This window comes from Sorex araneus, chromosome 6 (assembly GCF_027595985.1).
Source record: "Sorex araneus isolate mSorAra2 chromosome 6, mSorAra2.pri, whole genome shotgun sequence".
Lineage (NCBI taxonomy): Eukaryota > Metazoa > Chordata > Mammalia > Eulipotyphla > Soricidae > Sorex > Sorex araneus.
Window position 1 is genome coordinate 72,914,222 of NC_073307.1, and position 72,089 is coordinate 72,986,310.

The 72,089-nt window shown below is 39.9% G+C and overlaps 1 non-coding gene and 1 pseudogene across 1 annotated transcript; one reads left to right on the top strand and one right to left on the bottom strand.

Annotated features, from left to right (window-relative positions):
* Nucleotides 1-11,696: 11,696 nt before the first annotated feature.
* LOC101551994 (ETS translocation variant 3-like) lies at nucleotides 11,697-13,609 on the top strand (annotated as a pseudogene).
* A 23,744-nt stretch (nucleotides 13,610-37,353) lies between these two features.
* Nucleotides 37,354-37,460, bottom strand: LOC129406169 (U6 spliceosomal RNA). Its single transcript, XR_008630832.1, has one exon. It is a non-coding gene; the product is annotated as a U6 spliceosomal RNA (small nuclear RNA).
* Nucleotides 37,461-72,089: the final 34,629 nt, after the last annotated feature.

A 72,089-nucleotide genomic window follows, 5' to 3' on the forward strand; every position in this document is an offset into this window, starting at 1 on the left:
TCACGAAAATCTATGATTGACTTTGATACTTCCTTATCTCAGTTGATAGATGTTCTGTTCTTCCACTGTTCAGGCCATAGATTTCAGGGTCAAGTTCATTTCTTCTCTCATTTGGGATATCTCTTCTCTCATTTGGGACATCAACCTCAATTAAGAAATTTAGTTATCTCTAATCCATAAAGCAGATCCATAAACTTTATAGCTACAATATCTACTAGTAATACTCTGGTGTCAGATCCTCATATCTTCCCTGGATTCTCTTGTCCATTTGGATTACTATAGCTGAAATAATCATGTCAAAAAGGATTTTAATTTGTGCTCATATGGTCTATGAAAGCCATATGTATGCACAGTCAAATACTACTCAGGTAAATTTTAAAAAGTCATGTAATTTATCACCTGAAAATAGAACTGGAAATGAAGAAGTAAGCTCAGTGAAGTCAATCAAAAGATTTTTACCTTGTATTTTGTGGGATATAAAGAAACAAACTTAGCAAGGCAATAACAAATGACCAAAGATAACAATCTGAGAATTGGCCTCCAGAACTGAGCTTACCCAATGTGGATGGTGTTGGTGGTGGATTGGTGAGGGTCTATGGGACATTGGTAGGGGGAAGTTGACACCTGGTGAAGGGTCTGGTGTCAGAACATTGTATGCTGGAATTTCTATCATTACTAGTACTGTAAAACAAGTTATCTCCACAAAAATTGAGGATAAGAGAGTGAAATAATTTTATTCCTTAGCTCTAAACTCTTCAATGGCATATAAAGATGTTAGCAATAAAGACCTAAATATTTCCAAATGCTTAAAATGCCTTCATATGATTACATTAATATTATTACAGTACTATATTTTATCTCTGATCTCTTTTGCTTTTCCCTTCATATATATATATATATATATATATATATATATATATATATTGTTGCAAGAATTTTCTTTTCTTTTTTTCTTAAAAAATGATGGTGATACCCAAAAGGAGAGAGAGAGCAAAAGGGAATTCCCTGCCACAGAGGCAGGGTGGGAGGAGGGGAGGAGGGGATAGGGTGGTGGGAGGGATGCTTGGACCATTAGTGGTGGAAAATGGGCACCAGTGGAGGGATGGGCACTCAACCACTGTATGACTGAAATGCAAGCACAGACGTTTGTAAATCTGTAACTGTACCACATGGTGATTCACTAATAAAAAATTTTAAAATTAAAAAAGAATTTTTTAAATGATGATGATAATAAGACATTCTATGAAAGAGAAAGTATCCATATATACAACAAACACCTGAGAAAAAAATAAAAACGAAAATTGTATAAAATCTAAATAGGAAAGATTGAATGAAGCAATGGGTATTTACATATAATTATACAAACAAATTAAAGTCTAGGTAGTTTAATTTGGTTAGAAATTAAGTAAAACTGTCAAAATAATTCTTTTTTAAAAAATTTATTTTATTGAATCACCATGTGGAAAGTTACAAAGTTCTCAGGCTTATGTCTCAGTTATACAATGCTCAAGCACCTGTCCTTTCACCAGTGCCCATATTCCACCACCAAAAAACCCCACAAAAACCCAGTATACCTCCCACCCCCAACCCCCACCCCCACCTGCATAACCAATAAATCTCACTTCACTTTCTCTTTACCTTGATCACATTCCATATTTCAACATAAAACTCACTATTGTTGGAGTTTCAACACAGAACTCACTATTCTTCTTGGAGTTTGTCCCCCCAAAATACGGCCCTATTGACAGGAAAACATTTGATAATTAGTTTTCCACTGATGAGAATGAAGAGATATAAAGTTTAGGATTTCTGTATTTTAGTAATTAAGTCCAGGGAGATTTAAGTTGGAAATTGCATCATTTCTCTTCCTGGGGCAGCATGGAGCAAAAGCTTAGTTCACAGTCTGGAGACATGGCTGCAAGCACTCGCTGGGACCCAAAGTAATCTAGCTGGCTCTGGATCCTGGTCGTTCAGCAGCAAAGCAAAGTCATGGCCACCCGGGTCGAATCTTGGCGGAGTGCGAGCCGGTACTGGCCCCTGCCCCAGACTGCCCAAGCGTCCCGCTGTTTCAAGTTCAAAACACATTTTTCTTTCCCGAGCCACCAAGTTCATACCTGTTTAAAAGTTCCATAAAATGGCGGACGCCACACCGCTTCTTCCCAGAGGGAAGAAAATCTAAGGGAGAAGGATATTTCCCCCCTTAGCCGGCGTGGGGCAAAAGCTTAGTTCACAGTCTGGAGACATGGCTGCAAGCACTTGCTGGGATCAGAAGTAATATCCACCTTTGCCTTTTATGTAGTTTGCTCCAGTGTCTTTTTTAAAAAATTATGATCTAATAACTATCATGGCAACTACTTAAACTAAAGAAGACTTAAAAATCACCTGAAGTTTGGGAGAATACGGTAAAATGGATTCTTTTATCAGTGCTGCTTCTTCCCAGACTGTTCAAGGGCAGAACAAGATCCTGGTGCTGAGGAATTAAGGGAGAGGCAGTTGGAGGGAAGGTCTCCTGCTCCAGCCAGACCTCGCGAAGCACAGAACTGTAGAGATCTTCTCCCGGGCATTAGAAAGTTTTGTCTTCTAGAATTCAGGAAAATCTTGCAAAGCAACTTCTCCAACCAGGCGATCTGAAGGAGGAGCTACCACCGTCCACTGCTTCCTTTCATCCCGTGGACCCAACCTCCCCCCACACCTCCCACTCTCCTATGAAGAGTGCCATGATTTTCTTTTTCTCCTTGAGTCACTGTGAGATACACATTTACAAAGCTGTTTATGGCAGGTTTCAGTCTGCAGTGTTCTAACCCCGTCTCTCCACCAGTGCACCTTTCCCACACTAATGTCCCCAGCTTCCCTCCTGCCACCCCCCACCCCAGCCTGAATCTACGGCAAGCACTTTCTCCTTCTCGCCTCCCCCCCTTTCTTTCTGTCTCCCCTTTGGGGCATTATGGAGCCTCTGTCTTTTAATCTAAAATCCTCAATCCTCTTGATTTCATTGTTTCCTCCCGACCCCCTCTAGCCTTCAGGACCTAGTGCTCTCCTGAGGGCTGAGCTTGCCTGTGCTGGGGTGGGTCCCTCAGCCCGAGGCTGAGAAGGCCTGGGACTGAAGTGAGGAAATAGGATGGGGATGGACTGCCCTTTGGGTACGGCTGCCATCTAGTGGTAGAACTCGGTAGTGCTATTTCTATCTCCATTATTCCTTGGCAGGCAATTAAATTTGTTTCTGGGCTAGAATTAACACTTGACTTGAAGTTTGAAAGTGTCAACCTTGAAGTGATTGTTGAAAAAACAACTTTCAAAATTAATCACAGTGATTAAAATTCAAAAAATTTAAACTTTATAGATTTTTAAGTGTTGGTGTTTTACCAAATATTTATCACTGTAGCACTGTTGTCCCATTGTTCATCGATTTGCTAGAATGGGCACCAGTAACATCTCCATTGACACACTCGGTAGCTTGCCAGGCTCTCTGAGAGGGATGGAGGACTCGAACCCGGGTCAGCCTCGTGCGAAGCAAACACCCTATCTGCTGTTACCAAATATTTATGACTATTAAATGTCAGGCACTATTTTAGCACTGGATAAAATGAGTGAATTCAATGATCTAAAGCAATTGCTGTGGCAAAAGAGCAATAATCTTAAAATTTCATTCCAGGTGGAAAACTGTTCCATGTAAACAGGTTTGTGCTATGCTTTAGAATATTGAACACAAGAGGGAGTTCATATCAAGCAGATTGATCTATAGCTATAACTGGGAAGGAATGCTGAAACATGTGGTGCAGATTAACTTTTAAGGACAGGTAAGAGTGAGAATAAAAGATTGATAAAAGGAATGGAGGTTTTGGTGGTGAAGATAGTTAAATGATGATGTAGCTGAGGATGTTGTTGGAGGTTCTGTTGGTCAAGGTGCAGTAAATGATGGAAGTGGAGCAGGTAATTAAGGTGATGGTGGAGGCTGTGATGATGCAGGTGGTTGGGGGGCAGTGGAGAGGTATTGTCAGAGATAAAGGTGATGACGGTGGAGATTGAAGTGGAGGAGGTGATTGGGGTAGAGAAGGTGGAGATACTGATGTGGTTGAAGAGTGGAGGTGGGTGATGATGTGTGAAAAGGCAAAGGGGGTGATTTAGATAGAAGTTGATCAGCAGGCAAATGAAAGTATATAGCTGTTTTTCTTTAAGTCCTCTTTTCAGATATGAATGCAAAGCTTATAGTAAATCCAGTATAAAGCTTCAGTATGTGCTATAACAATTCTCTTTTTATTAGTTCTTGGAAGAGCCCAGCAAGCTCCTCGTGGCGTATTTGATATGCCAAATAACAGGTCTTATTCCCCTGACTCTGAAAAGAGCCTCCAATTGTTGGGAAAAACAAGTAAGGAGAGGCTGCTAAAATCTCAGTGCTGGGACGATAAGAGACATACTGGCGCAAGCTCAAGTAAACAGACGAACAATAGGATGACAGTGATACAGTGATGCCGTTTTCTAAATAATACAATTTTATGAAAATGTTGTTAAGAAGAATAACTCATGACCAATGATAAATGAAATTATGTGAAACCACAATTCCTAGAAACCCACTGTTGATGTTAAGCGAGGAATTACTGACTTACAAATTTTTGAAACGGAAAAGAATGCTTGGTATTCCCTTCTCTATCTGAGCTGCCCTTTCCCCCAGCATGTGAGGCTGGTCTCCAAGCCATGGAGCAAATCTGGTACTTATTTCTGTCATTCTTGGGTGTTAGGCCTCCATTCTGTTGTTTTATATTCAGCAGATGAGTGCAATTCTTCTATGTCTGTCCCTCTCTTTCTGACTCATTTCACTTAACATGATACTTTCCATGTTGATCCACTTGTATGCAAAGTTCATGACTTCATCTTTTCTGACAGCTGCATAGTATTCCATTGTGTAGATGTACCAAAGTTTCTTTAGCCAGTCATCTGTTCTTGGGCATTCGGATTTTTTCCAGATTTTGGCTATCGTAAATAGTGCTGTGATCAACATACATATGCAGATGTCATTTTGGCTATATCTTTTTGCCTCTCTGGAATATATTCCCAGAAGTGGTATTGCTGGGTCAAATGGGAGCTCTATTTCTAATTTTTTGAGGAGCGACCATATTGTTTTCCAGAAGGGTTGAACCAGTCGGCATTCCCACCAGCAGTGTAGGAGGGTCCCTTTCTCCCCACATCCTCTCCAACAGCGGTCATTGGCCACCCAAGACCTCCTCTACTAACCACAATGCCCAAAAGGAGAGAGGGAACAGAGGGGAATGCTCTGCCAATAAGGCGGAGTGGGGAGGGGAATGGGGCGGGAGGGGGTGGGAGGCGGTGGGAGGGATGATGGGGTTAACAGTGGAGAACGGGTACTGGTGGAGGGATAGATACTCAAGCTGTATATGACCGAAACACAAGCATGAGAATATGTAAACCTGTATCTGCACCCCCACGGTGATTCATTAATAAAAAATTTTAAAGAAACTGAAAAGAATGCAAGAATACTATTATGTTTAATCAATTCTTCTGATAATCTGTACTAACTCACTTTCTTTTGTTTAAAATCACAGTATGTTGCTGCAGTTTGGGTATTTAGGACAGGGAATTGATAAAGTCTGTCCTGAATTTGTGTAATAGCCTGCTAAAGTATTTTCCTACCAGAGCTGCCTGGTCTTAGAAAAACTGAAATTTTCAGAAGTATACATTGCATCCTTCCTCCTTCCTTATTGACATTCTAAAAAAATTCAATTGTTAATTCCTGTTGTATTCCAGGTTGGCACATTGATGATTTAAAGATGAATGCAATGTTACCTCTATCCTGAGATTGTTGATAATCTACAGGAAAAGCAGGCATCAGAACTCTTCCCTAGGAGATCTGCATTTAAAACAAGTGGTTTACAAGTAAAGTGTGGTTGGAGGACCCACTGGGGATGGGAGATGAGTGCCGAAAGCAGACTATAGATTGAACACGATGGCCACTCAATACCCCTATTGCAAACCACAACACCCAAAAGGAGAGAGAGAACAAAACGGAATGCCCTGCCACAGAGGCAGGGTGGGGTGGGGGGTATGGGATTGGGGGGTGGGAGGGATACCGGGATCATCGGTGGTGGAGAATGGGCACTGGTGGCTGGATGAGTTCTTGAGCATTGTATAACCAAAACACAAGCATGACAATATGTAAATCTGTAACTGTACTCTCACGGTGATTTTTTAAGATAAAAAAAAATTAAACAATACTTTACAGTAGCACTGGGATGTTTTCTCTTTCAAAGTACATGTCTAAGATTTCTCTCATATAAAATATGAATAACCACTTCTATCACCAATAACGAAGAATCATTCCTTCACCTTACTTTATCCTATCTCTTCAAAGCTATATTCTTTACCCATGCAATTAGATTTGATTTCCATCTCTACACTTTTGTCTATTCAAGAATGTTATAAATATGGAACCATACATTCTGAAAATTTGTGATATTGGCTTATTTCACTCATTTAATAGAGTCTTTAAGATTTATCAGATTTTCTGCAAGTATGAATAGTTTTATACGTCTTCATATATTAGATAATATTCCATACGTTTAAAGTATACACTTTTCTACTTCAAATCTGTATATTCTACACTATCATTCTTCCATAAAAGTCTAATTGCCATTAATTTCTATACCTCATCCCCATCCTCACTTTCCCATGTTAATCACCATTCTCGTTAGAATTTAAGAAGTTATTTTTGTTTATTTCCTAAATATGAGTGAATTCACATGACAGTTGTCTTTCTCTAACTTATGTCACTTAATCTAATTCCCTCCTGTGAGTTACATTTATGTTGTCTAATATGACCATTCAGGTTGCAACTGGCAGGATCTCCTTTTTCTAATAGAGGAGATACCATGTTCCAATTTGTAAATATACCACAATTTCCTTTTCTAAAGGGTACTTAAGTTCACTTTCATATTTTGACCACTATAAGTAATGCTGCAATGAATTGTTTTCATATTCCAGGTAAATATATAGAAAAATGGCTGCATAAAATGATCATTCTATTTTTAATTTTTTGAGTCATCTCCATTTTGTCTTTATGAAAGAATTTGCACCAGCATGCATTCCCACCAAAACTGTGTGAGAGTTCCTTTTCTTACAAATCTTTGCTGGTACATATTTTGCTTTTGTTTTATTGATTGAAGACATTCTTACAGGTGTGCTGTCATATCTCAATGTGGTTTCAATTTTTATTGGTTTTGCACTTTTTATTCATAAGTAGTATTGCATTAGCGTTATGCACCAGTTGCTTATTTGTCCACCTAGAATAGGACGTCTGAGGTTTTGTTTTCAACTATGAGAAGAGATACCAGAAATACTAGGATCTAGGTTTTTGTGCCTTTTCCAGGTTCGTATACCCCGCTGCTCCAAGGAAGGCAGGGAGAGTGAGTGCCAGGAAGGAAAGAGAAATGATGATGAACACTCTACATGCACAGGTATCAGACAGAATGGATAGATTCCAAGCGCCAAGGTTAGGAAGTGAGCTCCAAACCCTGCACAGGCACTGAAGCGACCTGCCGCCCCCTGCACAGATGAGGCCACTGCTGGGCGTGCCCTGAGACCAGAGCTAGGACCCTGAAGGCCACCTTCATGGCCAAGGCCTCCAGGGAGTGCCAGGCCTGGGGAAACCCTTTGAGCCCCACACTGCCAGAAATCAGCTCCAAACCTCCACGCAGACACTGAAGCGACCTGCCACCCTCTGAGCAGGTAAACCAGCTGGTGGGCGTGGCCTCAGGAGGTGGCTGCAGTTATTTCTCTCTTTCCCAGCATTTTGGATTCACAGCTCAGCCTCCATAACCTACTTCTGAAGAGAACATCCTGGATATCCCAATCACATTAGGCCAATAGTTCACTAACCTATTCCAATCAAAACACTCCCCACAAACACCAAAATAACAGTGAACACAAAGAATTGAATAAACCCAAGGAAAAAGAACACATCCCCTGAAGCTATACTAGTGTCCCCACATAAGGCACAGAGGAGCACCACAGAGATAGTGTTCTTAAAGGGGAAAAGGAGACCACCATCAACTGAGCCCATCTAGAATCCTCCCTTGCAGCGAAAGGTGGTCACTGATAGTTATCTAGAGGGACCCACCTCATGCTACCACAGCAACATGAATAAATAGTGCAGATTCCCATCCATGAGAAGTGGATGAAGAAAAGAGCCCTGAATCCTCATCAGAAAATTCTCACAAATATAATCTCTCTGACAAAGAATTCAGAGATGAAATGTTGAGGATGTTCAATGAGTTCAAAGAAACAGTGGAATAGGCATCCAGTAAATTAAAGGAAAAAATAAAAGAAACAGTGGAACGGACAGCCAACAAGGTATAGGAGGAAATGAGAACAGAAATAAGAAAGGTACAAGAATAGATGTCACTAATAAAAGATTTGGTAGACAAAATAAAAAACTCAGTGGATGCCCTCAACAGTCGAATGACAACAGCTGAAGATAGGATCAGTGAGCTTGAAGATTAGCTGCAGAAAGCATACAGGAAACAAGATATAATGGAAAAATGCCTCAAAATAGCACTCGGGTGAATAAGAGACCTAGGATATGAGTTTAAGAGGAACAACATAAGAATCATTGGAGTACCAGAAGGAGAGGGAGGCAACCCCAATGAAGTAGTAACAGTTAAAGATATCATTGATGAGAAGATCCCAGAGCTGAATAATATAGGCATCCAGATCAAAGGAGCCCAAAGGGTACCAGCTAGAAGAAACCTTAATAAAAAGACTCCAAGACATATCATAATCAGAATGACAGATCCCATAGATAGAGAGACACGATATGTATGCAGCAAAGGTCAAAGAAGGAAATTACATACAAAGGAACACTTCTTAGGTTTACAGCAGACTTATCAGAGGAAACTGTCCAAGCCCCAAGACAATGGTGGGATATAGTGAAAAAACTCAACGAAATGAACACCTCACCAAGAATATTTTTTCAGACTAAAAATCTCACTCAAACTTGAAGGAATAATACACTATTTCATGGATAAACAACAGCTCAGAAACTTCACAGACTTCAAAACAACCTTAAAAGAAGGACTAAAGGACTAAAGGACTACTGTAAGACAAGAAAACAAGCACAAAAAACTTCTATAGAAAGATGGTACAAACCCCATGACAATAATCTCTCTCAATGTCAGTGGTCTAAATATACCAATTAAAAGACACAGAGTAGTAAAATGGTTAGAAAACTAAACCCAATATTCTGCTGCTTACAAGGAACACATCTGAATACTCAAAGCAAACACACACTCAAAGTAAAAGGATGGAAAACAATCCTTCAAGAAAACAACACCCTCAAAAAAGCTGGGGTGGCCATACTAGTATCTGACAACATAGATCTCAGATTGAAAAAGATTAGAAGGGACAGTGAAGGCCATTTTTTTTTTATTTTTATTTTTTTTTAATTTTTTATTTTTTTTATTGAATCACCAAGTGGAGGGTTACAAAGTTCTCAGGATTATGTCAGTTATACAATATTCAAACACCCCTCCCTTCACCAGTGCCCATCTTCCATCCCCAACCCCCCCAGTATATCTGCCGCCCCCTCCCACCTCCCTAGTCCCCACCCTTGTACGTGATAAGTTTCACTTCATTTGCGCTTATCTCGATTACATCCCATGTTTCAACACACAACTCACTACCGTTGCTGGGGTTTCCCCCCAAAAAGAAAAAGACAGTCCTATTGCCAATGAGGCATTTGATAATTCTCCATTACTAAGCATATAGAGATATTAAGTCCTGCTGTTTGTTACATAACTTTTCTTTTTCCCCCTTGCCCCGCGCCACCGAGTTCACGCCTGTTTAGTAATCGCCACGCTGTCTGACAAAGGGAAAAAAACCGAAGAGGATGGTTATTTCCTGTCATCAGCCGGCGTGGGGCTCTGGCTTAGTTGATAGTCTAGTAGAGTGTCTGGAAGCAGTTTCTGGAACCAAAGCTCTTGCGCTGATATCGGCTCCGGCTCGAGATACCACCAGCGTCCCGCTGGTCCATGTACCTAATTTTTCCCCTTATTTCCCATTCCCACGCCACCAGGTCTGTTTGCTTAATGGACATCACACTATGTTTGACACCACGCCACGTTTCTTCCCGAGAAAGAAGGATATTTCTTCTCAGCCGGCGTGGGGATATAGCTTAGTTCAGTCTAGAGAGATGGCTACCATTTTGATTGCCTTCAATATTTCAACAAAATACTTACTATTCTTGTTAGGATCACCCACAAAAGTTCGACCCATTAAGAAGGAACCATTACATACTGCTGATACTAAGATGACATTAGGTCGCGCGGCCGCGGCAGCGGCCGCGCGGTTCTGGGTTTCTGTCTAAAGTCCAGGGAAAAAGTTGAAGGAGAGAGAGAGAGAGATTTCCGCACGGGGGACCTGGCGGAGACTCTCAAGTCACATACTGCAGGTTGCTGGTGGGCTGCCGGTGTCCCAAGCAGCTCCATCCTCTTCGTCAGTCATTCTGGGGGTGCGGGCGCGGAGAAATGGGAAAGCCCACGTGGCTACACTCTCTTTAAGTGTCCGATGTGGGCGGAGACCGGTACTTCCCCGCCCTCGATCCCCCGCCAGCCGCGCCGCGCACTTGGGTGCGTCTCTCCATTTTGTGCTCAGAAGTGGGGTAGATGCTGTGCTGTGCCCAGAGGTTGAGGGGAAGAGAGATAGATTAAAGAAAAAAAAAAAGAGAAACGCCAGGCCCCCGCTCGGGGGACCTGAAGGCCATTTTTTAATAACCAAGAGAAACATACATCAGGAAGAAATCACCATTCAATGAAGGGCCAGCAAAATACTTAAAATAACTGCTAGTAAACTTTAAAGAGGACATTGGTAGCAACACAATAGTAGTTGGAGACTTCAACACTGCCCTATCACCTCTTGATAGATCAACCAGAATAAAACTCAGCAATGAAGAACTGGTTTTGAAGGAAGAAATGGAAGAGAGAGGGCTAATAGATGTATACAGAGCTTTCCATCCCCCCCAAACCGAATACTCATTCTTTTCCAGTGCACATGGAACATTCTCCATGATAGACCACGTACTGGGCCACAAAACACCTCAATAGAGTCAGAAAGACAGAGATTGTATCAACTCTTTATTTAGACCATGGTGCGCTGAAGATAGAAGTTAATCACACACAGAAACAGTGAATCAAATCAAACATCTGGAAATTAAACAACTCAATGTTGAACAATGAGTGGGTCAGAGAAGAAATCAAAGATGAAATCAAAAGATACCTGCAAACAAATGAAAATGAAAACGATCTACCAGAACTTGTGGGACTCAGCTAAAGCAGTGTTTAGGGGAAAATTTAGAGCTCTGCAAGTATTTTTCAGAAAGGAATGAAAGAGCCCACATAAATAACCTGACTTCATAGCTCAAGATCTTTGAAAAGGTCCAACCAAAGGAGCCCAAACCAGGCAGGAGGAAGTAAATAATAAAACTTAGAGCAGAAATTAGTGACATAGAAACTCAAAAAGCTATCCAAAAGATCACTGAAACCAAGAGCTGGTTCTTTAAGAAAATAAACAAGATTGGTAAACCACTAGCAAGACTCACAAAGAAAGAGAGAGGGAAAACCCTAATAAGCTGAATCAGAAACGAAAAGGGAGATATTGACCGACGAGAGACCGTGGGGGAGAGGAGGGTGAAAATGAAAGCAGGCTGTAGCATCGCAGAAAAGCCAGAAGAGGTGGAGGGTATCAGTTTCCGGGCTGGGCCTATAAAACAGAGTCGCCCCCTGGCTCCCGGCAGATCCAGCTGTGGCCCTTCATCTTGGAGCTGCTGCAGAAGGAAGAGTTCCGCCATGTCATTGCCTGGCGGCAGGGAGAGTAGGGGAGTTGTCATCAAGGACCCAGGCGAGGTGGCGGCCTCTGGGGCCGCAGGAAGTGCAAACCACAGGTGAACTATGAGAAGCTGGGCCGGGCCCTCAGATACTATCACAGCAAGAGGATCCTTCATAAAACAAAAGGGAAAGGATTCACCTACAAGTTTAATTTCAACAAGCTGGGGATGCCCAACTACCCATTCCTCAGCATCCGTCTGAGGTGTGGTTCCCCAGAGCGCGCCACCAGTGCCCACAGCTTCCCTCTTCCACTCCTGCTCTGGGTACCCACCCCCCACCGGGACGGGCAGCTGGGCACTTCTCTGCGGGCCCCCTGAGCACTTCTGGCGGCGAGAGAAAGGGGGAGCTGCCGAGCTGGGGGCGCTCGGTCCTCCCGGGATGCGGTCCCCGGAGCAGGGACCGCCCCCCAAGCGCGAGCCTGACGTCACGCCTCCCCTGCGTCGGCCTGGCGTGTGCCCTGACCCCACAGCCCCTTCGCCGAGTCTCCGGTCCCTGGCCGAGGGGTTCCTCAACGGCCCGCTCTCACCAGCTCTCTCCCCGGCGCCCACCGCCCTCCCCTAGAGCCCGGCCCCAGGCCTCAGCCCACGGCAGCAGCTGCTTCTCCTCCAACCCCGAGGAAACGAGACACTGCCTGCACGCTCGGGCCTGCTCCGTGTTCAACTCCCGCCGGCGCCCGGACGCCCCCCCCCCCCGCTACCCGGGCCTCAGGGTCCCCGCTGCAGTGCCAAAGGCACCCTGAAGAGCCTGCCCAGTCCGCATCAGGCCGCAGCCCCGCCGTGCGGCCAAGCACGGCGAGAGGGTGAGAGCAGCCAGGAGGCCGGCCCGCCCGCACCGCCCCTCCTGTGGCGCCTGTGCCCCGGGGATCGGGTGGGGCCCGCCGGGAGGGAGGCCAGGGCCCCGCGGGGCCAGCAGGAGGCCGCCCCCTGGACTAGGGCCCCGCGGGGCCAGCAGGAGGCCGCCCCCTGGACTAGGGCCCCGCGGGGCCAGCAGGAGGCCGCCCCCTGGACGGGGGCCCCCCACAGTGGGGGCCAGCAGGAGGCCGCCCCCAGGACGGGGGCCCCGCGGGGCCAGCAGGAGGCTGCCCCCTGGACTAGGGCCCCGCGGGGCCAGCAGGAGGCCGCCCCCAGGACGGGGGCCCCGCGGGGCCAGCAGGAGGCCGCCCCCAGGACGAGGGCCCCGCGGGGCCAGCAGGAGGCCGCCCCCAGGACGGGGGGGGCCCCGCGGGGCCAGCAGGAGGCCGCCCCCTGGACGGGGGCCCCCCAAAGTGGGGGCCAGCAGGAGGCCCCCCCAGGCCGAGGGCCCCGCAGTGGGGGCCAGCAGGCCGCCCCCAGGACGGGGGCCCCGCAGTGGGGGCCAGCAGGAGGCCCCCCCAGGCCGAGGGCGCCGCCCCGCGGGGCCGGGGGGAGGGGAAAGGCGCTGCTTTTGCCCGCCCAGCCGCACCTCCTGCCGGGCCAGCTGCGCCCCTTGGCCCCTGCAGTGAGGAACCCTTGGAAGTGGCGGGAGACAGTGGGGACAGGCCTGGCAGAGAGGCCAGCGTCCCCGAGGAGGAGGAGGATGCCCTGATGCCGCCAGAGCTGCGCCCAAAGCGGCGCTGGAACGACGACCCCGAGGCCCGAGAGCTGAGCGAGAACGGCGGCACCTTCCCTGGAGCAGCCGGGGCCGGCCTGGCCACCGCAGCGGCCGGCGCCCAGGGGCCGCGGCGTCCGGGCTGCAGGTCCTAGAACCAACACGGGCGCCCAGGGCCCGCGGCGTCGGGGCTGCAGGTCCTAGAACCAACGCGGGCGCCCAGGGGCCATGGCGTCCGGGATGTTGGTCCTAGAACCAACGCAGTCGCGTATTTATGTGGCGAGGTGGGGGAGGGAGCTAGGTTGGTTTGACCATTCTAGAGGCGTAGACTCATACTTTGAAGTTAGGGGAAGGCAGGGGCCACCTTCTGCTGTAAATTAGGTGGGCCATGAACACGCTTTCTTCCTGGTGAGCAGGCCGCGGCTAGGGGTGAGGGAGAGGAGATGCGCCTCTGATCCCGGGGAGGCTGCCCTCTGACAAACTCCCGGGGGCCAGGCTCATCGCCCGCAGTCCTCCAGGGTCCGGGTTCCTGTCTACGGTGTCTGTATAGGGAAAGCCACCGGCGAATTCCTCCTGCTCCGACGGGTTCCTCTGGCCCCGACAGAGACCCCACTCACAGGGGAGGGCGTGCTGGGCCGAGCAGTGAGGGACGGGGAGACCAGCCTGGAATGTTTCATGCTAACCGTCTCAGACTGCTGGTGTGGGGGCGGCGCAGATGTTGCTCCTTTTTCTCTTTTCCCCCTTGTTTTGCCTTACTGTTGTTTGGCTCCCCACACCCCTTTCCTTTTCGAAACCCCGGTTTCAGGAGACGTGGCACACTGCCAGGGTGTGCGGACAGGGCTGACGCCGGGGCTGCCTGGGCCGAGACCAGGAAGCCCCACTGAGAATTTCTGGGACTTTTCACCGACTCAGAAGCCAGGAGGAGTTGTAAACTCTTGTTCAGGGGGGCTGGAGTGATAGCACAGCGGGTGGGGCGTTTGCCTTGCACGCAGCCGACCTGAGTTCGAATCCCAGCATCCCATATGGTCCCCTGAGCACCGCCAGGGATAATTCCTGAGTGCATGAGCCAGGAATGACCCCTGTGCATTGCCGGGTGTGACCCAAAAAGAAAAAAAAAACAACAAAAACAAAAACAAAAAAACTCTTGTTCAGGAAAGAAAGAAAAGGGCAGAAGGAAGTAGGAAGTAACCCAGTGCCTTTAAGAACAAAACAAAAAATGACGTCCGCTTTTTCTTTCCATTGTATGTTTGGGGAGCCAAGCCAAAGTGGGACTGTGATGCCGTCGGCTGAAGAGGGGGCCAGGGGTCCGTCTCTGTCCGTCTGGTCTGTCCGCTGTTCTGAAGTCAAGCCTTAACGATGAGCACACTTTAACAAGATACGGGTCCGACACCAACCACCTGGAAAACGGGTGTGGGCAACTTTTCCCACACTCCAGGATTATTGAGACATGGGTCCATTTGAAGGTGGCGCTTTAGCCAGCATCCCCTCTCGCTGTTACTGGCGTGGGTAGCAGGAAGCAGAGCTGTGGAAGTGATGGGCAGGTGATGGCTGGGGGCAAGGAAAGTAGCTGGGGATGCAGATGGATGTTCATTACGTCTGAAGGGAGAGGGGGGCTGGAGGCAGTCTGGTAGGAGAGAGTCGAGTGTTGTGTCGAGGGGTTACCAGCTTCACTATGCCCATTTCTTTGCCATGTACATGCTCCACCCAGTTCGCATGCTCCCTCAACATGTGCCCAGGAGACTGCAGTTTACAGACAGTGAGTTGTTTCCTTATGGGAAATGCCCTTCTGTCAACCTTGGAACAGCAGGGAAGTATTGGTCTTACATGAAGCAAAAGTGGACTAGTAGGGCAAAAAGAAGCTGCAGCTCTGTGTATGCGTGTGTGTGTCCATGTCTGTGTGCATGTGTGTGTGTGTGTAGCTAGTAATGCATGGATGTGCCTAACGAGGCACAGAAAGAAGCCGACATGAAGATCCGGTTCAGATCAGCCTGGCATCAGGGAGAAGTGAAATCCGTATCTTTGGGGCAAGGAGCCAGGCACAGGGATACTGTATAGGAGCAATTCCCATCTCCACCTAAGTGGACTCTGCATCCTGAGAAGACTGTGGGGTTGTCTTTTTTCCTGTGGAAGGAGAGTGATCCTTGGCATATGCACATGAGAAAGGGACTCCGGAGGTTAGAGCAGGTGGGCGAGTTTTAGATGACCTGACTTGAGTTTGTCTCACTGTTTGGGACAATTGTTCTCCCGTCATTTTGATTCAGATGCCACAAGTGACTGGTCTTTCCCTGGGTACAGGATGAGAGGAGTTCCTTGTAACTCAGGCCTTGACCAGGCTGCCTTTAGTTGGTTGTGTTTTTGTCAGTTTCTCTAGCACCTCAACTTACCTCGAATCAGAAAGCTAGTCCGGGCAGGAGGAAGAGGGAATCTCTGCTTGGCATTGCCTGATCTAGCCAGGGAGGCTGGCTGGCCGGGTCCCCGCCCTCTGTCCACTAGAGGGGAGCTGGCAAGTGTCGGTATGAACTCAGGAATAGAAACAAGAGGCCTTTAAAATGAGAGGGAGCAAAATCCATGATGCAAACTTGTAACCCCCTAGAACCCAAGTGCCAGAATTCATTCCTAGATGCTGCTTTTGTCTGAACAAAAAGTCACTGCTTTCACACTTGAGGAAAACACTCAAAAACTGTTGAACTCCAGAAAGCAATGTTTTGGGCGTTAGGATGTTGGGGCCAGGGATGTGACTCAGCAGTAATTCACATGCCTTGCATATGTGAGACCTGCATACAATCCCCAGCACCCCAATAAAAAGGGGGAGAAAGTTTGGTGTTTAGCTATTTCCTCTGATTTCCATTCCACCAGTATAAATTGCTGATTGATTTGCACTGCACCCCAGGACTGGAGTTCAGGGGTGGTCCTTAGGAAAAGGGGTACTTGTACTTTCTTGGTACATGGGCCTGGGGGTAGTAAGGGCCATTTCTCAGATGTAGGAGGTAGTATCCCCCCAACCCACTCCTGACAGTACTGTCACCTGTCTAGGACAGAATCAGACCTTCTGCAAACATCTTGTCAATCTTCAGCAGCAGATGAGGAAGGGGAATGGAATGGTTTATTCTCTTCCCCAGTTTTTCCAATTTTTCTATGCCAAATGTATAAAACTTTGCAAACAAAAATTTTGTTAGCCAAGAGCTTGTTTATCATAGGTTGCTTCTTTGACTATCAGAAAATAGTTGGGGGGAGGGGGGAGGAACTTTTTAGGGATTCCAGCCTTACTGAGTCTTGTTTTTAATAGAATCGCTAGAAATAAAATATAAACAATTCATCAAGTCCCTTCAAGCTGCACTGCATTAACCCCATATAGGGTTGTTCCCTAGTCCTTCATGGGCCAAGAAAATTTCTAAAGCATTAAATACACATACACCCCAAGCAGATAGTGACTGTTCTTGTATTTTTATTTATTCCATATTATGTGTGTCCTTTTGGTTACGTCAACAGTAGTGGAACACGATATTTTAATTTTGTTTGAAAGAATTTTAAACCAGTCTTTGAAGGATTGCTCCCTTTTTTCATTTGGGGGAAGGGGCCAGTGGGACAAAGTCACGAGGTTAATTTGTCTTGAAATATATATTCTTTGAGTTACAAAATTGTGAGGCAGGGATTTGTTACTGAGGCACTCACAAGTGAAAGATGACTTCACTAGTTACTTGCTTAAGCAGATTAAGTGTGTATATGTACATAAAATGTAAGTACTCTGAACTCCATTGTGCAGTGCCTTTTAGATGTTCCGCTTTCTACAAAGTCTTCAATTTTTTGCATATGTATTATACATATGATGTAATGTTATAGAAATATATGTATAATATACATATACATATACATATTTTTCCAGGGGTATCTGATAGCTCTGTATTTTGTTATGGAAGTTGAAAGAAAAAAGTATTTTACCTCAAAAATTAAAGTTAAATAACAAAAAACTTTTAAGTAAAAAAAAAAGAAAGAAAAGAAAAGGGAGATATCACAACAGAAATGAAAGAAATTCAAAAGATCATCAGAGATTACATTGAAAGCCTGCACACCACAAAACAAGAGAACCTAGAAGAAATGGATACATTCTTGGGTTCCTATAACCTTCCAAAGCTTAGCCAAGAAGATCTGGAATACCTGAATAGGCCTATAACCACTAGGAAAATTAAACAGTAATTAAAAATCTTCCCCAAACCTAAAGCACAATTCCAGAAGGGCTCACTATCGAATTCTTCCAAACATTTAAAGAGGACCTACTGCCAGTCCTTTTCAAGATTTTCCAGGAAATTGAAGAAACAGAAACTCTCCCAAACAGTTTCTATGAGGCACATATCATCCTAATATCAAAAGCAAACAAAGACTCCACCAAAAAAGAAAATTACAGGCTGATATCCCTCATGAACATGATGCGAAGATCCTCAACAAAATATTAGCAGATAGGATCCACTCAACGAGGCCCCGAGTTGCCCCCCATGAATAGTTCCTCTGGCTCCTGAATGACCATAAGTCATTGATTCCAGAGGCTCATAAGTCAATCTTGGAACCCAGCAGCTTTTGGCAGGAATAAAATATCAAAAATCCAAAATCTTATGCTCTTCATAATCAGCAATAGAAAACAAATCATCTAATGATGCCTTTTCAGCAGTTCTGATTGTTGGGGAAAATTCCAAATAATAATGGTGGATCTTTTGTTGAAATATTGAATGTGATAAAAGTGGAGAGATTAAAGTGGAAATCATTTTACACACAGGCATGGGACGGGTGGGATTGGGGGTATACTGGGGTTCTTGGTGGGGGATAATGTGCACTGGTGAAGGGATGGGTGTTTGATCATTGTATGACTGAGACTTAAACTGGAAAGCTTTGTAATTGTTCTCATGGTGATTCAATAAAAAAAAATCCAGCAACTCATCAGAAAGATCATACACCAGGACCAAGTGGGACTCATCCCGGGGATGCAAGGGTGGTTTAACATTAAAAAATCAATCAACATAATCCATCATATCAACAAAAGAAAAAATAAAAACCATATAATCATATTAATAGATACAGAGAAAGCATTTGACAAAATTCAGCACCTGTTTATGATGAAAACTCTCACAAAAATGGGAATTGAAGGAAGTTTTGTCAATATAGTCAAAGCCATCTACCACAAGCCTATGGCAAACATTATCCTCAATGGGGAAAAACTAAGAGCCTTCCCTCTAAGATCAGGAACAAGACAAGGATGCCCACTCTCTCCACTACTATTCAATATAATACTGGAAGTACTTCCCATAGCAGGTAGTCAAGAAAAAGACAATAAGGGCATCCAAATGGGGAAAGGAAAAATCAAACTCTCACTATTTGCAGATGACATGATACTCTATTTAGATAACCCTAAAGCCTCTACCAAGGAACTCCTAGAAACAGTAAACTTATATAGTAAAGTCGCAGGCTATAAAATCAATACCCAAAAGTCCATGGCTTTCTTATACCTAAATAACGAGAGAAAGGAAAGTGATATGAAAAAGACAATCCCATTCACAATCATGCCTCAGAAAAGGACCTGTACACAGAAAACTACAAAACACTACTTCAAGAAATAAAAGAGAACATGAGGAAATAGAAAAACAACCCCTGCTCATGGATTGGGAGAATTAACTTTGTCAAAATGGCAATAATCCCCAAAGCATTATAAAGATTTCATGATCAAACACTCCTGAAATTCATATGAAAAAACAAGGCCCCACGAATAGCTAAATCAATTCTCAGGATAAAAAGAGATGGGGGGACATCAACTTCTCCATCTTCAAACAGTACTATAAGCAGTAATAATTAAAACAGCATGGTATTGGAACAAAAACAGACCCACAGACCAGGGCAATAGGGTTGAACATCCTTACATATACCCTCAAATATTTGAGCATATAATCTTTGATAAGGGAGCAAGAGATGTGAAGTGAAACAAGGAAAGTCTCTTTAACAAATGGTGCTGGCAAAACTGGACAACTACATACAAAAAATGTGCTCAGATTCTACCTAACACCATGCAACAAAAATCACATTAAAATGGATTAAATACCTCAACATCAGACCAGAATCCATAGGTATATTGAAGAAAAGGTCGGCAAAACCCTCTGCGACACTGAAGCTAAAGCTATCTTCAAGAACAAAATGCCATTGACCAAACAAGTGGAAACAGAAATAAATAAATGGGACTATCTAAAACTAGTCTCTTGCCCGCGTGTCTGGCTATCTTCCCTGGGGCCCCTCAGAGGGGATGGACTCCAGCTTCCCTCCCCGCCCTGAGCAGAGCTCCCGGCGGCCAAAGACCTCTGGAACCTAGCCACAGCCATGCTCAAGGCCCCTTTCCACAAGTTCAGACAAGCGTCATGCATGAAGGTGCCGGCAGAGGAACTCAGGTGTGTGTAATCCTATCAACGGCCAACATCCAGAGACTTAAAAGCAAGCTCCCAGAAAAGAGTGATGCAGAGTCTCATGCCCGAACGCCTGGCTATCTAATAACCTACTTCTCCCTCTGGGAGAAACTGGCAAGCTACTAAGAGCTTCCTGCCCACCTGGGAGAGCCTCGAAAGCTTCCCATGATGCATTCATATGCCAAAGCCAGTAACAAGCTGGGTCTCATTCCCCTGACCCTAAAAGTGCCTCCAATGCGGCATCATTGGGAAGGATCAGTAGAGAGAAGCTTCTAAAATCTCAGGGATAGGACAAATGAAGAGGTTACTGAGATAGCTCGAGAAATTCGACGATAAATGGGATGATGATGATGATGATGATGATGATCTTAAACTAAGAAGTTCCTGTATCTCAAAAAAAAACAGTGAACAGAATACAAAGACAGTATGGAAAGGATATTCACCCAATACCCCTCTGATAAGGGGTTAATATCAAGGATATACAAGGCACTGGTTGAATTCTGCAAGAAGAAAACATCTAAACTCATTAGAAAAGGGGGCAACGAAATGAACAGAAAATTTCTGAAAGAAGAAATCCGAATGGCCAAAAGACACATGAAAAAGTGCTCTTCATCACCAATCATCAGGGAGATGGAGGTCAAAACAACAATGAGATATCTCACACCACAGAGATTGGCACACATCCCAAAGAACAAAAACAATCAACGTTTGCATGGGTGGACGGATAAAGGGACTCTCCTTTACTGTTGGTGGGGATGCTGACTGGTCCAGCCTTTTTAGAAAACAATATGGAAGTTCTCAAAAACTAGACATTGAGCTCCCATTTGACCCAGCTTCTGGGAATATATCCCGAGATGCAAAAAGTACAGTAGAAATGACATATGCACTTGTATGTTTATTGCAGCACTATTTACAAGATCTAATCTGGAAAAGCCCCAAGTGCCTGAAAACAGATGACTTGTTAAAGAAACTTTGGTATATCTACACAATGGAATACTATGCAGCTGTTAGAAAAAAATGAAGTAATGAAATTTTCATATAAGTAGATCAACATGGAGAGTATCATACTAAGTTAAATGAGTCAGAAAGAGAGGGAAAGACATAAAAGGACTGCACTCATTTGTGGAATATATAGTAACATAATAGGAGACTAAAACTTAAGGACAGTTAAATAAGGGTCGGAGGATTGCCTCACTGCTTGATAGTCGATCTCATGTGCTGGGGGAAAAGGTAGCTGGGATTGAGAGAGGAGCACTAAAAAAATGATGGTTGGAGGGATTGCTCAGGATAGTAGATGCACGTTGAAAGTAGACTATGGACCAAACATGATAGCTTCTTGTTACCTGTGTTGCAAACCATAACACCCAAAGGACAGAGAGAGTAAGAGGGAATGTGCCTGCCACAGTGGCAGGAGGTGGGAAGGGGTGGGGGTGGGGACATTTGTGGTGGAGAATGCGCACTGGTGGGGGGATGGGTACTTGAACATTGACTGAAATGCAATCACAAAAGTCTATAAATCTGTAAATTTATTTTACGATATTTCATTAAAAAATTTGGAGGAAAAAAATGAATTCCAATTTTATGTGATAATGTAATTTGCTATATACTATGATTCCAGCACTTTCTCTTTCTTCCCTTTTTATTCTTCAAACTCTGAAGACAAAAAAATAGTGCCAACACTAAGGCATCCACTTGTACATGAGAAGTTTCTAACACGTTAGTTGGGTTTGGAGTATATAAGGGAACAGGGAATGGAAGGTCTCTTGCACAGAGGCAAATTTGCCATGACAGATTGAGGGCAGAAATCCAACAGCATAGAATAAGCAGCCATGGGACTTTTATGGAAGTCAGGACTTGGTGACTACAGAACAAGGGTTCCCAGGTTTTTTTCACGGGACTTCGTTGCTGATCATAAGCCATTTCCATGACATCAACGTCTTCTGGAAAGCGAATCCTGGCAGCAGATTCTTAGGACTTATTCATCATTTTTTTTTTACTTCTAGTTTTGTTTTGGCTTGTTTGGGGGCCACATATGGAGCTGCTCAATGCTTATCCTGCTTTCAGGGAACACTCCTGGGAGCTTGTGGTGGTACAGTATGGGGTGCTGGGGATTGAATATGAAGGCAAGCACCCTAACTACTATGACCCACTCCAGCCAGGGGTCTTCTGAACCTCGCATGAAGCTTCCTCAGAGTAGCAGTGAGCCCTGACCAAGAAGAGATGGGGTGGCTAGCCCTATGGCTTAGCCCTTTCCAGCTACAGGATCTGAAGGCTAGAAGGGCAGATAGGCATAGCATCGTGGCCAGCTTTTGGACCCAAGAGAGCCATTGTCCTCAACAGGTACCAATAAACCCTGCCTGCAAAGAGCATGGTAACTCCACTTTGCTCCTCAGCTGCACATTTCTTCATCACTCCATAACTTATCATAAATATATGAAGACAATCTAACGTAGGTTCCTAACCACACAAAAGCATGCAAGGAACAACTCCAAACAGCAAAGGTCAGTGGTAAAGCAACGCAGAAACCCACCAGGCTTAGTAAGTGAAGTCACTAGCCCAGATGAATCAAACAGTAATAATGAACTATATATAACCTCTCTGATAAGGAATTTAGAATGGAACTGTTAAGGATGCATAAGGAGCTCAAAGAAACAATGGAACACACTGCCAATAAAATACAAGAGGATATGGGGCTGGAGCAATAGCACAGTGGGTAGGGCGTTTGCCTTGTACGCGGCTGACCTGGGTTCGATTCTCAGCATCCCATATGGTCCCCTTAGCACTGCCAGGGGTAATTCCTGAGTGCAGAGCCAGGAGTTACCCCTGTGCATTGCCGGGTGTGACCCAAAAAGAAAAAAAAATACAAGAGGATATGAGAGCAGAAATGAGAAAAATACGAACAAAAATATAAGCAGAAATGATATATCTGAAAAACTGGTAACTGAAATGAAAAACTCACCAGATGGCCTCAGCAGCAGAATAACAACTGCTGAGGACAGAATCAGTGAGCTCCAAGTTGAGGTACAGAGAATTTCTAAACAATTGCTGAAGATGTAAAAAGCTTCAAAGTAAACCAACAGATTCAAGATAAAATCAGAATGAAACCAAGAGGAATAGAATAAGAATCATTGGAGTCCCAGAAGACAGGAAGAAAACTCTGATGAAGAAGTAACTGTCAAAGCCATCATTTTTGAGAACTTCCCAGAGCTAAAGTGTGCATGCACCCATATTCAGGAGTCCTGAAGGGTACCAGCTAATAGAAACTCAAATAAAAGTACTCCAAAAAACATTCTAATCAGAAGGATAAAAATAATATATAACGAAAAAATACTGAAGGCAGCAAGATCAAAGAAGGAAATTTCTTATAAAGGAGAATACTTAAGATTAACAGTGACTTATCTGATGAAACTCTCCAGGCCTGAAGACAGTGGAGGAGGATATAGTGAAAAATCTCAATAAAATAAATGCCTCACCAAGAATACTTTACCCAACTAGATTCACATTCATACTTGAAGAAACAATACACATAGGCACAGATAAACAACAGAGGAACTTCATAGACTCAAAACCCTGGTTACAAGTAAGATGAGATACTTTAAGAAAATAAAGCCCCTCAAATACACCAAGCTCCTGCATAAAGATGGCACAAAACCTCATAACAATAGTCTCTAAATGCCAATGGCTAAACTCACCAATTAAGAGAGAGAGTGATAGGATGGATCAGAAAATTGAACCCAACATTCTACTGCCTGCAGGAAACACATCTGAACATTCAGAGCAAATACAAATGCAAAATAAAAGGTTGTAAAACAATTCCACAATCAAACAACTCCTTCAAAAATGCTGGGATGGCTAAAGAAGTGTTGGACCACATAGACTTCAGGCTGAAGAAGGTTATAAGAGACAACGAAGGTTATTTCTTAATGACCAAGGAATCAATACATCAATAACTCACACTCCTTAATGTATATGTCTGAATGAGGAACAGCAAAATACTTAAAACAACTTCTCATAGACATGGAGAAAGAAATTGATAGCAACACAATAATAGAGATTTCAACACCACTTTATCACCTCTCGATAGATCAATCAGACTAAAGCTCAGCAAGGAAATATTTATTTGAGGGAAGAAATGGAAGAGAGGGCGGTAGTATCTATCTATCTATCTATCTATCTATCTATCTATCTATCTATCTATCTATCTATCTGACAATTCATCCCCAAAAGCTGAATACACATTCTTCTCCAGTGCACATGGGACATTCTTCAAGATATACTTCACTCTGGGCCACATAAAATATCTCAAAGAAATTAGGATAAAAGAAATTGTATCAACTATCCTTTCAGAACATGGTGCACTGAAAATAGAAGTTAATTATATACAGAAATGAAGAATCAAATCAAAACCTGGAAATTAAACAGCTCACTAATGAACAACCAGTAGCTTAGAGAGGAAATCGCAGAAGAAATCGAAAGACTCCTGGAAACAAACTAGAATAAGGACTTGTGGCAAAAGTTGTGCTAAGAGGAGAGTTTATAGCTCTGCAAGCATTCTTAAGGGAGGAAGAAAGAGCCAACATAAATAATTTAACCTTACAGCTTAACATCTTGGAAAAAGACCAACAAAAGTAGCCCAATCTAGGCAGGAGGAAGGAAATAGCAAAACTTAGAGCATAAATCAATGAACTGGAACCCTCCCCCAAATCTAAAAGATCAATGAAACTAGAGCTGGTTCATTGAGAAAATAAACAAGATCAATAGACCTTCTAGCAAGATTCACAAAGAAAGAGAAAGAAAGAACCCCCAAAACAGAATCAGAAATAAAAGAGGGGACATCACAACGAAACCACAGAAATTCAAAAAATCAAAATCATCACAGATTACTTTGAGAATCTTTATGCCATGAATAAGAGCATGCCGAAGAAATAGATAAATTTCTGGATTCCTATAGCCTCCCAAGGGTGACCAAAGAAGATCTGGAAACTGAACAGCCTATCACTATTGAGGAAATTGAAATAGTAATCAATAATCTCTCCCAAAACAAAAGCCCAGACTCAGTTGGATTCACTACTGAGTTCTTCAAAACCTTCAAGGAGGACCTACTGCCAATCCTTTTTAAGCTTTCCAGGAAGCTGAAAAATTGGAAATACTTCCAAACAGTTTCTATGAGGCAAATATCACCTTGATACCCAAAGCAGACAGCAACACCACACAAAAAAGAGAGAGTGAATTACAGGCTGATATCCCTGATGGACAGAGATGCGGAATCCTCAACAAAATGCAGCAAATAAAATCCAACGACTCATCAAAAAGTTCACACACCATGACCAAGTAGTATCCATTCAGGATACACAAGGATGGCTTAACATCACAAGTCAATCAACATAATACAATATATTGATAAAAGAAAAGATAAAAATAATATGATCATATAATAGATGCTGAGGATGCATTTGGAAAGATTCAGCATGCATTTGTTATAAAAACTCTCAACAAAATGGGAGTTGAAGGAACTTTCTTCAATATAAACAAAGTCATCTACCACAATCCCACAGTAAGCATTATTCTCAATTGGAAAAACTTAAAAGCCTTCCCTCTGTGATTAGCTACAAGACAAGGCTGCCTTATCTTGCCACTCAGTCTTCAATATAGGACTGGAAGTAATGCCATATCACTGTAGCACTGTCATCCCGTTGTTCATCAATTTGCTTGAGCGGGAACCAGTAACGTCTCCATTGTGAGACTTGTTACTGTTTTTGGCATATCAAATACGCCACAGGTAGCTTGCCAGGCTCTGCCATGCGGGCGGAATACTCTCGGTAGCTTGCTGAGAGGAATAAAACCTGGCTCGGCCTCGTGCAAGGCAAATGCCCTACCTGCTGTGCTATCGCTCCAGTCCGCCATATCAATTAGACAAGAAAAAGATATCAAGGGCATCCAGATAGGAAAGGAAGAAATCAAGCTCTCATTATTTGCAGATGACATGGTACTATGCTTAGAAAATCCCAAGAAATCTACAAAACAGATCCTAGAAACAATAAATTTGTATACCAAACTGGTAGGCTACAAAATCAAAACCAAAAAGTCCATGACTTTCCTATATACAAAAAATGAAAGGTAAGAAAACGATATAAAAAAGTACACTCCTGTCCAGAATTGAACATATCAAGTACTTCAGAATCAGCTTAACTAAAGAGGTGAAGGGCCTATATAAACAAAACTACATAACACTACTTCAGGAAATAAAGAGGACACAAAGAAATGGAGACACATCCCTTGCTCATAAATTGGAAGGATTAACATCCTCAAATTGGCAATATCCCCCAAAGCATTATAAAGATTCAATATGGTTCCTATAAGGTTAACCTTGACAATTTTCAAAGCAATAGACAAAATAATTCTGAAATTCATATAGAACAATAAACCCCCATGATTATCTAAAGTAATACTTGGGACAAAGAAAATGGGAGACATCACCTTTCTCAACTTCAACCTGTACTACAAGACAGTAGTAATTAAAATAGCATGGTATTGAAATAGAGACAGACCTGAAGACCCGCGGAATAGAGATGATCGTTTAATCTTTGACAAAGGAGCAAGTAATGTGAAGTGGAGCAAGGAAAGTCTCTTCAACAGGTTGTACTGGCAAAACTGGACAGCTACATGCAAAAAAAAATATGAACACAGACCTCTAACACAGACACAAAAGTCAGATCAAAATGGATTAAGACCTCAATTTAAAAGACCTGAATCCATAAGATACATGGAGGAAAATTTGGGCAAAACCCTCCATGCCTCAGAAGCCAAAGGCATCTTCAAAGATGAAACACCACTGACCAAGCAAGTAGAAGCAAAGATAAACAAACAGGATTTCATTAAACTAAGAAGTTTCTGCACCTCAAAAAACATAATATGAGACAAAAGAAAGTTCCCAAAATATGAGAGAGCCCATATATTGGGAAAATTATTTACCCTATACCTATCAGATAAGGGGTTATATTTAGGATATATAAGGAACGCATAGCAGTTAATAAGAAAAAACATCCTACCCCATCAAAAAAATGGATAGAAAATGAACAGAAACTTCCTCAAAGAAACACAAATGATCAAAAGCCATACGAAAAAATGCTCTACATCAGATAAATTCCAGGAGCTCCATAGCTTAGAAGCTGGTCTTGCATGCTGGGGGAAAAGGCAGCTCAAACAGAGAAGGGACCAGCAAGTAAAGGGTGCTAGCAGGGCCCGTTCGAAATAGGAGATGCGGGCTGATAGTAGACTACAGACGGAGAATGATGGCCACTTACTACCTCTACTGCAAACCACAACACCCAAAAGGAGAGAGAGAGCAAAAGGGAATGCTTTGCCACAGAGGCGGGGTGGGGTGGGGAAGATGGGGTGGGGGAAAGATGGGAGTGGGGGTGATAGAAGGGAATTCTGGGACCACTGGTTGTGGAAAACGGGCACTGGTGGAGGGATGGGCACACGACCATTGTATGACTGAAATGCAAGCACAAAAGTTTGTAAGTCTGTAATGGTACCTCACAGTGATTCACTAATAAAAAAATTTAAAAATAAATTTAAAAATGCTCTACATCACTAATCATCAGGGAGATGCAAATTAAAACAACAATGAAATATCAACTCACACCACAGAGTTTGATAAACATCAAAAAGAACATATCAAAAAGAACAAGAACAAGCAGTGCTGGCATGGATGTAGGGAGAAAGGGGATCTCCTTTATTTTTGGTGGGAATGCCCACTGGTCCAGCCTTTTTGGAAAACAATATGGGCATTCCTCAAAAAGCTAGAAATTGAGCTTCTATATGACCCAGTAATACCACTTCTGGGAATATACCCTGGGGTCACTAAAACAAACAGCAGAAAAACCATTTGCTCTTCTTTATTTATTGCAGTATGATTCACAATAACCAGAATCTGGAAACAAGCTGAGCACCTAATAACAGAAAACTGGTTAAAGAAAATGTTATAGTATGTCTATATGATGGAATGCTATGAAGCTGTTTGGAAAAATTAAGTCATGAAATAATGAAATTTGATTATAAATAGATGGACACATAGAGTATCAAGCTGAGTGAGTCGTAAGAAGTGGGGCAGATATAGAAAAACTACACTTACTTGTGGGATGTAAAAAACATAATATGAGACTAAGACCCAAGGACAGTAGAAAGAAGGGCCAGGAGAACTGGTCCACAGTTGGAAGCTTCAAGTCCTGGAAGTGAAGGCAAAGGGATACAGAATTGTACTACTACGACAAAGAAAGTTGGGAGTGATCACTCTGGATAAGAACTGTGTGCTGAAAGTGGGTAAAGGAACAAACATGACAACCTCTCAATATCTGGATTACAAACCATAATGCCTGAAAGGAGAGAGAGAGGGAGAAAGAAGGACAATGCCTGACATGAGACAGGATGGGTGGAGAGGGGGTTTGGGGAGGGAATCTGGGGACACTGGTGGTGGGAAATGTATACTGGTGGAGGAATGGGTATTTTCACATTGTAACCCGACTATGAACAACTTTGTAACTATGCTTCTGAAGGTGATTCAATTAAAAAAAAGTGGAGTAAGTGGACATCCGTATCTTGTACCTGATCTCAGAGGGAAAATCTTTCAGTTTTTTCACCCCTAAGGATAATACTGGGTTTCTTATTGTTGGCCAATATTATCTTGAGGAAAGTTCCTTCATTCCTATTTTATGGAGGGTTTTTAATTTTTTTTTATCACGAATGAGTGTTGAATCTTGTCAAAGGATTTCTCTGCATCAATTGATATATCACGTAATTTTTTTCTTTAAATTTCTTAATATGGTATATTATGTTAATAGACTTACATATGTTGAACCCTCCTGGCATTTCTGAGATGAATCCCATTTTATCAGGTGTATGATTTTTTTGATATTTTATTTTATTTAGTTAGGTAAGATTTTGTTAAGGATTTTAATCAGGGAAAATGCTCCAAAACTTCCTTTTCTGGAATTGGAGAATTCCAGAAAATATAAAGTTGTTCATAGTAACCTCTCATTATATTTTGAATTTCTGAAGGATCCATTGCAATTTCTCCCCTTTCATCTTTGATCCAATTTATTCCAACATTTTTCTCTTTTTTTATGAATCTGGCTAAAGGTTTATTTATCTGAGTGAGTTATAAAAAGTGGGACAGATATAGAAAAACTACACTTATTTGTGGGATGTGAAAAAAACATAATATGAGACTAAGACCCAAGGACAGTGGAAAGAAGGGCCAGGAGAACTGGTCCACAGTTGGAAGCTTCAAGTGCTGGAAGTGAAGGCAATGGGATGCAGAATTTGTTTGTTTTTTTGTTTGTTTATTTGTTTGTTTTTTGAAAGAACTAGCTTCTGGTTTCATTGTCTTCAAATTGCTTTCTTGGTTTCATTGTTAACTTCTGCTCTAGTCATTATTTCCCTCCTTCTGCTACTTTTGGATTTCTTTGTTATTCTTTCTCCAGATTTTTTAAATGTGTACTTAGGTTGTTTATTTGGAATTTTTCTCCTTTCTTAATATAGTACTGCACTGCTATGAATTCCTCCCAATATAGTTTTTTGCTGGATCACATAGATTCTGGTAACTTGTGTCTCTATTCTCATTAGTTTAAAAGAAACTTTCTGTGTCTTCTTTGATTTCCTCTTTGGTCCAATTACTGTTTAGTAGATGAAAGAGGCCAGGAAGTGTTTTTGGACCCTTAGGGGAATACCCTGAGTTCAAGAGGGCTTTGGAAGGGTGGATCAGTGGGCATTCCCACCAACAATAAAAGAGAGTCCCTTTCTGCCAGCATCTGCACCAGCACTGATTGTTCTGAACCTTTTTGATATGTGTCAGTCTGTGTGGTGTGAGATGATATCTTATTGTTTTGGTTTGCATCTCTCTGATGAAGAGAAATTTTTTCACGTGCCTTTTGGACATTAAAATTTCTTCTTGAGGAAGTTTCTGTTCATTTCTTCTCCCCATATTTTGATGGAGTTGAATGTTTTTGTTTTTTCTTGTAAAGTTATACCAGTGCCTTGTATATATTTTATATTAACCCCTTACAGAAGGGTATTGGGTGAAAAGATTTCCCATTCTGTATGCTATCTTTGTATCTTGGTCACTGTTTCTTCTCTTGAGGTGCAGAAGCCTCTTAATTTAATGTAGTCCCATTTGTTCATCTTTGTTTCCACTTGCTTGGTCAGTGGTGTTTCGTCTTTGAAGATATGTTTAGCTTCAATATCGTGGAAGTTTTTGCCTACATTTTTTTCCATGTACCTCATGGATTTTAATCTGATATTGAAGTCTTTAATCCAATTTGATCTGACTTTTGTGCATGGTGTTAAGTAGAGGTCTGAGCTGGTTTTTTGCACATAGCTGTCCAGTTTTTCCAGATCCACTTGTTAAAGAGGCTTTCCTTGCTCCACTTTATATTTATTGCTACCGTATACAAGATTAAATGATCATATATTTGAGGATGTTAGTCAGGGTATTCAACCTTATTCCATTGGTATGTGGGTCTGTCTTTATTTCAATACCATGTTTTTTAAATTGCAACTGCTTTGTAGTACAGTTTGAAGTTGGGGAAGATGATGCCACCCATCTTCTCTTTTCCAATGATTGCTTTAGCTACTTACTAGGATTTTACTGTTGCATATGAATTTCAGGCATGTTTGATCAATTTCTTTGAAAAATGTCATGGGTATCCTAATAGGGATCGCATCAAATTTGTATAACGCTTTGGGGAATACTGCCATTTGACAATGTTAATTATCCCAAATTATGAGCTGGGGATGTGTCTCCATTTCCTTATGTCCTCTTATTTCTTGAAGTAGCATTTTGTAGTTTTTATTTTCTGTACAGGTCCTTTCCCTTCTTAGTTAAGCTGATTCCAAGGTACTTGATTTTCTGAGGCACAATTGTGAATAGAATTTTTTTTTAATATCACTTTCTTCTCTTTAATTATGTGCATAGGAAAGTCACAAACTTTGGTGTATTGATTTTGCAACATGGCACTTTACTATACAGATCTATTGTTTCTAGGACCTTTTTGGGAGAAGATTTATGGTTCTCTAAATATAGTATCATGTCTAATAGTGAGGGCTTGACTTCTTTGTTTTCTATGTGGATGCCCTTAATATTGTTTTCTTCTGCAACTGCTATGGCAAGTACTTCCAGTACTATATTGAATAGAAGTGTTGGGCATAAGCATTCTTGTATAGTGTCTGATCTTAAAGGAAAGGCTTTTAGTTTTCTCCATTATGAATATTGCTTGTTGTGGGCCTATCTGTGGTAGATAGCTTTGACTATATTGAGGAACGTTTATTCAAGTTCCATTTTGTGGAGAGTTTTTATCATAAATGGGTGCTGGTTCATGTCAAGAGTTTTCTCTGCATCTTTTTATATTATCATATGGTTTTTATCTTTTATTGATATGGTGTATTATGTTGATTGACTTGTGAATGCTAAACAATCTATACTTCTCTGGGATGAATCCCATTTGGTCATGGTGTATGATCTTTTAGATGAATTGTTGAATTCCTTTTGCTAATATTTTGTTGAGGATTTTGCATCTGTGTTCATCAGGGATATCAGCCTGGAATTTTCTTTCTATTTCTTTTTTTTGGCTCCATCTGCCTTAGGTATCATGGTGACATGTATTTCAGAGAAATTGTTTGGGATTGTTTCTTTCTTCAATTTCCTGGAAAAGCTTGAAAAGGACTGGCAGTAGGTTCTCTTTAAATATTTGGAAGAATTCACTAGTGAATTCATCTGAACCTGGGCTTTTGTTTTTGGGAAGACTTTTGGTTACCATTTCAATTTCCTCTACATGTTCTGGGTCTATTCAGGTATTCCAGGTCTTCTTGGGTCAGCATTGGGAAGTTATAGGAATCCAGAAATTTATTCATTTCTTCTAGGTTCTCTTGCTTCATGACATACAGACTCTCCTGTAATCTCTCATGATATTTTGAAATTCTGTGGTTTCTCTTGTGGTATCCCCCCTTTTCATTTCTAATTTGCTTTATTAGGGTTCTCTCTCTTTCTGAGTCTTGCTAGTGATTTATAAATCTTGTTTGTTTTTTAAAAGAACCAGCTCTTAGTTTCATTGATCTTTTGATTTTTTTTTGTTGGGGGGATTTCAGCTCATCGATTTCTCCTCTAAGTGCTATTATTTTTTTCCTCCTGCCTGGCGTGGGCTTCTTTTGTTGGTCATTTTCTAAGACCTTAAGCTGTGAAGTCAAGTTATTTATGTGATCCCATTCTTCCTTCCTGATGAAGTTATAAAGATATAAACTTTCCTTTTAACACTGCTTTAGCTGTGTCCCATAGGTTCTGCTAAGTTCTGTCCTCATTGTTATTTGTTTCCAGTAATGTTCTGATTTCTTCCTTGATTTCCTCTCTAACTCGTTGTTCAGCAATGAGCTGTTTAACTTTCAGGTGTTTGATTTGATTCTATGTTTCTGTTGTGGTTGTATTTTCAGTACATCATGGTCTGAAAAGATAATTGATTCAATTTCTATTTTCTTGATTTTTTTGAGCTATGTTTGGTGGCCCAGCTTGGAAAATTTTGGAAAACATCTTGGAAAATGTTCCATGTGCATTGCAAAATAATGTGTATTCAGCTTTTGGGGGATAAAACACCTTCCACATATGTAGTCTCTTTCTTCCATTTCTTCCTTCAGAGCCAGTATTTGCTTGCTGAGTTTTAGTCTCATTGCTCTTTCAAGAGGTGACAAAGCAGTGTTGAAGTCTCTGACTACTATTATATTGCTACCAATGTCCTCCTTGAAGTCTGTTTGCAGTTGTTTTAAGTTCATTGAGTGTGTGTATATGTTTAAGAGTGTAATTTCTTCCTAATATACATATCCCTTGATGATTATAAAAAATGGCCATTGTTGACCCTTCTAATCTTTTTCAGCCTGAAATTTATGTTTTCAGATGCTATTATAGCTACCTCGGCTTAAAAAAAATTTTATTAGAGAATCACTGTGATATACAGTTACAAACTTATGAACTTTCATGTTTGCTTTTCACTCATACAGTGATCATTTACCCATCCCTCCACCAGTGCCCATTCACCTCCACTAATGATCCCACTATCCCTCTCACCACCCTTGCCCAATCCCCCACCACCTCTGCAGAGAGGAATTCCCTTTTGTTTTCTTTCCTTCCGGGTGTTATAGTTTGCAATGGAGGTATCAAGTGGCCATCATGTTCAGTCTATAGTCTACTTAAGTTTGCATATGTGTCCAAATGTGTCCTCCCAACATCCTCTGCTTGGTGTTTCCTTCTCTATCTCAGCTGCTTTTTCCCCCAGCATGTTAGGCCAGTTTCCAAACTGTGGGGCAAACCTCCTGATCCTTATCTCTACAACTCTTAGGTGTTAGTCTCCCACTCTGTTATTTTATATTCCACAGATGAGTGCAATATTTCTATGTCTGTTTCTCTCTTTCTGACTCATTTCACTTAACAGGATACTTTCCATGTTGATCCACTTATATGCAAATTTCATGACTTCATCTTTTCTAACTGCTGCATAGTATTCCATAGTGTAGATGTACCAAAGTTTCTTTGACCAGTCATCTGTTTTTGGGCACTTTGTTTTTTTCCAGATTTTGGCTATTGTAAACGGTGCTGCAATGAATATACAAACCCAGATGTCATTTCTACTATATTTTTTTGCCTCTCCAGGATATATTTCCAGAAGTGGTATTGCTGGGTCAAATGGGAGCTCAATTTCTAATTTTTTGAGAATCGTCCATATTGTTTTCCAAAATGGCTGAACCAGTCAGCATTCCCACAGCAGTGAAGGAGAGTCCCTTTCTCCCAACATCCGCTCCAACACTGGTTGCTTTTGTTCTTTTGGATGTTACCCAGGCTTTTTGAAGGAGTTGCAAACCCAATTATTAATTCTCATTAAGTACTGTTATTTCTTCAGTGATTTTCTATCTGGTTGACCTAATCAGTGATGAAAATGTGTTGTTAAAGTATCATACTATTTTTGTGTTGCTCTGCCTGCATCAACAAGCTATGTAATCTCTCACAGAAAAGTTTAAGAAATCTCATAATAGAGATATTTAGTGAGTTCAAAGAAATGATGGTACAAATCAATAAAGCACAAGGAAATATGAGGAGAAATGGAAAAACTGCAGTCATAAATTACAGAAATCAAGTGCATGCTCAGAAAAATAAAGAATTTAATGGAAGGCCTAGTGTCAGATTAATAGTGGCTGAGTAATTAGTCAATGACCTCAATGATGTAATGGAGAAAATCTCCAGAAAACAACAGAGGATGAAAAAATTCTGAAGAGCAATGAACAGTATGAAGAACTTATAGTACTGTAGTATAATCAAAGAAATTATTAACATAGGATTTCCTACAATTGAGGATTTATGCACCCAGATTCAGGAAGCTTGAAGTTTCCATCAAAAAAAAAAGACCCAAACAGAAAAACTTTAAGTCATATCCCGTTCAAAATGACAAAAGCCAAAAATAGAGATAGAATACTGAAAACAAGAAGGAGGAATTTATACACAAAGGAACTCCTATTGGAATCACACCAAATCTACCAAGTCTTCATAGACAAGAAGAGTATGGTGGATATAGTAAAATAACTCAATAAAATGAATGCCTCATCAAGAATGCTCTGTCCATAAGTGCTACCATTAGTTTTGAAGAAAAAATACAGAGCTTCATGATCAATCATTTTCTTAAGTTTTTGAAGAGGCATTAAACAGTGTCTTTAACGACCAGACAAACTTCATAAATACTCATAATTTCAAGAAAATTGAAGCAAAATATTCCTTCATCCCAGCTGTCTCACTTAATGCCAATGCCCTGAAATCACCAATTAAGAGACAGCATTCGAGCATTGTATAACTGAGATTTAAACCTGAAAACTTTGTAACTTTCCACATGGTGACTCAATAAAAAATTAAAAAATAAAAGAGACAGCGAGATAGTGTGGCAACATTCACTGAAAAACTGAATCTAACTTTCTTTTGCTCACAAGAGACAAATCTAAACACTAATGGTAAATGCAGATTTAAAATTAGAGGCTATAAAACAAACCTAGTGGCAAACAATGTCTGAACATGGCTGAATTGGCCATAATTATAGCAGAAAACATAGAATAAAAAATTTAAAAGGTTGTTAGAGACAGGGTTGGTCATTACTTAATGATTAAGGGATCAATACATCAAAAAAAGCTTACATTTTGAAACATTTGTCAATCTAAAGATGAAACATAAATTTATCTAAAACAACCACTAATAGATATGAAGTAAGTCATTGACAGCAACAAAATAGTATTAAATGTTAACATGCCTCCCTTGCTGATGCACAGATCAACTGCACAAAAAATAAATAAGGAAACACTGACCTTAAGGGAAAAAATGGAACAGAAGTACCTACAAGTTATATATAGTGCTCTTCATCCCCCAAAGTAGAGTTCACATTTTTCTCTAGTGTACATGGGACATTCCTTAAGATAAATCACATGCTGTAATTCAAAGCATGTCTACATAAAATAAAAAAGATAGAATTGGTGTTAACTATCTGCTTAGACAACAATGCTTTGAAAGGAGAATTTCACTGTAGCAGAAACTGGGAAAACTAAAAAAGTTGGAAATTGAAGAATTTACTAAGGGTAATCAGTGGGTCAAACAGAATGTCAAGAAAAAATGGAAATATTTTGAAAATAAATTAGAATGAAGACATGAATTACCATAACAGGTGGGTCACAATTAAAGTAGGTAATAGGGAAGTTCATAGCAATGCAAGCATATATCAAGAAACAAGAAAGGACCCCAATACATAACCTTACAGCACAGTTTAAGCTACCAGAAAAAGACCAACAAAGTCAATCCAAAGCAAGCAGAAGTAGGGAAATAATAAAACTTAGAGTAGAGGTAAACAAAATGGAAGACACAAACACAAAAGATCAATGAAACCAAATAACATCTTTTTATAATTTTTAATAACTAAGTTTAGACTTTGCCAGATTCACAAATAAAAAGAAAAAACTCAAATAAACTATATCAAAAAATGAAACGTTTTAACAGATACTTCAAATTATTATAAAAATATTTATCTATGAAATATTAATACCTAGAAGAAAATGGTAAATTCATGGATTCTTCCAGGACAGAACCAGGGGAAAAAGAATACCTGAACAGCCTAACTGCTTGAAAGGAAATAATAACAGTAAGAAATCTCTTCCCCAACAAAAGTCCAGATACAGACAAGCTTATTTATGAATTCCTCTGAACACCCGCTAAAGACCTATTTTACCAATATTTCTCAGGATCTTCAAGAGTGTTGAAGAAACTGAACCATTTCCAGCTTCTACAAGGCAAATATTACATGGATACCAAAAAGAGAGATATCACTGAAAAGGAAAATTATAGTCCAACTTTACTGATGAGCAACAATGTTTAGTTATTAACAAAATATTGCTGGATCAATAAATTAGGAGAATCATACAACACAATGAAGTAAGATTTATCCAAGGGATGCAAGGTAATTTATTATATGTAAGTCAATCAATGTGATTCACCATATCAATAGAAAAAATCATATTTTTACAGATATAGGTGCAGAGAAAGAATTTGGCAAGATCCAAAACCCATTCATTCATTAAGAAAAAGCTTTGAATAAGATGGGGATTAAAGAAACTTTCCTCAATTTAGCTAAAGTCAACTACAACATATCCATACTTAACAACATACTCAGTGGTAAAAAGCTGAAAGCCTTCCTTCTAGGATCAAACACAAGATTCGGTTCCACACTCTTACTACCATTATTTGGTATGGTATTGGAAGTCTTTGCCGTACAACTACATAAGAAAGAAATTATGGTGATCAATATTGTAAAGAAGAAGCCTAAGAGCATGACACTAGAGCGAATGTGAAGGCCCGCCACAACGGACTATCTCTAAGAATCCTTAAGGCAGCCAACATAAAAAGCAGGCTGTTATATTCCACCAAGAAGGTTGTGGTTTTCTTGGGTTCAATTTGTTTGGAACTCTTTGGGACTTCTGGATCTAGGTACATGTCTCCGTGGGACATGATTTGGGACATTCTTGGCTATTCTTTATTTCACTATAACTTTTTTTACCTTTATCTTTTTTCTTATTCTAACATTCCTAGTTGGATGTAGTTAATATGTCCTATTATTGTTTTCCTTTAAATTTATATTTACTAAAACAGCATAATTTACAAAGTTATTCATAATGCAGTTGCTTCAAGCATACAATTGTCCAACACCAATCCCACCACAGTGTGACATCCTCTCCACTAATGTCCCCAGTTTCCCTCTCTCCCCTCCAAATTTACCCCTTTAGCAGGAAATTAACACTCACTCCATATTACTTGCTCCAAGAAAACATAGAAGGATGGCAAATGCAATTATCAGAAAACAAATCTTTTGTTGTTGTTATTGTTGGTTTTTTTTTTTTATAAAAATATGGAACGCTTCACGGATTTGTGTGTCATCCTTGCGCAGGGGCCATGCTAATCTTCTCTGTATCGTTCCAATTTTAGTATATGTGCTGCCGAAGCGAGCACCAGAAAACAAATCTTTAAAAGTCAATTGGTGATGATCGACTGCTATAAGATTTAACCTATGTAAATAAAGAAATTAATCAATAATCAATTAATAAATAAATACAATATAATATAATCCCTACTCCCATTTACTTACTCTGGTATCTAAAATATATTGCATTAAACTTTATTTTGTACTTGCGTCTTATACATGGCAAGTACAAAACTGCCTTCCCCGTCATTAATAAAACTGTTCTTTAAATTATTTTTATGTATACTTTTTGAGTTTATTTGAAATAGATTAAGCTAACTATTGCAAAATTTAGCAAGAGTGAGAAGAATTAAAAAAATTTTTTAACCAAGAAAATCTGAGCAGACCTAGAAAAGTACAAAGTTTCTTATCCTTAGAAAGGCAAAATTGAAAACATTAATAAGACATAGCACATTCGATATAAATGAGATGTTAATTAATTATTGAAAATGTATAAAATCCTTTTGCAAGCTACGACTAAGCATACTTTTGGGTTACTCATGGCTCATGCACTCCTGGCGGTATTCAGGGGATCATATGGGATGCTGGAAATTGAACCCGGGTCAGCCACATGCAAGGCAAATGCCCTTCCCTCTACCGCTGTACTATCACTCCAGCCCCAGCACACCTTTCTTAATCTAGTAGAGGACACCTATGAGCACCATGAATTGAATGCCATACTCAGTGCCATGTGCTGAGAGGTTTTTTGTGTTCTTTATTTTTAAAAAATAATTTATATTTTATTGAGTCATTGTGAATTACAATGTGACAAAGATATTTGTAATTGAGTTTAAGGAATTCAATATTCCAGCACCAATCTCTACACCAGTGTCTACTACTCTTCACAAATGTGTTCTGTTTCTCTTCCACCCCCTCACCCCCACTTGTCTCTATAGCAGGAATATTTCCCCTCTAAAATTTTCCTAGTGCTCCCCTACTAGCAGTACCCCCATGCCCCATTCCTGCCCTTTTGGCAAACTTCCTACTGACGACGAGTTCTCCTACCCTTCTATTACTTTTGAGCATTTGGTATCTTATAGGAAGTTTATATAGCACATATTAGAAAGATCATGTTAGTCTCTTCCTTTCCTTCGGACTAATTTCACTCAAAACCATCTGCATGGCAGCAATTTGCATGAATTAATCTTTTCTTAATTTATTTTTATTTTTACAATTTTTATACATCTGTTTTCATAAAGTAGTTCACAATAGTTATTTACATTCAAATCATATTTAAATATCCACCAAACCAGCGTGCATCTTCCCACCACAATAAGAGGGAAGTGTGTGAAGTTTGTTGTATTTCATTCTGGGGCCATTTAAGCCTGTACATACAAGAGTACAAGAAAGTATGTTAAAATCAAACACATGTGTGCTACTTTAGGTACATCAGTGGGCTAGCATATAAGAGGTCATGTGGCCACAAATGTGGCCAATGCACTCCAGGAAATACAGCATCGCTTTCTTCCGGAAACTTTATTTTATAGTCTCTGGATCTTGGCCATGATGAGATTATATGGTGCTAGGGGGCAGTTTATGGGTGTGATTGCCAAGCTACTGGAAAACTGGGGACCTGGGTGGAGAAGGCCCAGTCCCGATCCAAGCAGACTTAGAGATATCAGCCACGGGTCCCATATACCTGGGTTCCTCTGTAAGTTCCTTCATGGCTGAGGCTTGTCCTAGCATGTGGAGAGTGGCCTTGAGCATGGCTGAAGCTGGGTTCTTGAGGGTTTTGGCTGCTGGGGCTCTGCTTGGGGTGGGGAGAGAAACTCAACCTGCCCCCCTCTGAGGTGCCCCAGGTGAAGACAGCCTGGTGTGGGCTTGGGAGATTCTGCCAACTTCATCTCTTTTTTAACGTTTCTATTTTTTTTAAATATTAACAGTCATATCAAAATAGATTAAAGACCACAATATCGTCTCTGAATGCACAAGGTGCATAGAGGAAAATATAGGCAGAACTCCTCATGACACTAAAACAAGAGGCATCTTTAAGGATGAAACCAAGCACGAGGATCTTTGATTCTACCAGCCAGGTAGAATCAAAGATAAACAAATGGGACTACATTAAAGTTCCATAAGCTTCTGAACCTCAAAGGAGTTGATGACCAGAACAAAAAGACAGCCCACATATTGAAATTTACGTACTACTCATTCAATAAAGGGATAATATTTAACACATATAAAGAACTGGTAGAATTCTACAAGAAAATAAAATCTAAGCCTTTCAAAGAATGGGGAGAAGAGATGAATAGAAACTTCCTCAAACAAAAAAATATAAATGGCCAAAAAACGTGAAAATTTCCCTATTTCACTAATCATTAGGGGAGTGCAAATAAAAACAAGATGTCATCTCATACCAGAGATATTAGAAATAATCAAAAAGAATAACAATAATCAATGTCAACAAGTATGTGAGGGGGGAAAAGGACTTTCATTCACTACTGGTGGGAATTTTGAGTGGTCTAGCATTTTTGTAAGACAATTTTGAAATTCCTAAAATGTACTAGGAATTGAGCTTCTATATGCCCCAACAACTTACTCCATGTATATACCCATAGGGTCCAAAAATGCAGTGCATAAAATATGTCTGCATTCCTATGTTCATTTGCAGCACTATTCACAATAGCCAAACATCAGTCCTGTACTATTAATAAGCTCCTTTCCTTGTAAAACTGGTTTAAAGACTATGAATTATTTATGTTATTTCCCATCCCTCAAGCTTTGTGTTGTTCCTTTAAATCTTAATGATAATCTAGAAGAAAAGAATATTCTTGGTGAGGTATTCATTTCAATTGAGTTTTTGTATTTTATCCCTCCATCCCCTTCTGTCTCATAGTCTCATTTGATAGATTTACTGTAAATATTATAGGATCTCCTTGTATGTAAGTACCTTTTTATGATTCTGCTGGTATCAATATTCTGTCTTTGTAACTTTTAATTTTGAGTACAATGTGTCTTGGAGTTTTCTAGTTGGGTCTACTTTTACTGGGACTCTTTAGGCCTCTTGAATCTTGGAGCCTATAATCCTTAAGTCTAGAAAATTCATAGCTATAATGTTTTGCTTATTTTTGTGTGGGAACACACCTCGTGGTGCTCAGATATTACTTGTAGCTTTGCAATCATAAACAACTCCTGGTGGTGTTCTGGAAAACTTATGGGATGCTGGGGACTGAACCTGGGTTATCAAGTGCCTTACGCACTATACCATCTCTCTGGCCCTCCACTTATCTATGATTTCTTTAAATATTATTTCTTCATAAAATTTGCCTTTCTGTTCTTCAGAGATTTCAATAATTCTTCTATTGTCCCTCTTGTATCCATCCCATAGTTCTTTGGTACACTGCTCATTTTTTTTCCGGATTATTTTTTCACCTCTGTTGTTTCTAACAGTTTCTCCATCTCATCTTGGAGGTTTTGCTCAGATGCTATTGTTTTTGTCATATGCTGTTCATCTGCTGTTCAGTGCTTCTATTGAGTTTCTTATATCACCTACCATATACTTCATTTCTGTCTGTCATTTTCTCATGTCAGCACTCATTCTTTCTTCTCCGCTGCTGGCTTTGTTGACTACCTGTGCTATTGTTTCTTTGATCTCATTAAACATCTTTACAACAGTGCTAATAAAGTCGCTGTACAAGGATTCACTAAGATGGTTACTGCATTTTGGGCCCTCTGCATTCTTGTTTTCACTCATGGAGCTCAGTGTGCTTCTATATGTTTTCTCAGTTGGGTTTGCTATGCTTATACTATATTGTGAGTATTGTGAAATTAGGAGGAGCTGTCACATGTAAACAGTTGCTTTCTTCAAGGAATTGTAGTACTATGGCCCTTGTTATGCAAAGTGGTCAGGTATAGGGGCTCTGTTTTTTTTTTTAATTTATTGAATCACCGTGAGAACAGTTACAAAGCTTTCGAGTTTAAGCCTTGGTCATATAATGATAAAATACCCATCCCTTCACCAGTGCACATTTTCCACCACCAAGAACCTCAGTATACCCCCTATCCCACTCCTCCCCCTGCCTGTGTGGCAGATGATTTCCACTTTACTCTCTCTTTACTTTGATTACATTCAATATTTCAACAAAATACCCACCATTATTATTTAGAAATTTCCCCAACAATCAGACCTGCCAAAAAGGCATCATTAGATAATTTGTTTTCTATTGCTGGTTATGAAGAGCATATGATGTTGTGCAGCCGCAATAGCGGCCACGCGATTTTGGATTAATATTTTAGCAATTAAGTCTGGAGGGATTTCTGCCAAAAGCCTCTGGGTTCCAGGAGTGGCTTGTGTGCCTCTGGGATCATGGCTGTTCAGGAGCCGGAGGAGCCATTCGTGGGCAGCAATTAAGGGTCTCGTCAAGGTGGGGAGAAGGGCCGGTTCCACCTCCATCCCCTGAGGCCCCATGTATCTCGTTGCTGCAGTCTCATACCTGGTTGTCCAATAGGCTCTGAAAAATGGTGGCCACCATGCTGCTTGGGGGAGAAGGTGGAAGGGACAACACCTTTCATCACTTAGGGTAGCACGGCGCCGTAATTTAATGCACAGTCCAGATGCATTTCTGCGAAAAGCTGCTGGGTTCTGAGATTGGTTCATGTGCCTCTGGCATCATGGCCATTCACAAATGGAGGAGCCGTTTTTGAAGGACAACTCAGGGTCTCGTCCGGGCAAGGAGAAGGTCTGTTTGTTTTTTAATTGACTTTTACTTAGACACAATGATTTGCAAAGTTACTTTTAAAAGGATTTCAGTAACATAATGTGCCCATAATGTGTCATTACCCCATGACCCTATCCTTCCACCAGTGAGTCCAGGTTTTCTCTCCTAAGCCCAACCTGATTTCTTAACAGATACATTTTACAGATACTTTTTTAATTGTAGCTTGGGTCCCATACTTTTAACGCACACATATATGTATATGCATTTAGTACATATAAGTGTGTATGTGTGTGTATATATATATGTGTATATATATATGTATCCTTGGCATTTTTTTTAATTTTATTTTTTTAAAAATTTTATCACCATGTGGAAAGTTACAGAGTTCTCAGGTTTATGTCTCAGTTATACCGTATTCAAACACCATCCCTTCACCAGTGCCCATATTCCACCACCAAAATCCCCGGTATACCCCCCGCCCCCACCCCAACTGTATAACTGATGAACCTCACTTTATTTTCTCTTCACCTTGATTACGTTCCATATTTCAACACAAAACTCACTATTGTTGTGGGAGTTATATCCCCAAACAAGATAACCCTAATAAGGAGGCATTTGATAATTAGTTTTCCATTCAAAGATTGTATGTTTTCAGGTTTTAGAAAAGGTCGCGCGGCCGCTAATGCGGCTGCGCGGCTCGGATCTGTCCCAGTCCCGAATCCTGGAGCCGTGTTAGTTGCTGCTCAGTGTCACCAGGGTTCCATCTGGAGAAGGTGTGCAGGCGGCACCTCCTCCCTCTGGCCCCCCAGTGTTGCTGGCCCCGATTCGGGTCCGGAGCATTGTCCAGGCCGCATTGTTCACCAGAATGCCTGCCGCTTCTCTCTCCTTGGCATTATTATTACATTAATCTACATCTAATGTGTATACTACCTTTGATACTTTCTATTATCTATACATATTTTTCTATGTACCATAGATTCATGAGAATGTCAGTATTTGTTTTTGTTCTTTGTTCAGTTAAAATAAGTTCTTCTAGTTTCATAGAAGTGGCAGTGAATTATATTAGTTCATTATCCTTTGTGGCTGCACAGGGTTCCATTTCATACATATACAACTTCAATACCCACTCGTTCTTCAGTGGATTCCAGGATTGTTTTCATATCCTGGATACTGTACTAAGTAATTCAGTGGATATAGGCCTGGGTTCTAAAGAAATGTTCAACAAGGCAGGCCGAGGTCTGCTGCCAGTTTTTTTTTAGCCTATATGCAAAGTCTCTTTTATGACTCTGTTTGTGACTTTATGACTCAGTACTTCTAGTTTTCAATTTACAGTCTACGGTCAGATGTGGGTTTGATGCTGGGTTGATTCAATTTGTTACTGTTTTATCTTGGTGAACAGAGTTGTTACTCGGCCCAGTGCTGTTCCATCTTGGTTTGGAATGGTAGAAATCCTCCTCAGGGAGTTAGGGGGGTATAAAGAAAGCTCTTTGCAAGGGGGGATGCTGAGGTCCATGAATATATTGCTGAATTCATATCTTGCTTCAAACTCAGGTTTTGTAAGAGTGGAATTCAAGTCTGGGTGTAATTTTTGGTTAGTCCTCTTCTGTCCGATTTCTCAAGAAAAACTTCAGTGCTTTCAAAAAATTGCTTCACTCTTACACTGAACATGGAGTCATGATTTTTAGCTCTGAATCCAGTTATAGCTACTGGTTCCATAACTGCAAATTCCTTGGGGATTATGGTTGGGTTCACCTGAGATTTTTCTCAGTTTGACTTCATGCTGAAGTTTATGCTTAATTCTTATTTGACACATTTTTATGTTGGTACTATGGGAATGAAACCAATTTCTCTGTTTTTTAGCCATATTGGTCTGTATCAGTGCTCTTTAAAAATGCATAGCGTAGGGACTCTCCATATAGTGTAGCAAGCAAGTCTCTTTTCTTGCATGCAGTTAACCACTGTTCAGTTCCTATATGGTTCCCAGAGGCGTTCAGAAGTGATCCCTGAACACAAAGCCAGGCATAAGTCCTGAGCACAGTTAAGCATGCTACTCTCTATAAAAAGGCCCATATCTTAGGGAACTGTGGCAATAGCTCAAAGGGTTAGAGTTCTTGCCTTGTCTTAGGTTTGAGAGTCCTGTGTACAGTACCAGGGTTGTTCTGGTGCCAACCTCCCTTCCCCATCCCCCAACACTGCTTCAGCCAATAAATACTGGACTGAGTATGGTTGGGAGTATCCTAGGTACCCTGAGCACTGCTTGGGAGACACATACACATATACACACAACAGTTCCTAGCACGGAAACAGGTTATTATTCAGGTATTTGGGTGTTAATTATCCTCAACTTTTTGTTGGATTCTTTTGTTTACTTTCTCCTTTAAAAAAGTCTTTTTAGTTATCATTCATGGACAAAAACCAAAAGTAGAGAGAGAGAGTATGGGGAACAGTGTCTGCCATAGAAGCAGGGGGGGAGGTTGGAAATAGGGGGTATACTGGGGACATTGGTGGTGGAGAATGTGCACTGGTGAAGGGATTGGGTGTTCAATTCAATCATTGTATGACTGAAACTCAAACATGGATGCTTTGTAACTGTATCTCACAGTGATTCAATTAAAAAAACTTTCTTTATGACATCCTTTCTTAAGCCCAGTGAGCATTTTAAATTCAAAAACCGAGAAAAGTTAACTTGCCCATTGTGAATTAAGCTGTGGATCACATTTTATTGTAAAGATACATGAATTCAGTGGGAGATAAAGGCATAGTTCATAGGTATACATCCCTGTACAGACTTAATGCATTATTAGAAAGATACGTTCATCAAAGTACTGAGAAATAAGGGAACTAGAGACATAGACTGTCACGGAACATTCTGGATAAGATGGAACATTAAGCAATGACTGAGAGTTTAGGTTTACTGGGGCAGAGAATAAAGCTCATCTCTTTTAAATATTTCAAGTCCCATTGGTAAGAATTGGCAGACTGTCCGGTGAAATAAAAATCTAGAGGAATGTTGCAGAACTGTTGCTAAAATTCCAGGGACTTAAATATTTTAATTTGGCTTTTCTTAGAATCTGCCTTAAGGAGAAAATAAACTAGTCTTTTGAAATTAGAGTTTTAGGTCAAGACACTAATTTTTGCTAGCAACTTTTACACCTTGAAAACAGTAACTGGCATTCAGGTTTTATACATTTTTTTTCTGCATTTAGTCCAAGTGGCTCTACTTGATGAATACCTATTTAGGTTTTGCACAGTCCATCTATCCTATAACAGTCCTAGGATGATGGAAAATTACTCACTGTGTATTGCCAGTTTATGAAACATCTTGGGAGGCAATCTGCTGACCTTTCCTCTTATTCATAGTCAACTGGCATTTTAGAAAAGTGTGCATGTCATGTTTTCAACATTAATTGGACTCTCTATCTGAATCATTAACAGCCCACAGAGTGGGAAGATCTGGAATTTAGAACTAAAAAGACTTGGACTTGATTACATCTCTGCTGCTTTCTATCTATATTATCTTGGATGTGTAATTTAACATTTCTGACCTTCCGTTTCTCAGTTTGTAAAATGGGAGACTTCACAGGGCTATTGTGAGAATTTACAGTGATGAGACAGGAAATGTAGTTGTATCATGTGCAGAGGGACACATATAACATGGAATAATGGCAAAATACAGATATTTCACTATGTTATGTACTGAGACTATGTGTACAAAGTCTATCTCCAACTGATATATAAAATCTACTATATTTTTCTATAATTTTCTCTAATTTCAGGATTTTAAATTGGTAGTGGAGTAAGTCATTAGGATTGCTTCTCTTTTAACTAATTTTAACTCGTTACTCTCAGAGAATCACTTATAGCTTCTTCAAGGGCAGCCTACTCCTTCAGAAAGGCTCAAAGGTTTATGTTCCTAAGAATCCAGGAGTCTTCAGGAATCTTTATTTTCCTCAACAACTACCAAAATTTCAACATATCAAGACCAGTTTTACTAATCTAATGGTTGCTGAAACTATAATCATCTCCCTTTTCTAGGTAAGACTTTGATACTTTTGATCACAATGGGATATAATTTTGAGAGACCAGTAATGTAAGTCATAAGTCAATTAAATTTTACACTAAATCACAACTGCATTGACAGGAAATACCTATATGACCTGCATTGCTTTATATATTTTCCCATTTATTTTTTCATGGTCTAAGGAGTTTTAAGTATGAAATTATTGTAAAGGCAAAGTGACTTTTTCCACCTCAGGTTGAACTCCTAAATATATCAAGAGATAATTTCCAGTGGAGAATATTTAATTTTCAGGTTTCTGAGCACTCATACTATGCTATTTTTTGACTACTATGTCATGTTATTTCTTGCAGCAGATATTGTCACTCATGGTGCCATTCAGTTAGAAGTTTGGCAACTGTTTTTATTGAATGAGTTGAACTCAATCAAGAAACAGTTTAAATAATTTTCCATTACTTCTTGCTTTTACTTATTCTCTGAATAACATTTTGACTCAATGTAACATCTTTTATATTTACTTTTAGACAAAAGATGAAAAAATGCTATGGTCAATAGTTCACAGAAAGCTGAACAACAGTTAATGAAGAAACTATTTAAGCAGATTACTAGCTCACACCCTGACACACCCTTGTTTGGACCCCACCCTCGAGTGGATCTCCTTAGATGAAATTTCCTTAGATGAGAATCTCTAAGGAAATCTCTAAATTAATCTCCTCAAGAAATGGTCTTACCCTTCTTTGTTAATTTGTTAATGTTAAACCCACTTTTGTGCTACTGCCCTATGTAATTTTCTATAAAAACTAAGACAGTGGGGGCACTGAGGAGAGACAGAAGAAGAAAACAGGGGAGACAGAAGAAAACAGAAGAGACAGAGAAGGAGACACACGAGAGGACACAGGAGAAGAACAGAGAAGGACCAGATACACTGATCCAGAGAGAGATCCAGAACTGGGAGAGAAGCAGAGAGAGAGAACGAAATAAACTGATCGAGCAACCAGTTTGGCCATCTTCCTTCCATCACCTGCCCTTGACCAACAGCCACACATGGCGGTTCCAGAGCACCAAACGCGGGCGGTGAGATAGCCTCCTGGAGAGCCCGCGAGTGCACACACCTGTCTGTCGGGGTGCTTTAGTTTGTTACAGTTATCTTACCTACTCTGATCATTTGGCAGACATTTAGTAACTCTACTGTACTAAGAACATGTGAAGGATAGAAAAATAAAAAGACAGAATCAATTTCTTAAAACAGTTGGGAGTGGATGTCTGGGTACACACAATATGTTCTCCAGTGCATTCCCCAGGAAGGCTCTCACTAGAGTTTCCCAAAGCCATAGGCTGGTTTACCCCAAAGTACCTACACTTAATAACACCTTAACCTCCTTGCAGAGATCTTTTTGCTAAGAAGCTTTCATGTCTAGATTCCTCTTAATTCCTCTTTATTCAAAATAATTGACTTGGATCCAAATTATAAAAGTAATAATGTTAAGCAAAGTAATGAAGCAGAAGATATTGATCAAACTAGTTCCCTCATTACCCAAGAATTAGTTGATAGTAAATGAAGAAATAAATTTAGTACGTTCATATGATGGAATACACTGATCAATAAAGAGTGAGAACTGAAGTATGCATTAACAAGGATGAATCTAAAAGTTATGCTGAGGAAGGCGTACCTTATCATTTAATTTATATAAAACACGGAAGAAATTAAAACTAATTCACAGTGGCAGAAAACAAAGCAGAGATTTCTTAACAGGAGAGCTAGAAAGGAGGGCAAGGGCAGATAACAAAGGAATAACAGAAAACATTTGGGGGATGAAGGATATGTTTACTTTTCAGATTGTGGGCATTGTTTTATGGTACACCCAAGTATAATATTTAATTTTGTATGGTTTATTAATATATTTATTCTCAGCAAAACAATTAGATAATATTCAACATATTCAGATAGGGTATTTTTTGTAGAAGGGTCATGGTTTGCTCATTCTTCACTATTTCATCTTAAGTTGTCGACCTCTGTGAAGGAACAACTGTGAGGGTCAGCGGTCTCACCTTCAGAGGCAACACAATTTGCTCCTAAGGCAACTCTTATTAAGATTCAGCCACAGATTCTTGACTTATTCATAAACCTGGGTATCATCAAAATAAAAATATCTTCAGGAAAAAAATATAAAGATCTTTCTTCTAAATCTCTAGATCTTTTCCTGTGAGTTGGTAGACACAAAGCACCTTTCTACTCTGACTCACCTTTTTTAGAACACAACCTACTAAGAAAACATATAAGTCCATTCAAGCACCATGTTAAATTTTGTATTTCCATCTTCTAGTGAATGTCACTTTGGGTTTTTGTTTTTGTTTTTTTCATTTTTGGAGATGAGTTGTGACTTATAGCAAAAATAACTTTTTGGCAGTGCAGCACTCCAATTATTTGACTTGATGCATTGTTCTCAGATTGGGGAAACTCAGTTGAAACCCTGAGAAAGAAAAAGTCTCATTTTAATAATATAATTCAATAATATGATTCATTGGGGTCAAATAACTTATAGTCCTCATGCATATTGAGGCATGTAAATGAACTGAACAGGCGGCAACTTCCTTCAACTCTGAGGCCTCAAAGCAGAAGAGCTCTCTCCTCCTGAGTGAGTCCACTTTTTGATACTTTGATATCCAGTTGTAAAAAACTAAAGCACAGCGAGGGGCATGTGCACGTGCCCACGTTAGGTGCTCTGGAACCGCTGTGTGTACTGTAGGTCCCAAGTTACAAAAGCATAGTATTGTCTTCTTGTGTCTATACAAAAAGGAAATTGCTTTAAAGTAAATTATTCAAAAGGCATAAGGAGAAGAGAAAGGCAATATTATAATATTCAGTGTCCTAGGAAGTTCTGACCTTACAAATTAGCAGAGTCAGATTAGGGAAAGTGGATTAACTGTTTTGGGGAAGAGAGCATAGAGAAGTGATTACAGCTAAACAAAGGGATGGGAGTGACTCAGGAACACCTTGATGGGTGTGACTGGGGTAAGCCTAAACTCTGGGAAAAACCGGGATGAGCTCCTTGAGGGTGGGGAGGACAATGTAATGTTATCTTACATCCAGTCACAGATATTAGTCCCTAATAATTTTTCCTGATAATATAATATATTTTATTTTGTATTCTTTAGAATAAAATTTGTTGCAAGCACCAAAAGGACCCACTGATCCTAAGGCAAGGTGACCTCTGTCTGGTTTGATCTCATGGCCTATCAGAACATGTGATAGGTGGCAACCTGGAGAATAGATTGAAATATGGATTGATGGTCCAAGGGCTATTTAAGTCACCTACAGAGACATCCTTTACAGATTCAGGGGTGGGCAAGGTGAGGATAAACACAATCCACAGAAGAAACCAAGAACGCCACCTTCGCTACGGTCCTTCAGTCACAGAGAACAGGTCCACAGCTTAAGATGAATTAGACATATACTTTCCTCCTGACAAATTATTTCCAGATTCAAATGCTGGTAATAAGAGTAGGACATTTCATACTCCTGTCCTTGTTGTGAGGATTCAGTTTAGTAAGAATGTTTTTTTGGATTCAGAGATCATGAGGAAGTGGAAAATTCGAAGAAAGAACAAAAAGGGGGCTGATAGGTAAGCCCCTTCGTGCCCTTATTTCTTTATTTTTTAAAATTTTTATTGAGTCACCATGTGGAAAGTTACAAAGTTTTCAGGTTTAAATCTCAGTTATACAATGCTCGAATACCTATCCCTTCACCAGTGCTCATATTCCACCACCAAGAATCCCAGTATAGCTCCACCCCACCCCCCCACACCCCTAACCCCCCCACGCCCCTAACCCCCCCACCCTTAGCCCCCCCCGCCTGTGTAACTAATAAATTTCACTTTACTTTCACTTTGATTGCATACAATATTTCAACAAAACTCACTATTATTGTTTGGAGAGTCTCTCCCCTAAAGTCAGACCTGCTGAAAAGGAAGCATTAGATATTTTGTTTTCCATTGCTGAGGATGAAGAGGTATGAGGTCGAGTGACCACACGTAGCAGACTCTCAGTTTTGGGTTTCTGTATTTTAGTATTTTAGTAACTAAGTCCAGAGAGATATCTGCCAGAAGTTGCATCGTTGCCAACTTGTACTTCTCAGTTACATTATATTCCACATATGAGTGCAATCTTTCTATGTCTGTCTCTTTCTTTCTGACTCATTTCACTCAACATGATACTTTCCATGTTGATCCATTTATACGCAAATTTCATGACTTCATGTTTTCTGACAGCTACATAGTATTCCATTGTGTAGATGTACCAGAGATTCTTTAACCAGTCATTTGTTTTGGGGCACTCTGTTTTTTTCCAGATTCTGGCTATTGTAAACAGTGCTGCAATGAACATAGAAATACATATGCCATCTCTACTATACCGTTTTGCCTCTCCGGGATATATTCCCAGGAGTGGTATTGCTGGGTCAAATGGAAGCTCAATTTCTAACTTTTTGAGAATCGTCCATATTGTTTTCCAAAAGGGCTGAACCAGTCGGCATTCCCACCAGCAGTGAAGAAGAGTCCCTTTCTCCCTGCATCCATGCCAACAACAGTTGCTTTTGTTTTTTGGGCTATGGGCCAGCCTCTGTGGTGTGAGATGATATCTCATTGTTGTTTTGATCTGCATCTCCCTGATGATAAGTGATGTGGAACATTTTCTCATGTGCCTCTCAGCCATTCGGATTTCTTCTTTAGGAAAGCTTCTGTTCATTTCATCACCCCATTTTTTGATCGGGTTGTCAGTTTTCTTCTTGTGGAGTTCAACCAGTGCATTGTATATCCTTGTTATCAACCCTTTATCGGATGGGTACTGCATAAATATCCTTTCCCATTCTGTAGATTGTCTTTGTTCTTTGGTCACTGTTTCTCTTGAGGTGCAGAAGCTTCTTAGTTTGAGATAGTCCCATTTATTTATCTCTGTTTCCACTTGCTTGGCCAGTGGCGTGTCAGCTTTGAAGATACCTTTGGCTTCAATGTCGTGGAGGGTTTTGCCGACCTTTTCTTCAATGTACCTTAGGGATTCTGGTCTGATGTTGAGGTCCTTAAACCATTTTGATCTGACTTTTGTACATGGTGATAGGTGGAGGTCTAAGCCCATTTTTTTGCATGTAGCTGTCCAGTTTTGCCAGCACAATTTGTTAAACATGCTTTCCTTGCTCCACTTCGCCTTTTTTGCTCCCTTATCAAAGATTAGATGGTCATATATTTGGGGGGATGTGTCAGAGTATTCAACCCTGTTCCATTGTTCTGCCGCTCTGCCTTTGTTCCAGTACCAAGCTGTTTTAATGACTACCGCTTTGTAGTAGAGTTGGAAGTTGGGGAGATTGATTCCTCCCATTTTCTTTTTCCCAAGAATTGCTTTAGCTATTTGTGGGGGCTTATTGTTCCATATGAATTTCAGGAGCGCTTGCTCCATTTCTTTGAAGAATGACAAGGGTATCCCTATAGGGATCGCATTGAATTTGTACAATGCTTTGGGGATAATTGCCATTTTGACAATATTAATTCTTCCAATCCATGAGCAGGGGATATTTTTCCATTTCCTCATGTCTTCTTTTATTTCCTGAAGTAGCGTTTTGTAGTTTTCATTATACAAGTCCTTTACCTCCTTAGTTAAGGTGATTCCGAGGTATTTGATTTTTTGAGGCACAATTGTGAACGGGATAGCTTTTATCATGTCGCTTTCTTCTCTCTCACTATTTGCATATAAGAAAGCCATGGACTTTTGAGTATTGATTTTATAGCCTGCAACTTTACTATATGAGTCTATTGTTTCCAGGAGTTTCTTGGTAGACGTTTTAGGGTTTTCTAAGTATAATATCATATCATCAGCAAATAGTGAGAGCTTGATTTCTTCCTTTCCTACCTGAATGCCCTTAATATCTTTTTCTTGCCTAATCGCTATTGCAAGTACTTCCAGTACTATATTGAACAGAAGAGGAGAGAGTGGGCATCCTTGTCTTGTCCCTGTTCTCAGAGGGAAGGGTCTTAGTTTTTCCCCATTGAGGATGATGCTTGCCGTAGGCTTGTGGTAGATGGCTTTGATTATATTGAGGAAGGTCCCTTCTATACCCATTTTGGGCGAGAGTTTTCATCATAAAGGGGTGCTGGATCTTGTCAAATGCTTTCTCTGCATCTATTGATATGATTATATGATTTTAATCTTTTCTTTTGTTGATATGATGGATTATGTTGATTGATTTCCGAATGTTAAACCATCCTTGCATCCCTGGGATGAATCCCACGTGGTCGTGGTGTATGATCTTTTTGATGAGTTGTTGAATTCTATTTGCTAATATTTTGTTGAGAATCTTCGCATCTGTGTTCATGAGGGATATTGGCCTGTAGTTTTCTTTTTTTGTGGTGTCCTTGTTTGTTTTTGGTATTAGGGAGATGTGAGCCTCATAGAAACTGTTTGGGAGGGTTTCTGTTTCTTCAATTTCCCGGAAAAGCTTGAGAAGAACTGGCAATAGGTCCTCTTTAAATGTTTGGAAGAATTCGCTAGTGAATCCGTCTGGGCCTGGGCTTTTGTTTTGGGGAAGACTTTTGATTACCGTTTCAATTTCCTTGATGTTAATAGGACTATTCAGGAACTCCAGGTCTTCTTGGTTCAGCCTTGGGAGATTATAGGAATCCAGGAATTTATCCATTTCTTCTAGATTCTCTTGTTTCGTGGCATACAGATTTTCAAAGTAGTCTCTGATGATCTTTTGAATTTCATTGGTTTCTGTTGCGATGTCCCCCTTTTCATTTCTGATTCGACTTATAAGTGTTCAGTCTCTCTCTTTCTTTGTGAGTCTTGCTAGTGGTTTATCAATCTTATTTATTTTCTCAAAAAACCAGCTCTTGGTTTCATTGATCTTTTGAATTGTCTTTTGGGTTTCCATTTAGTTGATTTCTGCTCTAAGTTTTATTATCTCTTTCCTTCTGCCTGGTTTGGGCTTCTTTTGTTGGTCCTTTTCTAAGGTCTTGAGCTGTGAAGTCAAGTTATTTATGCGGGCCCTTTCTTCCTTCCTGAGATATGCTTGCAGAGCTATAAATTTTCCCCTTAAAACGGCTTTAGCTGCGTCCCACAGGTTCTGGTAGCTCGTGTCTTCATTCTCATTTGTTTCCAGGTACCTTTTGATTTCTTCCTTGATTTCCTTCCTGACTCACTCATTGTTCAACATCGAGCTATTTAGAGCTATTTAATTTCCAGGTGTTTGATTTATTTTTCTGCATCTGATGATGATTAACTTCTATTTTCAGTGCATCATGGTCTGAAAAGATAGCTGGTACAATGTCTTTTTTTGATTCTGTTGAGGTATGTTGCGTGGCCCAGCACATGGTCTATTCTGGAAAATGTTCCATGTGCGCTGGAAAAGAAAGTGTATTCCCTTTTTTTTTGGATATAGAGCCCTGTATAGATCTATTAGCCCTCTCTCTTCTATTTCTTCCTTCAAATCCATTATTTCCTTGGTGAGTTTTAATCTTCTTGATCTGTCCAGAGGTGATAGGGCGGTGTTGAAGTCTCCAACTACTATCGTGTTGCCCACAATGTCCTTCTTAAGGTCTGTTAGCAGCTGTTGTAGGTATTTAGCTGGTCCCTCATTGGGTGCATACACGTTTAGGAGTGTGATTTCTTCCTGCTGTACATATCCCTTGATTAATAAAAAGTGTCCTTCACTATCCCTTCTAATCTTTTTCAACCTGAAGTCTATGTTGTCTGATACTAGTAAAGCCACCCCAGCTTTTTTGAGGGAGTTGTTTGCTTGCATCCTTTGACTTTGAGTCTGTGTTTTTTCTGGGTATTCAGATGTGTTTCTTGCAGGCAGCAGAATGTTGGGTTGAGTCTCTGAATCCATTTTGCCAGTCTGTGTCTCTTAATTGGTGAATTAAGACCATTGACTTTGAGAGAGATTATTGTCATAGAGTTTTGTGCCATCTTTCTGTAAATATTTGTTGTGCTTGTAGGGGTTTTTCTTGTCTTATAGTAGCCCCTTTAGACCTTCTTTTAGGTTTGGTTTAGAGTCTATGAAGTTCCTGAGTTGTTGTTTATCCCCAAAATAGTGTATAATTCCTTCAAGTTTGAATGAGAGTTTGGCCGGATAAAGTATTCTTGGTGAAGCATTCATCTCATTGAGTTTTTTCAGTATATCCCACCAGTGCCTTCGAGCTTGAAGGGTTTCCTCCGATAGGTCTGCTGTGAACCTAAGGGGTGCTCCATTGTATGTGATTCACAGTCTCCATACATGGGTGCAAGCACTTGCTGGAACCCCAATTCCTAAAGCTGTCTCTGGTTCCCACTCGTTCCACATCCACCGGCTCTGCAGAGGCATCGTGCCCTTATTTCTTAATGCTCAAAATGGGAGAAGAAAATAATGAATGATTGAAAAGTTAAATGAATTTTAAACAATGAAAAATGACCCAATATCTACAAAATAGAATCCAGATACCTTGAAGAGTCCAGATTACTCCATGCCATCATATGGAGAGAGAAGGAGGGTTTGACAGGTGCAAGAAACTAAGTGCCTTATGCAATTTTCATCAAACTCCATGAAATTATTAGCAGCCTCCTTTTTCACTGACAAGGAAGAATTGACACTCATAGGTTAATTAACTTTCCTGAGGAAATTCAGTTTGAACCTTGACTTCAGAAATGATGTTTGAACTCTCTTCCCTTGGCTTACTCTTCAGCTTAATGAAGCTGTCATTATCATTGAAAGCTCCAGACTTCTCTCAGGCTCTGAAGAGAATTCCAAAATCAGGAAAGCCACAGCTGACTGAATTGCTGTCATTTAAGTGCTGTCACAGCCAACACTCAGACTGTGTCTCTATTTAACACACCAGATCCAGCTATTTCCATGATTGTCTTTCCTTCAGAACCGGAAATGTTTTATAGAAGGCGGTACAGTTTAGTGATTTTTGTATTTTCTCTTTACCCCGGTTACATAGCACAATGTAGGCATATATTAAACACTTAGTACATGTTATAAAGATATAAGAGGTGAATGAATTATAAATTATCTTCAACATTTTCATTTTTACACCATCCAAATAATTTCAAAAAGACTGATCTTTCTATTATTTACAGTATTCTGGCAATAATGATAGTATTAATATATCTTATACTTGCCTGGGTTTTTATATTGTGTAGATTACATTCACTAGACTCACATATATATGCATATATATGTATATATATATAAAATGTGAAACATTATATGATATATGATATCTTATATGTGACCGCTAGGTGGCAGTGCCCCACCACCATCATCGATGCATTTAGCTGATGTGCAGCTGATCAACTTTGAGAGACTGGCAGAATGCAGGGGAACGTCTTGCTGACAAAAATGATGAAAACTGGGCTCACTCCTAATAGTGGGGTTGAGACTTTCAACTTTATGCCTTCTAGAATGTAGGTCCCATTTTAGAGAAATCTGACAAAGTTAGGGTGCTTTTTCACCTTTTTAGCATCTGAAAAGTCTCAGTTGTAATTCACTTTAACAAGTAATTAGTGCCTCTCAGCTATCACCAAAACCTCATTTGTCTTCACACTATTTTAGACTCAGCTAGTTTAAAGAGACAGGAAGACCATTAGGACTAATTCTCACTTTAATGAAAGACATGTTTAGGCATTTAATGTTATGTCCAAATAAGGTCATTCTATTTCTCCCAATGTTAAAATTGTTCATTTATTCGATGAAGAAAACATAATTCATAAATATTATTTTTATACTCTTTGTAGGCATCTTTATATTGTAATATGTAATCATTCTCTAAATTTGGATGTGTCTATGGATCCTCATACATATTTTGAAGAGCTTCATTTAAAATATTTCAGTCCCACCAAAATGACTCATGAATCTTGTTTTCTTTCATTTCACATCTATTTGTTCTAATTCCCATTAATTCAAATTCCTGGGGATGCTTATACTTTCCATACTTTCCCTGTCACATGACAACTACTTCCTATTTTGCAGATCTCAGATTGAACACCAGTTCTTCTTCTTCTTTTTTTTTTTTAAATTTTATTGAATCACCTGAGATAGTTACAAGCTTTCATGTTTGGGTTACAACCACACAGTGATCAACTACCCATCCTTCCACCAATGCACATTCCACACCACTGATACCCCCGGTATACCCCCCCTTTTCCACCTGCCCCCTGCCTCCATGGCAGACAATATTCCCCATACTCTCTCTCTACTTTTGGGCATTATGGTTCGCAATAGAGATTCTGAGAGGTCATCATGTTTGGTCCATTATCTACTTTCAGCCCACATCTCCCATCCTGAAAGATTCCTCCAGCCACCATTTTCTTAGTGGCCCTTTCTCTATTCCAGCTGCCTTCTCCCCTTCGCTCATGAGGCAGGCTTCAGCAGTTCTTCATTGTTACATGCTGCAGAAATACCTATTTGTAATTCTTAATACTTTGGGATATATGTCTTCTTTTCCCCTCTTCATTGAATATTTTAGTATATTAAAAATCCTGTAACATGTTTATTTATAAACTACATTACTGATAAGACATCTCAGTGGTTTTTCAGAAAAAGTGACCATTACTTAAATATTTGGAGTCAGCTTCAGGTCCTCCAGAGACTCTATTCATCTTAAATTGTTCAAAGTTTTAGAGATATAAGGTTTGGAATGATTTTAGTTCTAAACAAGAGAGAGGGAATTTATTGTGGTGATGATGGTGGAAGTTTAAACGATCATATTCCATAGGGATATCCCTTTCAAGCTTCTGCATGTGTCATTACCACTAATATCTCATCAATCAATGCAATATAGATAAACTTAAAGCAGATCACTCTATGGTAGAAAGCCTCTTCCTAACTACGTGGGCAAATTGCGTGACAGAAAAATAAATAAAGAATTGGTATTATTGCTGCTATCTACTAATGACTGAATAAGTAGTGTGTAGCTTCAAGAAACTCCAAAGTATATTCATTATTAAGTGCAAAGATTATAAATCTTTATTATTATATTTTAAACAATAAAATAAAGATATTAGTAAATATTTTTAAATTAAAAGTTTTTTAATGAGTAAGTGAATGCTTTTTCTCCTCAGATTCTTAGCTAGATTCTAGGGATGCAGAACTGATATAAAGAATCTGCCTGCATGAAACTTCTAATGTTTGTACTCTTAAATACATGTTGTTCAGGGGTTAAAATAAAGTCTTATAAATAGATTTCAGCCTCAGCCACAGAGTTTGCATAATTATTAGAACTTGGGGGTTAAGAAAAATAGAAATTAAACTTTATAGAAGACACAAAACATAAATTAATTTAGTTTGATGGTTTTCCATGTGGTACTATGATGTAGAACCCATACATTATGTAAAGAAACATATATGCAGGCACTAAAAATGTGAAAATCACATATATTTTGATGCTACAGAGTGAATAATTAATTTTTCAAGCAGCTAATTTCAGAAAGAAAATTTTAAAAAGTACTGTTGTCCCGTTGTTTATCAATTCGCTCGAGTGGGCACCAGTAACGTCTCCATTGTGAGACTTATTACTATTTTTGGCATCTCGAATATGCCACAGGTAGCTTGCCAGGCTCTGCCAAGTGGGCGGGATACTCTCTGCAGCTTGCTGAGTTCTCTGGAAGGGACGAAGGAATCGAACCCGGGCCAGCCGCATGCAAGACAAATGCTCTACCCGCTGTGCTATTGCTCCAGTCCCAGAAAGAAAATAGAGGAGGAAATTTCCTATTTCCATAGGAAATTTTTCTTAAAAAAATTATTACCTCCAAGAAAATATCTTGATAAGCAGGGAAACAGGTGGGAGACCCTATGTGCATTTATTTCTAATGAAGAAAATTCTTTCTCCTAATTGAAGGATAGGAGGATGAGGAAATAAAGAAAATGAAATTTACCAGTAAATTACAGCTAAGCTTCACACTGGAGAAAAGAGCATGAAATCCTTGTAATTAACAAGTAACTCAGAACAACAGAAAAATGTCACTGTCATCCTATTGCTCATCGATTTGCTTGAGCAGGCACCAGTAACGTCTCTCATTGTGAGACTTATTGTTACTGTTTTTGGCATATTCAATATTCCAAAGGTAGCATGCTAGGCTCTGCCGTACGGGAACAGAAAAATACTGGACTTTTAAAAAAGATGTCTAATATGTGGTTTTCAGAGGACTACTGGGAGGTGGTCTTTGTTTGTCTTACAGATTAGTTTACAGTAATTTACAATATTGTTAATGGTTTCCCATGTACATAATTCCAACAGCACATCTAACAGCAGTGCAAAGGAGATTGTGACCCCAAGTGCATTGTCAAATGCACCATGAATTTTATTTGTTCTAGTTTTATCATTCATTTTGGTTATACTTCTGTGAAACTGGAGCAATAGCACAGCAGGCAGGGCATTTTGCCTTGCATGCGGCTGACTCGGGTTCTATTCCTCCATCCCTCTCAGAGAGCCCAGCAAGCTACTGAGAGTATCCTACCCGCTCAGCAGAGCTGGGCAAGCTACCCATGGCGTATGTGATATGCCCAAAACAGTAACAAGAAGTCTCACAATGAGACATTACTGGTGCCCGCTGGAGCAAACTAATGAACAACAGGAAGACAGTGCATACTTTTGTGATAACTAGAAACAAGACTGAGTTCCTCATCAGGATCATTATACTTAAGGAGAGGCTGGATTTGCTAACACCCAGGTCACTTTAGGGATCTTGGGCAGAACTTCGATACCCAGACACTGTGGAACCTGAGATTAGCCCGAGTTTTGGAGACATGTCAGGTAGTCTGGATCTAATATATGCTTGGTAACACTGTCAATTTGTGCTGATTTCTTTCATTCTTTCTATCTTTGTTTTTTATACCTGAAAAATAGGTTTGATGGTAGTGGATTTTTTGGAGACTTTGAATGATCATATTATCTCATATATACAATCTTTTGCTGTTATTGTTTAGTTATTGTTATTTATGTTAACAGCTTGCTTCTTAGTTGCATCTTGTGGGCTGAACTTAGACTGCAAATAAAAATGGTTTTCATTCTGCCCCTAGATGACATGCTGCCTCTAGAAAGCCAATTTGATTTTCAAGTCTTCCCCTCCCCTGTTATATGAGGAAAATTGACAAAGCTCCATCCAAGGTTTGTTTTATTTCTTTCAACCCAAAGAAGGTATGTGACCTGACAGCTGAATCAATATACGCATACTCCCAGGCCCACAAAGACTGATATTAGATGAAAGATCCCTAAATTGCAATTCACTCAGAAATTAATTTTAACTACTGGGCATAGTGTATTTGTTTATGCCTCATGGGACATTCTTTCCCTCTTCATTTAATGACCTGATACCCAGATATTGCCATGCAACTCGATAAATTTTGTAAAGACTTATAGGCTTACTCATTTTGTATGTTGATTAAAATGCATAACATTTCCCAGGCTTCAGCACCTCATTAAAAACTGTGCCTCCAGTGAGAAAGTTAACAGTACTCTCTGGGGCATAGAAAACAAGAAAACTATGTTCCATATGCAGCAGATATTTTACATGTTCTTCCCTCCCCCCCACCCCTGCCCCGGCAAACACACAAACTGCCAAGTCTGGGTGTACAAACACTACCTTCATGTTGTTTTCTTTCTACAATCTTTCAAGAATGAACATGACTCAGAAAAAGAAGAATCCCCTTTTCCCTGTCATTTTTCTTGACCCCATGAGCTCATAAGGATTGTTTGCATACTAGGAAGTAACCCAGTCCCAGGTAGCACCAAAACTTAATTTCTTCTCAGTAAGTGCAAGGATTAAGGGCTGGATATAAGGCTACTTCTTATGACACTATTTTGATTTTTTTTTTTTGCTTTTTGGGTCACATTTGGAGTGCACAAGGGTTACTTTTGGCTCTGCACTCAGGAGTCACCCCTGGCGGTGCTCAGGGGACCATATGGGATGCTGGGAATCGAACTCAGTTTGGCCGCGTGCAAGGCAAACACCCTACCCGCTGTGCTATCAATCCAGCCCCGACACTATTTTGAGATTAACAACAGTGAGGCAAATTTTCTTCATAGTTACTGATGTTGACTTTCAATATTTTGCTTTATTTTAATTTTTTCTTTACCTGCTGCCTCCTCTTCCCACTGTCTTCTTATTTTATAAAATGAGAAAGCTTGACATTGCAGACTGGAAACTTTACAAGACTTTCTCCAAAGATTATAACTTTCTCTCAACCTTCAGGGACTATCTCAAAAACTGACATTTGTAAAATCCATCTATGCCTCTCACTCTATGACCTGAGAAAATGATCTATAAATATCTATCTGAGACATTGTTTTATTCATCTGTAGAAAGTGACTGAGAATTAATATGCTTACTAAATCACTTGAGAAATAATTTTTAATTCATAAAACTTTTTTTCAGATTCTGAGGTGGGGACTTTTCAGGTGATAGTGTAGGAATATCAAAAGAATAATGCTTGACTTAAGTTTGAATATTAGTTCTGTCAATTTTTGGTCATGACTTTGGGCAAGTTGTTTACCTTATGATGGTGGCTAATGGCATAAGAGGTCACTTTCAAGCTTCAGAGTCTTTGGGGAGTTAAATTCAAATGATGTCACAGTCATCATCTTGGAGCAACTCCAATGTGGTCCCAAAAGAAGCCAAATGTTGCTGATTATTAAGATTGGTTGTGGAAAATTATTTCCCCTAGAATTTTATACTAAAAATACAGGAATAGAGAATACAACCATCAGGTTAACATATAGTCTTGAAATTTACATCTCACTCAGCAGAATAAGACACAGACTCTGAGTAAAGAGAGTGAAGGAAAAAATGCTGATTTCCCATTTTGATCTTCATCCCAATTTTCCATTAATTTTTTGACTTATCTATTTCTGATAAGTCACCACCAGATGCTGTACTATTTAAGGAATAATCTTTTATTTATCAGGCTTTACACTATCAAATGGAATAGAAGCAATCCTCTTCTTTCAGGTGACACACTGCAGGCTCCCTTCCTCTAGGCACAGGAGGCCAGAATGAGGCATTTCCTTTATCTGGACATGGGCACATATGGAAAACTTGAAAGTACTTTGCCAATCAAGAGCATATAGACTTTCCTCTGCCCTTCACTACCTTGGACTGTCTTATATGCAGCCAAAAGCAGAAGCAGAGCTAAATACATGAATGATTAAGCATATGAATTTGGTAGACAAATTAATTAGGGGCAGTTATATGCCATACTTTGCTTTAAAACTTCAGGAAAGTAAGACTTAAATTTGACCAATAAGAAGTTAACTGAAATTTAAAGCTATGTTTCTTCTTATCCCAAGACCATCACCAGCTACTTATATAGCCTTAATTCACTTTCTATTTATCTTTCATGAACACTTATCAGCAATGTGATAATTATGATGTAATAATTACATGGGACATCGACTTTTAAATATTTATATGTTCTACTAGAATATACACTCTATGAGTACAGGAATCATGCAAACCACAAATGACTGCAACGGACACATTCTAGACAATCTCTGAACCTTGTAGATATAGCCTGCTTCATAGAGCTTCCTTTCTTATTCAGGAATGTGAACAAAGCCTTTTATTGTCCACTTAATAAGGTGCCAAGGTGATATGCTCCCAGTGAGGGACCATATAATGAGGATCTATGCAGGATATCTGCATTCTGCAGCATGAAAGATTTTGAGATTGAAACACTCTTGAAATATTCTAGAAACATTAAGGAAACCCTGATGTAAAGTTATGGAATACAAGACCTCTAGAGAAAAGGCAGCTTCTGTGACTATTACTTTGATTTGGGAAGCTATTTTTAAGCAGAATAATGACATGATCTGATTAACATTTTGAGGATTTCCTAGTAGTCATTCGAACAAACTTTTATAAAGGCCTAAAAAAAAAAAAGGGATTATCTGCTATTGCACTTATATTGTTGATCTATTTCTGCTGGACATAACTATTTCACACTTAAACTCTCTCACCTAGGGAAAGAGCATTTGAGGCTTTATGCGGAGCATAAAATAATCTGTAAACAATAAATGGCTACAGGGAATATTTCTGTGCAGGACAGCAGAAGTGCTGATTAAGGCCTGTGAGAGCAAATGAATTACATAACCTTAAAAAATAAAGAACTAACTTATTTACACTTAGTGGGAAATTTATTTATTTGTATATCATAGTGAAGCAAGATATATTTAAAAAAATATTTTCTGACAATTTGCCATAAACATTTCTTAACACTACACTGTTGTTGGTGCTGCTTCCTTTGCCTAAAATGTCTCCTTTTGGATTTTTAATAATTGAATCACTGAGATATAGTTACAAAGATATTATGATTGAGTTTCAGTCATACAATGATCGAACACCCAACCCCACACCAGTGTACATTTTTCACCACCAATATTTCCAGTATCCCTACCAAGCCCCCACCCCACCTAACCCCTTGACTCTGTAAAAGACTCTTTCATTCTTACTTTTGGACATTTTGGTTTGCAATATGATACTGAGAGGTCATCATGTTTGGTCCTTTGTCTACTTTCATCACACATCTCCCATCCCGAGCGATTCCTCCAATCATCATTGACTTCATGATCCCTTCTCCATCCCAAATGCTTTCTCTCCCAACCCATGAAGCAGGCTTCCAACCATAAGGCAATCCTCCTGGCACTTGTCTCTGCTGACTTTGGGTATTAGTCTCATACTACGTTATTTCATATTCCACATGTGAGTGGAGTCATTCTATGTCTGTCCCTCTATTTCTGACTCATTTCACTTAGCATGATACAATGTCCATCCACTTATAAAAAAATTTTATGACCTCATCTTTTCTAATAGCTGCATAGTTTACCATTTTGCAGATCTACCATAGTTTCTTTAACCAGTTATCTCTTCTCAGGCACTTGGGTTTTTTCCACATTCTGACTATTGTGAACAGTACTCCAACAAACATACAAATGCAGATGGTATTTCTACTGTGCTTTATTTGCATCTCTGGGATATATGGACTGGAGCGATAGCACAGCGGGTAGGGCGTTTGCCTTGCATACAGCCGACCCAGGTTCAATTCCTCCATTACTCTTGGAGAGCTTGGCAAGCTACTGAGAGTATTCTGCCTGCACTGCAGATCCTGGCAAGCTCCCCGTGGCATATTCTATATGCCAAAAGCAGTAACAACAAGTCTCACAATGGAGATCTTACTGGTGCCCGTTTGAGCAAATTAATGAAAAACCGGACAACAGTTCTACAATGCTTGGATATATTCCCAGAAGTAGTATTGCTGGGTGATATGGAAAGTCAATTTCTAGATTTTTGAGGAATGTCCATCATATTTTCCAAAATGGCTGGACCAGTTGGCATTCCCACCAACAATGAATGAGAGTCCCTTTCTCCCTGCATCTGTGCCAACACTGGTTGCTCTTGTTCTTTTTGATGTGTGCCAGTCTATGTGGTGTAAGATGATATCTCATTGTTTTAATTTGCATCTCCCTGATGATTAGCAATGTAGAGCATTTTTTCCGTGTGCTTTTTGGCTATTGGTATTTCTTCTTTGAGAAAGTTCCCATTAATTTCTTCTCCCCATTTTTTGATGGGATTGCTGTTTTTTTCTTGTATAGTTCTACCAATATCTTGTATATCTTAGATATTAAACCCTTATCTGATGGGTATTTGATAAATAATTTTTCACATTCTGTGGGCTCTCCGTATTCTGCTAACTTATTTTTGAAGTGCAAAAGCTTCTTAGTTTAATGTAGCCCCCATTTATTTGTCTTTGCTTCCACTTGCTTGGTCACCTCCTAATGGATTCAGGTCTTATATTGAGGTATTTAATCCATTTTGATTTGACTTTTATTTTTGGGATATGAAAAAACGTAGTATTAGATTAACACCCAAGGGCAGTTGAAAAAAGGCCAAGGAAGTTTGATCCATTGTTAGAAGCCTACCTCAAGGGCTGAGGAGGTGCAGTTGGGATAGAGAAGGGACCATAGAGGAGGTGCAGTTGGGATAGAGAAGAGACCATAGAGGCAGGCTGGGGAGGGTATGGCAGTAGGGATACTAGGATATTGGTGATGGTAAGTGTACTCTTGTGGATGCATCAATTGTTGGAATATTGTATGACTGAAATCTGATCATGAAAGCTTTGTAGCTGTATTTCACAGTGATTCAATTGAAAAAGGATATTAAAAAACAAAAAACAACAGCAGCAACTACTAATCAACCACTCAAACAAAAAACCCAAAGCAGAAAACATATGATTATTTCCAAGCTTTCATTATTCTTTCATGCTGAGGCAACATCAATTATCACATGCTAGACTCTTCATGGGGGTTATATGTTCATATGCGTTTTATTACTGAAAGCTTGAGAATAATGTCGGGGGTTATTGCAATATATTTTTGTTACAGAATTATAAAAAAATCAGAGGTTATTTTTTTCAGAATAACTTAGCCCATGACTAGCTGTGATCTTAGGGAGTATTTAACTTCTCTGAGCCTTGGGTTTTACCGTTGTAAATCTGAGAGTAACAGTTTCATCTCACTACACTATTGTGAGGATTGAATATGATGTTTTGTGGTGGAAGTTAAAAAAATTCCAATGTTGTTCATTCTAGATCAATTTGGAGCTCATCAAAGACTGATTATTATTCTATTTCCTTCTATTAAAATCTCTGTGAATGAGAAGCAAGTTATTTTTTTTACTGCTATCCTAAACTGAACTTCCTATGGTCAGAAAAGATACTCTTAGAATCAATTTCTTCACCTCTTAAATTTCAGACTACTCAAGGATCTTGTTTTTATTAAAGAACAGTGATTTGCAAAATTATCAGTGAATTTTTAGACACATAGTATTTCAACAACAATTCCACCAGCTGTAGCGCCTTCCCTTCACCAAGTATTCCTGCATTCTCTCTCTAAATCGGTCTAAGCTCTGTCTCTTCCTGTCAACAAAATTTCAGGAAGAGTTGCTGCTTAGATCTAGTTTTAAGTTTTGTTATGTCTGTGTTTTGTATAGATCTCTTCAGGTGATTCTGAAATAAAGATCAGGAAGTAGAAACAGGGTGGGAATTAATGGAAAGAAAGAGAACAAGATAGTAGGACTGGGACCCTGTGCCACTGGGAGCAAGTTCCAAAAATATTGTTTACTTCTTATGTTAGGACAGAATGTGAGCTTATCTAAGCTCACATCTGTCATACTTACATTATAATTTTGTATGTGCTGAGAGGAGCATGGGTTTATCTTTGCTCCAGGAAATAGTTCAGTAGAAAACAGTAATAGAATCAGTGGGTAAGGACTGAAATTGTCTACAGCCATTCAGAGAGGATACCAGGATACATGGGAAGTTCTTCTTAGGGAGAAGGTACATGAGCATCAAATTTTTGAATTAAAACATACCTGTTAAATCAATTGACAGCACTGAAAGTTGGTAGAAGGTAGTAGTAACAAATCTCTCCATATCAGATCACTGTCCTGCATGCCTAAGAAGGCTGATTATCCAAAATAAGATTCTCTTCTTGACCAGGTAAAAAACACTTACAGTTTTTTCCCTGGTGCACAAAACTACACGAAACTATGTTCCTTTATCTTTTCCACCTCTTTTTTACTTGTTGGCTTTTCTTTGTTCTTTCGGCCATAAAATTTAGCAGATATTTGACATTTGAGGATTTAACATCAAGGGTTTCTTTAATATGAACAGTATCCCAAGAATGAATGGTAAAATGTAGTATATCATCTTGCTAAGGTATGAAAATGCATGGCTTACTAAGTGATAAAAGAGCAAACGTTAGTGAACTCTGTCATCTGTACAGTCTTTGCATTTTATTATTGCATTTTCCTATCATTCATAAAATAAATACTTTTTTAAAAATCCAATTCTTCCTATGTTTTTGGATGCCAGCTTGGAGAAATAATAATAAATGAAAAGTGTGGTAAAGGAAGAAAAATGTACCAATTAATTTTGTGCAGTTATATTTTTATATTTGCTATCCTACCTCAACAGGCAAAGAAGAGTAGCTAAATATTTTTCTAAAATATTCCTTCCTGTGTATTATGTATTCATGTTCTGTCTTTGAAATTTATTTAACTTATTTTATGAGAGTTACATGAAAACTTAAATTTATATGAGAGATAAATTAACTCTTCACAAGATATTTAGGTGGAGAATTTTAGCTCTCTGAGACCTCATAAGTAAATCCCAACAGGCCTCAGCAGATTTGTTTGTTTGCTTTAAATAGGGATCATTCCAAGCTACATCCCAGGGTCATTTCTGCCAATGCTGTCAGTAGTTGTAGGTTTGCGTAGGGTTCATGCAGAGCGAAGAATTGAACTCACATATAAACTTTACCACTTTTAGTGTACTGTTGCTCCAGAAGGGTGCTTTTAAAAATTTTCACTTGAGGGTTCATTCTACTTCAGTGTGAAGTACAAATGGCACCTAACTTTATTGTTTATTTCCTTCACCTTAGTTCAGAAACCTCCAGAGCCACACAAAATGGTGCGGAGGCAGGGACATCTTGCTATGCCTGGAGCAATGTGGTACTGAGGATAAAATTGGGTCAGCTGAATGCAAGGTATGAACCTTAACCTCTGTATTATTTCTCGCCCAACATTGAAAAACCCCTCCATATTTTAGTGCTCCTTTTGTGTCAGCATGTCCCAGCGGGGGCTCCAGTGGTGTGTTTCTGAATATGTCTAGGCCAGACATTGCTAAAAGATCACAGAACTCCTTTGTGCAGAGTCCATATATAACTCTTTTGTTTTCTTGGCACCTTTTCTCAGGCAAGTACTTCTATTTATAGACTTTATTGGCCATCTTTGGTGGGCTGAGTATATATAGTAATATCTTTTCTTCAATGTTTTCAGGTTTTGTGATCCTAAATTTTATGATTCAAGAATAATCACCAAATTTGTTTTAGCTCTGTTGATGTGTATATGATTATTTGGTTGGAAGAAAATGTTGCAAGACAGTAAAATGTATTTTGGAAATTTTCATATTATTATATAATTAATTTATTTAATTTTTAAAGTTTTATTTTATTTTTATATAGTTAGCACAGCGGTAGGGCATTCGCCTTTCACGCGGCTGACCCGTGTTTTATTCCTCTGCCCCTCTCGGAGAGCCTGGCAAGCTACTGAGAGTATTGCGCCCACATGGCAGAGCCTGACAAGCTACCCGTGGCATATTGGATATGCCAAAAACAGTAGCAATAAGTCTCTAAATGAGAGATGTTACTGGTGCCTGCTTAAATAAATTGATGAGCAACGGGATGACAGTGACAGTGACAGTGTTTACAGTAATTCATTACATTTAATATTCAAGCACCAATCCTACCACCATGTACCTTCCCACCACCATAAGAGGAAAGTGTGTGAAGATTGTTGGATTTTATCCTGGAGCCATTTAAGCCCTTTATAAGAGATCACAAGCATATATGTTAGACCCAAACAAATGTGTGCTATTTTTGATACATCAGTGGGCTAGAGTATGAGAGGTCATGCGGGCACAAATGTAGCTGCGTGCTCCAAGAATTCTGAAATTTAGAATATGATTATAGACAGATTGACTCATAGGTAAGGTCTATGTAGCTCTTTCCTTGGCCTTGATGAGATTACATGGTGCCAGGGTGTGGCTGTCAAGTTGGGCTGAGGAGGCCCAGTCCTATTCCAAGCAGGTTTTCCTGCATAGCTGGGATTTCCTGCAGGTTCTCTTGTGGGTGAGGCTCCCCCAAGCCTATGGAGGGCCACCCAGAGCATGGCAGTAGTTGAATTATGGAGGGCTGACTGCCTGGGTTCTGCTGGGGTGGGGAGGGAAACTCAACCCATCCCCTTCTGAGTTGTCCCAGTGAATACAGCCTGGAATGGGGTCAGGACATTCTATGTCGCTCTCTTCCGGGAGATTTATTTCAGTCTCTGGATGTTGACTGCTGATGAGATTACATGGCGCCAGAGGCAGTTTGTCTGTTATATAATTTAACACAATTTCAGAAATGAAAAAAATTTCTGAGAATATTCCGGGTTACTGACATTCGGTATTGAGAGAATTTTAAGTTTGTAAAATAAATGCAAAAACAACGGAAAGAAAAATCTTGGCTGTTCTTTGGGGACAAAACTAATTAACACTAGATAAACTAGGGATATCTGTAGGCAACTGCAAAAGCCTTATTTATGTAAACTCCACATCAAGTGTCAATATAAATTTAGTTGAACTCTGAAATTTCCAAACCTAGCAGAGAAGCTTTTGTGTACAAAGTCTGATGTTGAGTGTCAAGGGAAATGAAGGGAAGGTAAGACGTGAGAAAGCAAGGTGAGAAGTGGCGTATAAGTAAATGGCTTAAAAATAAACTGGTTAGAATACTAGGTTCTGCATTTTTTTGCCATAAGATCTTGAAATACATTTTTTGATAATGCATATCTGAAACTAATAATTGCCAAGACCCGACTAGGCCTGGGGTAGATACTAAATATAAATTTGGTGAAACTTTGAATATTTTTAAATGAAATCATTAAACCACACATAAGTATTTAATATACACTTCTAGTAAGGAATCTGTGGAAATATCAACACAAGAGGAAAATGAACTTGGAAAATAAAGTTGATCTGTGAAAGATACATATGAATCAGTGGATAATCTAATTGAAAAGTCATCAGGAGACTAATCAGAAATTAAGAAAATAGAATCTATAAAATAATTTTTATTTGGGGAAGATAATTCTACTACTGGTATCACTTGTGTCACCTGTAGATCTGTTGATCTTCGATTTGCTCGAGTGGGCGCCAGTAATGTCTTCATTTGTCCCTGTCGGGAGCTAGTGCAGCCCAATGATATCTGCTTGCTCCAGGAACAGGGAGAGCCTCAAATCATTCAGTTAGGGATTTGACGAAGAAATCTGACTATCTAGTTGGTGGGCGGCCACGAGGTCTTCTGACATCCTGTGGAATCCAGTTGTTAACAGCTCTAGTCCAGCGGTCGTCTCTGAATCGCATTACATGACTGGCACATCTGATTTTTGATGCCTTGGCAAACGAGACAGCATCCCTGATTTTTGACCGTCGATGGAGGTCAGAACTCCGGATTCCTTCTCTCACTTGAGTGAGACATGATATTCCCAGCATAACTCTTTCGATTCCTCTTTGGGATACCCTAATATCATTCTCATCCTGCTTGCGTAGGGCCCAGGTCTCTGAGGCATATGTTAGTGCAGGAAGAACGGTGGAATCGAAAAGATGTGTCCGGAGTTGGAGGTTCTTCATTCTCTCTTTTTTTTCAAATTTATTAATTATTTATTACTTCAGTGAACATTTATGAAAAATCAAGTATGAAGCAGGTGCAGATATGAAAACTGTGAGACAGACTGAAATAATTTCCTCCAAGAATCTAGTAGAGAAGCACAATATAAAATAAATGCATAAATGCATAATATTGGATGAGACAAGGTGGAAAGCCCAGTTCAATTCAATGAGCTCCAGCTGAGCAGGACCACTCTTTTAAAAATTTCAAAAATTTTTTTGTAGTGAGTCACAGTGAGGGTACAGTTACAGATTCACACCTTTACGTGCTTGTTTTTCCCTCATGCAATGCTCAAGAGCCCATCCCTCCACCAGTGTCCATTCTCCACCACCAATGAACCCAATATCCATCCCATCCCCCGATCCCATCCCCTGCCCCACCCCGCCTCTGTGGCAGGGCATTCCAATTTGTTCTCTCTCTCTCTCCCCTTTGGGGTGTTGTGGTTTGCAGTAGGGGGACTGAGTGGCCATTGTGTTCAGTCTCTAGTCTACTTTCAACACGTATCTCCCTCCCCGCTCAGGATCTCCAATCACATTTTACTTGGTGTTCCCTTCTCTATCTGGGATGACTTTCCCCCAGCGTATGAGGCCAGCCAGCTTCTAAGCTATGGAGCCAACCTCCTGGTATTATATACTACTATTCTTTGGTATTAGTCTCCTACTCTGTTGTTTTATATTCCACAGATGAGTGCAATCTTTCTATGCCTGTCCCTCTCTTTCTGACTCATTTCACTTAGCATGATACTTTCCATGTTGATCCACTTATATGCAAAGTTCATGACTTCATCTTTTCTAACAGCTGCATAGTATTCCATTGTATAGATGTACCAAAGTTTCTTTAACCAGTCATCTGTTCTTGGGCACTCGGGTTTTTTTCCAGATTCTGGCTATTGTAAACAGTGCCGCGATGAACATATAAGTGCAGATGTCATTTCGACTATCCTTTTTTGTTTCTCCGGGATATATTCCCAGAAGTGGTATTGCTGGATCAAATGGAAGCTCAATTTCTAATTTTTTGAGAAGTGTCCATATTGTTTTCAAAGGGGTTGGACCAGTCGGCATTCTCACCAGCAGTGTAGAAAGGTCCCTTTCTCTCCACATCCTCTCCAACAGCGGTTGCTTTTGTTCTTTTAGATGTGTGCCATTCTCTGTGGTGTGAGGTGGTATCTCATGGTAGTTTTGATCTGCATCTCCCTGATGATTAGTGATGTAGAGCATTTTTTCATGTGCCTTTCGGCCATTCGTATCTCTTCCTTGGTAAAATTTCTGTTCATTTCTTCGACCCATTTTCTGATGGGGTTGGATGTTTTCTTCTTATAGAGTTCAACCAGTGCTTTGTATACCCTTGATATCAATCCTTTATCGGATGGGTATTGGGTGAATATCCTTTCCCATTCTGTAGATTGCCTTTGGTTCTTCATTCTCTTAACCACCTTTTCGATGCTCTTAAATGCATTCCACGCTGCTCTCTTCCTCCTGCGCAATTCCGGCACCAAGTCGTTCCTCATGTTGATTTCTCTACCCAGGTACACATAGCTGCTGCATTCGGAGATGATCGTTCCATTGAGAGCAAATGGAGTCTACTACTGGTAGAATTGTAAATCAGTGTCATCATTTTTAAGGGCTCTATGAATCTGTCAAAATTCCACTCAGCAATGTACTTTTCTCATTCAAGATAGCTATCCAAACATTTGTTTATTACTTATATTGTGCACAAAGTCCCTCGATGTAGCAGCAATTTCATGGTTCTATCATTTCTTTTGACTGAGTAATATTTTACTGTATATGTACCATAGTTTCTTTATCTACTCATCTATTCTTGGATACATGGGTTGCTCCCATATTTTGGCTACTGTGATAGTGCTGAGAGGAACATAGAGAGGCGTGCCAATTGTTTTTCTCCATTTTGTTATTCGACCTTTCGAGTATATTGCAGGAAATGGAGATGCTGGCTAAAATGAACTCAATTTCTGTATTTTTTTTAGGAATTCCCATATTGTTTTTGAGAATGGCTGGACTAGTCAACATTCCCACAAGCAGCAAATGAGGGTCTCCTTCTTCTGGCTTTACAGAACTGATTATTCTTGTTCTTTTTGATCTGTGATGTGAGATTACATCTTGTTGTTTTGATTTGCATCTCCCTGAATTGTGATGAGACCATTTTTCATGTCTTTGGCTATTTGTATTTCTTCTTTGAGGAAGTTTCTGTTTTTCTCTCCTGTTTTTTGATGGAATTGGATAACTTTTTTCCTAAAAAGTTATGCCAGTGTCACCACCCTCTCCTGCCATCTGCTGTCCCCAGAGCACAGAGCTTACTTCTCCAAACATTTGTATGGGCCCCTAGTATCACCCCTCGGATCTTCCCCTCACATCACACTCTTAAAATCTTCTCACCACAAACCACGTGGACAAGATAGTGGATGCAATAGCATTCACCCAAAGAAGTTACTCCATCTGCACCCCACATTTGTGTAAATAGTTAACCCAGTCCTCACATGTCTTTATCTATCAATAAGCTATGGTAACACTCAAAGATAGCAGCACTGCAAGGGCTAAAATATGCAACAACACAAGGGAACATATTCCAAAATGCCAAGATCGCAATGGTAAAGCATTTCAAAAACTGACCAGACTTAATGATTGAAGTTGTTAGCCCAGATGA